Below are 72089 nucleotides of genomic sequence, written 5' to 3' on the forward strand. Positions count from 1 at the left end.
GAACCGAGACCTAGAAGCTTCAGAAATCTCACTCTCCAGAAAACCCGATTAATTCATTACTGAATTCCCTACATTCATGGAATTCCAATCGAAATTCTCAAAGAAAGAATCTCTAGCAATTACAGCTGACTTCTCAAATATAGCCTTCTGCATAACAATAGCAGCACAGCAATGTTCCTCTTCAGCCTTCTCAGCTTTGATATAATCCAGCTTCTTTATATTATCGATGCTGCAATAAATAGTATGCATTATTTTTTCAAACTATATTCTTTTCTGCTTGTATAACCGAAGAATCTTCTTCTCAGCAGCTTGCAGCTTATTCTCCAGCTTCTGATATTGAGAAGCGATCTTGCAGAGTTTCGAAGAGCTAATGCTCTGTATATTGCAACGAGAATAATTAAGTTGAATGCATTCAGCGCAACAGGAAGAATCGAGAGAAGAAATCTAATAAGAAGGAATTTCCCGATCCTTACAAAACGAATAAGAGAGCATGATAAAAGAATTTTGAAGAATAGCAGAAAGAAAGCTTTTACATTCCACAATTTTTCGAGAATGAGACTTGGGAATACAAGATTTGTTAATTCTGTTCAATATCTCGATTAGGAAGGCAAGATCATGCATGCGGAAAACTTGCTAGAATACTTACAGAAGATCGTTAAGAATAATAACTAATAGAAGGGAGATGATATTATAACTCATCCAATATGCAAGTTACAAACAGATTACGAGTAACAAGAACTAGGTATTAAGAACTCAACATTCTAACTAAGCATTGATTATATAATCCAGGATTAGGATTATAACAGGAATGAATCACTGGATTATTAGATGATCCAGTATGCTTAGATTACTGGGATCAGTAGTAAGCTAAGATAAGCTATACTAAAGAGCTGAATATATAAAAAGATGTTTATTATCATTAGATAGATTCAGTATATAGCTCTTCAGTTGTTAATCTAAGTATCAGATTACTCTCCTACTCTGATAGCTCCAAAGGCAGTGAATACTTGCACAGTTATTCCAGTTGTGTTTCCGTATTCAAGGCCTGTACTTGGTACCGCTCTTGTTAGCATAAACTCTTTGTGTACTTTGCAATCTTCGGATTACTGCAGTGCTCATTACATTGAAAGAGATGCAAGTATGAGAACTGTTAAGATTCTTATATATTTCGGAAATATTGGATTGGAGGAATCTAATAAGCAATTCAATAATCTAAATAAAGAGCTAATAATTCAAGCTATTAGTAATAAGCTTCTGAATCAGTTTCTAAACTACTTATTGAAAGTTTCAAGCTAGGAGATAATAGTTATATTATCAGAATAGGAAGCTTATCTGATTTATAGTTTTCAAGAAATTAGCTCTGAAGCTCGAAAAATTGTTAATCTCGATAATTAAACCAGCTCGAACCTATACAAGGCAGATACTACTGAATTAGCTAATTCATTGCAGCATAAACCCGGAATCTCGATGCTTTCCTAATCTAAAGAGCTTATTAATAGTCAGATTATTAATACTCGGAACATTACTAAGTATCTTTTGAGATTAGCTTAACTATCTGCAATTCAAGCTTTATTTCTTGTTGCTGAATCTGGCTATATTAAGCTTACTGTTAATATGATTCGAGCTTTCAACAAATCCTTATTTCCTTCTGTAACAGCTTTCATGACTGCTCTTAGCAGCATTCGAGATAGAAGCATCGCTTCAGTAGCATACATTCCTGTGCAGCTGAAAGGTAAAGAGAATGAACTTGTACGAGCAATGCTGGATATAGATGCTGAAATGAGCTTGATAGCTCTCTCTCTATATTCAAGCATGCGCTTATCTTATGTACTAATATCGAATATTATCTTACATATATACAATGAATTAGATATAGCGCTTATTAGAGTTCTTAAAACTAATATTTTCTATAGCAGCTTCTCTAAACAAGTAATATTCTATATTATTAATAACAAATTAATATTGCTAAATTATTCTGTGCTGTTAGAAATGCTATTTGTAATGCAAATTAAGCTTTTCTTTAATTATTTTATTCCCGGATTTCTCTATACAAGCTTTGCCTTTGAAGGAATACAATTGATTACTACAATTAGCAATGTTGTGGTGGCCAGGGTGGTAGTCCGTGGGACGTGGAGTACAGTGGGTCAAGGGTCCTCATACATATAAAGGATACCACCCACTTTTCAAATTCTTTAGCTATAAGCAACAATCAAGCATCCTTTCTCTTCTTTTCAAATTTGAACCCTTTGGACAGGTCTAAGACAGGTTTTTCACCCTGTTCTTGCGCCCGTGTGGCCTTAGTTTGCTGTCCTCATCTGTACAGGCACGCTTGGGTTGCACGAGCCCTTGCCCATTGCTTCGGCAGCTGTTTGTCCCTTTTTCTTTCGAGGGTGACGGCGCCCTAGTTCTGGTTCAGCAATTAGAAACTTTTTGAAAGGAAGGGTTTATACAGAATTATATCAAAAAACTGAGTACTAGCAGCTACTCTGAGGAATGCAGAGCTATTAGCAGAGAAGTTGTTTCAGAATAGGTATTGTTGAAGAAGGAAGATATAGCTGTAATGTTTATATCTAAACGAGATATTGCAGCTATTGTGAACGAGTTAATAATGGAACTGATAGGAAGGAAGTTGAAGAAGAGTTGCTTCATAATGAATAAGAAAGGAGCGATTCGAGAGTCTTGCCTGTATGAAATGTACAGCAGCTAGCGCTATTTACGCTAGCTATATTGTATAAGGAAGGAAAGAAAAGATGTCTTAAGCTTGGTTAATACTCTTTACAAGTCTAAAAACAAGAAGATTAAGCTAATTAATGATTCTCAGCTTAATAATTCAGTATTAGAAGGAATGATTGAATGAAAGCTTGCTAAGATTAAGAAGATGAGATAAGCTCAGCGATCTACAAAGCTTACCAAGTATAATGAGTAGATTGAATTCAAGTTCAGCAATCTGGATTCTGATTAGCGCTTAAGATCTAATCAGTAGGCTGCTATACAAGAGAAAAACTGTAAAGAGTTTTCTAAAGCTGAGAAGGAAATATTCAAACATATATTAAGAAACAGAATTAAAGTTCTTATATAAGATTTTACTAAGATTGGAAAGATTATTGAGAAAGTAGCTTTCTTACAAGAAATCAGAACTGTATTCTACAAAGTCTTTTAAGCAAAGCATATTTCAATTCCCAATGCTCTTAAGCTAAAGTTAATAAAGCTTCTGAAATAATATATTAAGCAGAAGATTATTAAGAAAAGCTATATATTATATAGAAACAACTAATTTCTTATTATCAAAAAGAATAGTAGTTTATACTTGATTAATAATACTCAAAAATATAACAAGTACAGCTTTAAGAATGCTTTCATACTGCTTGCTTCAGATGAATTCTTGGAGAAATTTGCTATATGCAAGATTCTTTTATTGCTTAACTTCTTTTCCAGATATAACTAAGTACAATTATATTCTAACAGCAGAAATATAATAATCTTCTTAATACTCTTAAGCTTATTCAGAATATATATTCTATTCCAGAATACTACTAACTTTATTACTTAGTTTATAAGAATAATGATTAAACTTCTATATAATCTTATTCTTTATATATGCTAGCTTTTTCTTAATAACATTTCTGTTCATAGTTCTATAATAATCTATGAGAATGAAGAGATTCCAAGCCTTTCCGGAGTACATAGGTATATTGCTGAATATATTGGAAATCTCAATAAGATTCTTGTAAATGCAGAGCTAGCTAAAGCTATAATCTTAGCATTCAAGTTAGAATAATGCTAAGTAAAAGTTAATATAATTAATTATATTATTGATTTCAGCGGATAATAATCTTAGAATAGAAAGATAGAAAAGCTTCTAGCTTGGACAAAATGCAAGAATATTAAGAATATCTGCTCTTTCATTGAACTGATTATCTATTATACAGCTTGAATTTGGAACTTTGCAATCATTGCTTAATTACTCTATAATCTTCTTAAGAAAGATGCTGCATAAAGATAAAAGAAGGAACAGAAAGAAGCTATTGCTATACTTATCTAAATACTTATATCTTATTCAATTATTATTTCAATTAATTATAGCACTAATGCTAGAAAGATTATTCTTATAATAAATGCAAGCTTATTAAGCTAAAGTGCTATACTAATGCAGATAATAGAGAATAAATAAAAGCTAGCACATTTTATTAGCAGAATCTGAATAATTGCAGTATAGAAGTATGATGCTACTAAGAAGAAGTATTATACTATTCTCTATACTTTATAATCTCTTTAGCAGTATCTTTATAATTGCTATTTTATTCTGGAAATTAATGCTTGCATTCTAGTAAACTAACTTAATAGAGAAATGAATAATATATTCAGTGCTCTTCTGAATAGATAAGTAGCAGTAATTAAGATATTCGATTTTATTATCAAATATATTTCCGGATTAAAGAATTCTATAGCTAATGCTCTTTCTTAATCTCTATATTTAATGCTATCTAAGGAAGATAAAGATAGCAATATTGAAAACTAATATAATGCTCAGCTTAATAGCATAAATTTAAATAAAGCTAATTTAGTATTACTGCTAAATCCAACTCTTCAGTAAATGGAATAGTTGAAACAGTATATAGAGTTCTTATGCTACAGAATCATTCTATCAAAACTCTTTAAGAGGGATTGCAAGAATTTCATAATAAAGGCATTAAAGCATTAAATACTTAACTAAGCTTTGTAGCGCTGTGCTGATGCGAAACTCCTATTGTAATGAGCACTGCAGCAATCCGAAGATTCCTAAGTACACGAAGGGTTTATGCTAACAAGAGCGGTGTCAAAGTGTTAAGTCCTTGAATACGGAACCGTACAAGTTCTGATAAGCGATGCAAGTGTTCACTGCCTTTGGAGCTACTCAGTATATGAGACTGAATACTTAGATTGACAACTGAAGAGCTATGTACTGAATTTATCTAATGGTAATGAACGTGTTCTTATATATCCAGCTCTTCAGTTCTGACTATTCTAACTATGTTCTGATTTCTCATAGTTGTTCTCTAAATATATTAACTATGTTTATAGTTAATATAGTTGCGCTAGTAATTCTAATCCGGATTATGTAATCCTGCTTGGTATCCGATGTTGGATTGTAATATCTGATCCCTTTGTTGGTGGAGCTTATTCTGTGATCTGCATGTTGAATGAGTTATAACATCATCTTCCTTCTATGGATCGTTATTTCTAACGATCTTTCGTAAGTTTTCTCAGCTATTCTTCCTGCTGTGTATTGTGCCTTTCTAATCCATCATGTCGAGCAGAGTTAACAAACCTTGTGCTTGCAGATCTTCTTCTATTTCAAAAAGTACCCAAGATCGAAATCTCCTAGTTTCCTGCCTCTTGGAGAACTTCATCGATATGCTCATTTATTCTTATTGCGAGGAGCATGGTTTCAAGTTCTGCAAGATGTCTTCTGGAGATTCTTCTTGTTGCATCGAATATATTCGCCTGGATCGCTCCAAGTGCAACATCATAGGTCCTTCCCCTGAAGAGCTTCGCAATATCGCTATCCAATATCGAAAGTTGGAGAATGAGATTGAGAAGAGGGAGATTGAGCTTCTCTGTTTACGCTAACAGAAGCGGATGTAATTCGAGAAGATGAAACGTGCTCTGCGTTGTGGCATTACTCGCGTAAAGGAGTTGGATTGTGTGGAAGCTGAGGAAGCTGAAGCGGAGAGAGTGCGTGTTGCTGCTGAAGTGCAGGCTGTATTAGCTGAGGAATCTGCTGTTATAGCTGGGAATTCTTTTTTTGAGAGTTTTGATTGGAATTCTGTAGACTTGGGAAACTCTGTAGTAAATTAGTCGGGTTTTCTGAAGAGTGAGATTCCTGAGGCTCCTAGATCTCGGTTCGGGGCGGAGCAATCATCCTAGGTGCTGGTTTCCTTCTTTTTCCAATACTTAGCTATTCTTTCCTGAGCATTCTTAATATTTTTCTATGATTCCTGTCAGGTGGAAAGGTTGCAAAGGCAATGTGGCGAGGTCTTTTCTTTCTTTCAGGGGTATACAACCAGAATAACATTGAGGCCTAAGGAGCTAAGTTCTGCTCAGCAGTGCTGACGTGGCTAGAAAGCCGCTTTATAGCCGCATATTGCTTAGTCATCCGTAATCCAGCTGGCTTAGCTAGCCCTGAGCCTTGCTGGCACAATCAGCCCTGACAGATTGTCCCCCCTTATCAGGCCTTGTCCTCAAGGCCTTTGAGGCTTCCGAGCTTTCGTTGCTTTCAGGCTTCCGTTGCTCCCAGGCTTCCGTTGCTCCCAGGCTTCCGTTGCTTCCAGGCTTTCGCTGCTTCCTAGCTGCTCCTACGCTTTCTCAATGCTTCAGGCTCTTAAGATCTCTCAGTGCTTCAGGCTTCTCAAAGCTTCTTAAGATCTCTCAGTGCCTCAGGTTTCTCAAAGCCTCTCAAGATCTCTCAGTGCTTCAGGCCTCTCAAGGCCTCTCAAGGTCTCTCAGTGCCTCAGGCCTCTCAAGGCCTCTCAAGGTCTCTCAGTGCCTCAGGCCTCTCAAGGCCTCTCAAGATCTCTCAGTGCCTCAGGCTTCTAGGCCACTCAAGGTCTCTCAAGATCTCTCAGTGCCTCAGGCCTCTCAAGGCCTCTCAAGGTCTCTCAGTGCCTCAAGCCTCTCAAAGCCTCTCAAGATCTCTCAGTGCCTCAGGCTTCTAAGCCACTCAAGGTCTCTCAAAATCTCTCAGTGCCTCAGGCCTCTCAAAGCCTCTCAAGATCTCTCAGTGCCTCAGGCCTCTCAAGGCTTCTCAAGGCCTCTCAACCATCTCCCTCCTTCTCTTCTAGCTTCGTCCCCGAAGCCTGTGAAAAAAAAAATCTCTTTTTAATCACATTCCAGACGTAAGTCTTCCGAGTGCAATACCTGCGCTATATACGCTGCTCAGTTGCTGCTTCCTCAGCGCTTTATCCAGGCACTCTTCAGAACTTAAAGCTGTTTGATATAGATTGCAAGCCTTCCACCAGGGACTTAGTTTGCAGCCAAGAAGCCCAGCATTCAGAACAGCATTCCTGCAGCTATAACGGATAATTACAGCTTTCCGTCTTAAGAGTTGCTCTCTAGCAACTCTGAAGCCGTTGCCACGCTTCGCTCCACTACTAGGCGCAGAAGAGTAATTGGTTCGCAACCTAATACCCAAGCAACTTCAGTTGCCAAGCGGACACTCCGCTTCAGCTCTGCGCTCTCGCTCGAATAGCAAAGAGCATACTCTCGAAAACAGAAGATACTCAGATCTACTGCTTGCTTACTCTGCTCTCTCGCTCGAATAGCGAAGAACACACTCTCGAAAACAGAAGATACTCAGATCTACTGCTTGCTCACTCTGCTCTCTCGCTCGAATAGCGAAGAATACACTCTCGAAAACAGAAGATACTCAGATCTACTGCTTGCTCACTCTGCTCTCTCGCTCGAATAGCGAAGAACACACTCTCGAAAACAGAAGATACTCAGATCTACTGCTTGCTCACTCTGCTCTCTCGCTCGAATAGCGAAGAATACACTCTTGAAAACAGAAGATATTCAGATCTACTGCTTGCTCACTCTGCTCTCTCGCTCGAATAGCGAAGAGCATACTTTGTTCTAGCTTAGCAACTCGAATGCTCTGAATCTCTTCTGAATGCTTCTCGTACGCTGCTTGCATACTGCTTGCTCGCTGTTTGCTCTAGCTTAGCAACTCGAATGCTCTGAATCTCTTCTGAACGCTTCTCGCACGCTGCTTGCACACTGCTTGCTCGCTGTTTGCTCTAGCTTAGCGACTCGAATGCTCTAAATCTCTTCTGAACGCTTCTTGCACGCTGCTTGCATACTGCTTGCTCGCTGTTTGCTCTAGCTTAGCGACTCGAATGCTCTGAATCTCCTCTGAACGCTTCTCGCATGCTGCTTGCATACTGCTTGCTCGCTGTTTGCTCTAGCTTAGCGACTCGAATGCTCTGAATCTCTTCTGAACGCTTCTCGCACGCTGCTTGCATACTGCTTGCTCGCTGTTTGCTCTAGCTTAGCAACTCGAATACTCTGAATCTCTTCTGAACGCTTCTCGCACGCTGCTTGCATACTGCTTGCTCGCTGTTTGCTCTAGCTTAGCGACTCGAATGCTCTGAATCTCTTCTGAACGCTTCTCGCACGCTGCTTGCATACTGCTTGCTCGCTGTTTGCTTTAGCTTAGCAACTCGAATGCTCTGAATCTCTTCTGAACGCTTCTCGCACGCTGCTTGCATACTGCTTGCTCAATACTGCTTGCTCGCTGTATTCAAGGCTCGAAAGCTCGAAAATCGAAGGCTCGAAGGTTAAAGGCTCGAAGATTAAAGGCTCGAAGATCAAAAGCTCGAAGGTTCGAAAAGAATAGTGATCTGATCGTTTGCTCTGCTCCTGCTCAGTGTTAGCGCTGCTCCTAGGGAAGAAAAAAAAGATAGAAAGCTTCGCTGGATTGCTTCCTTTAAAAGGGCCAGGCCTCAAACTGTCAGGTGGAAAGGTTGCAAAGGCAATGTGGCGAGGTCTTTTCTTTCTTTCAGGGGTATACAACCAGAATAACATTGAGGCCTAAGGAGCTAAGTTCTGCTCAGCAGTGCTGACGTGGCTAGAAAGCCGCTTTATAGCCGCATATTGCTTAGTCATCCGTAATCCAGCTGGCTTAGCTAGCCCTGAGCCTTGCTGGCACAATCAGCCCTGACAATTCCTATGAATTTTCGCTTACTGAATACTCTTTCCATTTGATAAGATATTTTCTTGTGCTATCTGTACTTCTATGCTTGAGAATCTTCTCTATCTTATATTCTAGTTTATTATTTTCTACTTCTGCTGTATTGTTCGCTAGTATTTTCTGTGCTGCTAGTTCTAGCAATAAGATATAGAAAACTGAGTATATTCTCATTCTATGAAATAATGCTAACTTATAATTGATTGGGAAAATCTATTGCAAGATTTTGAATGATTCTAACTTCTTATAATCAAGTTTGTTGCTAAGTCTGATTATTTTGATATTTTTCCAAAGTAAATAAGCTTTATCTCCTTTCTGTAGGATTGGTTTCTCAATTCTCTTAGAGTTTGCATACTGTATTATTTGTTCTTGAATGAATTATAATTCTAACCAAAGTTTCTTCTAAACTTTCTTAATCTTCTTAATTCTTTTATCTGCAGCTTTTGCATCTGCTTTTAGTAGTACTTTATAACAAGTTATTGGATTGTATTCATAGAGTATAAAGAATAGTAATTTCTTTATTATGCTTGTATCTATGCTATTATAAGCAAATTATATAAGGAATAATAGATTAATTCAGTTGTTCTGTTTCTGATTGATATAGTATTGAAAGTATTGTTCGATAATCTGATTTATTCTTTCTATCTGTTTATCTGTTTGCAGGTAAAATGCTATAAATATTCTATAGTATGTTTCGAGCTGTTTTATAAGTAAAGTTCAAAACTTTGAGTTAAACTTTCTATTTCTATTGGAAATCACTTCTTCTAGTATACTATAATTAGCAATAATTGTTCTAAGGAATGTATATACAAGTTTCTCTGCTATATTGCTTTTCTTGTAGAGAAGAAAGTAAGCATATTTGCTTAGTTTGCAAATCATTACTAGAATGCTATTATATTGCAGTTTAGTTAAGAGTTCTTATAAGAAAAATAGTTTAATAATAAAGTTTAAACTAATAGATTGCTAAATAATTATAAGTATTAATAAGGAATATAGTAGTTTATAAAGCTTATATCTTTCTGCTTTGTTTTTCTTGCAGCTATTATATTATTATAAGATATTCTCGATTCTTTTTCTAAAGCTTAATAAATTTCAGTATCTTTTAATGCATTCATAGATTACTCTAACTCCCTAATATTCATATGCTGATATACTATATATATTCTTAATGTAATTATCTTGCTTATCTGAAATCATTAATTCTGAATCCTTTTTCAAGGATTCAATTCTGAAAGCAGCATTCAGTTCTCTATATGCATTAACAAGATTTCCTAATTCATCTTGAACAAAGATGTTCTGTATATCCGAGGAATCTGTATCTCAATAATCTATCCTTTTGCTAAGAGCATCTGCTTATTCATTTTCTAAGTCTTTGCAGTATACAATTCTGAAATCAAATTATAAGAAGAATTCTGCTTATTTAACTTATTATTTATTCAAAACTTTAGTTATTATGAATATAATTAGATTCTTATAATCCGAGTAAACTATAATCGAATGCTATGCGCTAATGAGATAGTATTGCTACTCCTCGAAAGCTTTTACTATTGCTATGAGTTCCTGATTAAAGATTCTGTAATTAACTTCTAAGCTATTCAACTTTTTTGAAAAGTTGCTTATAATTCTTAAATGCTCTTGATCGTCTTGCTAATCAAGTTGTTCTCCGAGTATATATTCTAATATATCAATTTCAATTTCAAAAGATTTATAAAGATCTGCTTTATACAGAATCGGTTCTGAGATAATGTATCTAATAATCTCATTAAAAGCTTCTTATGCCTTGAAAGTCTATTTGAAGAGTTATTCCTTTTTAGTAAGATTTGTAAGAGAATATGCAATTCAGCTGTAATTCTTAATAAATTATTTATAGAAGTTAATATATTTAAGGAAAAACCTAATATTTCTAATATTTCTAGGAATTAGCTAATTTCTAATAGCTTCTATCTTATTCTTCTGTAGCTTAATACATTCTAGCTTGATTATGAATTCAAGATAGTTAACTTTTTATACATGAAAGTAACTCTTTGCGGATTTCATAAGAAGTTTTGCATCTTAGAGCGTTCGCAATACTGTTTCCACATATTCCTTGTATTCCTTCAGTATTCGAGAATAAATAAGAATATTATCGAGATATACAATGATAAACTGATTCAGATGCTTATATAGAATGTGATTAATCATTTCTTAGAATAAAGCTAAAGCATTCATTAAACTGAAAAGCATAATCAAATATTCGTAGTATTTATAGCGTATTCTGAAAGCAGTTTTTCATTCTTCTCCTTCTTTTATTCTGATTAGATTATAAGCTTCTTTTAAATCCAGAGCTATAAATCACTATACTTCTTGCAATCTATTTTATAATTCCTTAATAAGTAATAATGAATATCAGTTTTTGATTATAATATTATTAAATTGCTTATAATTAATATATAGCTTAAGCTTGCTATTCTTTTTGAATATAAACAGAATAAGATATTCTGCTAGTAATTGCAATAATTATATATATTCCTTCTTAAGATTCTTATCGAGGTATTCCTTGAATATTTCTAATTATGCTTTATTTAGTCTGTAAATAGGAAAGAATTTGAGCTGTTTTCCTTCTTATAGCGAAATCTTGTAATTGTATAAGCTGTATTCTGATAATCTCATATTCAATTCTTCTTGGAATAATTTCTTGAATTTGTAATACTTCTGTAATATGTTTGCAAGTATTGATTCTAATCTATATACTGTTTCTGCTATCTGAAGGAATAGTAGATACTGTTAAGCGTACTTCTTTTTATTCATTGTTCTTGGTAATGTTTTTGAAAGCTTTAAGCGTTCGCTTCGAGCTGAATTGATTGCTTGAAAGCCTAGTTTCGAGATTCTTCTCGTATGAATCTACAATTCATTTTCTAAAGCTTTTCCTTATCGCTCCGAAGCGGACCAACGTGCTAAGAGTCCTGCTTCCATTGTTTTGCTAACCTACTAGCGCTTTAGCATTATTCGGATTCGCTTATCACTAGGTTCTTCTCCTTGAACTGTCAGCTCCGCTAATTTGAAAGTATATATGAAGTTGTTTGAAGCTTCTTTTCCCGAGTATTCTTTAATAACTAGCTTCAATCCTGTATTATTAATTGCAACTATCTCTCTGGATATAGCTTGTTCTCATAAGATCTAGCTAGTAGTTCAATCGATTCGAGAATTATGCTCTTTAAGCTATGAAAGTTCTATAATTAGCTTATACTGCGCTATATCTGTAATATTAAAAGAAACTCTGGTTATATGTTTTTGAATTAAAATAGATAGATAATTAGTTTTCTTATTGATTACTCCTTGATTGTATGCAACAGGTTGTTCTTTTACAATGCTAAGAATATATGATTGCTTCTTTCATTTTCACTATAGTTATGCCTGATTGATGATGTATAAGAATATGAAATTTCTCTGAGCGCTACTATCTAATAGTGCGCTATATCTATATTCTTAAATGTATATATCGAGCTTAATATAAGCATAGTCTGCCTTGAAAGCTTTATATAGGAACTATTTCAGTTTAATCATCTGCAGTTCTTTTACAAGCAATCCTAGCCTTTTGAGATTGTTGAGAACTGCTTATCCTCCTTCTGAGCTTGTTTTGCTGCTTCTTAAGCAAGCTTTTTAGCTTGCTTTTGCTTATATCATCATTATTTCTAATCTTTTCTTTATTAATACTAGTTGCAAATCTTATTATTAATATAAATCGTATAGAGCATTATCTTGCATTGCTATCACTTTATTTTCTTGTTCATGCATTGCCTGAAGCAGTTATCTAGTAATCCGATGTATGCATTGTTGTGCTGCCTATTGAGAATTTTTCTGAAGCAAAGTTCTTGCTTCTTAACCGCTTGAAGGATTTATTCTAGTTCTCTGATAAGGAATTATTTGTATTGCACTTTTTCCGAGAAATGCATTCTATAGCTATAATAGGCACAGGAAATCCATGCTAGCTTGTAGTATAAATTGTGAAATGAGCTGATTTGAGAATTCTCATTTTGTTATATCTTAATGTTTTGCAAGGGAATACAGGTAAAGAGCTCTTCTAGCTCTATCCTATAAACAAGGTATTTAATTCATGTTGTTTTCTTGTTCTATTCAATGCTAAAGAGAAATCTTTCTGTAAGCTTATTGGGTTTATTATTTATAAGAGATTCTAATGAATCGCTAGATCGTTCGTTTTAGCTAATTTCTTCTGCTGCTCGGAAAGCGTTTTCGATATTGTCTAGATGCTTATACCAATAGCCAAGAGAATACTATCCTTTATTCATATCTCTAGCTATAGTGCTTAGCATGAATAATGAGAAATGATAAAGAATATTACTGCTGAATTCTTCTTCCAATGCCTGAATGCTCTGTTCAGTAATATCAGAGCAGTTTGAATTGTTACTGCTTGTAGCTATGCTGGGCGTATATCCTTGCTCTGCTATCGCTATCTGCCTATAGCGCCTAGGTTTCTGAGAGAACCATTCTGAACCTTCCTTACTCAAGAAGTATATTAAGCAGTTGTTATTATAACAGAATGTTCAGCTGAGACTTCTATAATCAATAGAATCCAATACTTGTTCCAAGAGAATATTTTTGCTCAGTTAATTGGGTTTCTATTGCTAAGCAATATTTATCTAGCATTCTTTCTAAACTAATTGCTATTTGTTCTTTCGAGATTAATAGCAATTGTATGCTATATATTTCTATTTGTTGCAATTGTAGCAAGTAATATTATTTCTCTTGCTATACTGCTTGTTAGCTGTATTGAGTTTCATGAGATTAGTATATATAGTACTGCTTTAAGCTATATTACTATATTAACTGCTATTTTTATTTTGAAGTTTTTTACTTATATTAGCTGAAAATCTTCAAATCTAGCTTTCTCTCTTCTTAAACTTCTTTACTCATTGTTTATATAAATAATTATTAATATAGATTGCTTAATTAGAGAATATTGCAAAATTCTTTAGCTAATTCTGCTTGGAAATCTCATTCTTAATATTATTCTTAAATCTCTTATAATAATGCTTCATAAGATTCTTATCCTTTTACAGAAGTCTTACTAAAAGCTGCTTGAATCTAATTATATAAGCAGAAGCTGACTTAGTCTGCTTGAGATTCATAAGCTGCTAAGCTATAGTACATTCTTCGTTAGAATCATTAAAGATTTTCTTAAAAGCTTTCTCAAAGCTTGTAAAGAAATCGAATATATCTTTGATACTCTGAATATATATATCAGGATTATTCTAATACTTTAAGTAATTGTATAGAAAGAGTTTGTATCAGATAAAAGCATTCTTTTCAAAACGAGTTTCTGCAAGAATAACTTTCTTAGATTTCTCAGTAAACTGAGTTATATAGTATAGAAAATATGCTCTGCAGTAAGTAAGAAACCTATATAGTATCTTCTGATTGCTATTATACATAGCAAGCTTATTCATCTTATATGCTTTTTCAGCGCTACTGATAATTGCAGAAGTAAACTGCGCCTGCTGAGCTTATTAAGCTAGCTAAGCTTGTTAGTTAGCGATAGTAGCACTCTGAGCCTGCTATTATTCGCACAGATCCTGGATATGCTGAATAAGCTAATATATCTAGTTAATTAGTTCTTCCTGAGTAGGGGCGTGCGAGAACAAAGGAATTCCTGGAGAAGCTATCATATTCTATATTACTCAAGAAGTAATACTGAACCATTCTTGAACAAGAGTTGTTAAAATGTAATGAGCACTACAGCAATCCGAAGATTTCTAAGTATACGAAGAGTTTATGCTAACAAGAGCGGTATCAAAGTATCAAGTTCTTGAATATGGAACTGTACAAGTTCTAATAAGCAATGCAAGTATTTACTGCCTTTGGAGCTACTCAGTATATGAGACTGAATACTTAGATTGATAACTGAAGAGCTATATACTGAATCTATCTAATGGTAATGAATATGTTCTTATATATCCAGCTCTTCAGTTCTGATTATTCTAACTATGTTCTGATTCCTCATAGTTGTTCTTCAAATATGTTGATTATATTCATAGTTGAAATAGTTGCGCTAGTAATTCTAATCTGAGTTACATAATTCTGCTTGGTATTCGACGTTGGATCGTAATATCTGGTTTCTTTGTTGGTGGGGCTTATCCTGTGATCTGCATGTTGAATGAGTTATAACATCTATGCTGATGAGTGGTAGATAATTCTAATCTTCATTGCTGAATTATTAGAGAATGTTATGCTAAATTTGAATATTGAGGCTGAGATTCTATAGTAGCTTATATTAAGCAATTCTACTATTGAAGAGATTTCTGAACAGATATAGCTAATGCTGTCTTAGATTGCGAGAAGTATACAAAGTTCGATTCAAAGATGTGAAAGGAAGAAGTAATTCCAATTCTTCCAAATCAACTCTTTACAAGAATCAGCATTAATATTCAATACATAGCTGAAGATAGCAGTTATAGATATCTTGCGGAGTGTAATGAGCACTGCAGTAATCCGAAGATTCCAAAATACACAGAAAGTTTATGCTAACAAGAGCGGTGCTAAGTACAAGCCTTGAATACGGAAACACAACTGGGATAATCGTACGAGTATTCACTGCCTTTGGAGCTATCAGAGTAGGGGAGTAATCTGATACTTAGATTAACAACTAAAGAGCTATGTACTGAAGCTATCTAATGATAATGAACATGTTCTTATATATTCAGCTCTTCAGTATGAATATGTTGAATAGCAACATATTCAAGTTATCCTGCTAGCTCTGAATAGCACATATTCAAAGCTATCCTTTCTGATTGATTATGCTTATAACCCTAACCCTGGATTATATAAACAATGCTTTATTAGAACGTTGGGTTCTTAATATCTGGTTCTTATTACTCGTAATCTGTTTCATAATCTGCATGTTGAATGGATTATAACATCATTTCCCTTCTATCAGTTGTTGTTCTCAACGATCTTCCATAAGTATTCTAGCAAGTCTTCTATATGCATGATCTTGCTTTCCTAATTGAGATGTTGAATAAAATCAACAAATCTCGTTCTCATGCTAAGAAGACTAAACAAAAGGATTCTCTTCTTTTCTTAATTCTTCAAAACGCTGTTATCATGCCTTCCTGTTCCTTCTGCAAGGATTGTAGTATTCAGTCTTGTTAAATCTCTGTTGAGGATTTCTTCTGTTGCGCTGAATGTATTCGCCTGAGCTGCTTTCGGTGCGATGTTCAGGGGCTGAGTGTAGCGGAAATTCGTCGGATAGGCGTTCAATACCAACGCCTGGAGAACCAACTCGAGAGTGCTGAGGAGCAGCTGCGCGATGCTGCTGCGGAGGTAGAACGTTTGCAGAAGCAAAAGCGTCTGTAGTTCGAGAAGATAATAAAGGCTGTTCGCTGAAGCCTTTCCAGCGTGGAGAAGCTAGAGCGTAAGAAGGCTGAGGAGGAGCAGGCTCGTATTGCTGCTGGAGTTCGTTCTGTGGTTGCAGAGAAGTCTGCTGTTGCTGCTGAGGATTCTTCCTTTGAGGGTTTTGATTGGAATTCTGTGGATGTAGGGAATTCAGTGGTGGATTAGTTGGGTTTTCTGGAGAGTGAGATTTCTGAAGCCTCTGGGTTTCGGTTCGGGGCGGAGCAGTTATTCTAGGTGCTGGTTTCCTTTCTTTTCCAATACTTAGCTACTTTTTTCTAAGCGTTTCTAACATTTTTCTGTGATTCTTACAAATTTTCACTTGCTGAGTAATCTTTTCATTTAATAAGATATTCCCTCATACTATCTGTGCTTCTATGCTTGAGAATCTTTTCCACTTAATACTAGCTTATAATTAACTGAGAAAATCTATTGCAAGATTTTGAATAGTTCTAACTTCTTATAATTGAGTTTATTGCTAGATTTAGTTATTTTAATATTTTTTCAAAGTAAATAGATCTTATCTTTCTCCTGTAGAATTAGTTCTTCAATTCTTTTGGAGTTTGCATATTGTATTATTCATTTCTGAATGAATTGTAATTCTAACTGAAGTTTCTTCTAAATCTTCTTAATCTTTTTAATCCTTTTATCTGCAGCTTCTGCATCTGCTTCTAGCAGTATTTCATAATAAGCTATTAAGTTATATTTATAGAGTATAAAGAATAATAACTTCTTTATTATACTTATATCTGCGCTATTATAAGCAAACTATGCAAAAAGCAATAGATTAATTCAATTGTTCTGTTTCTGATTAATATAGTATTGAAAATATTATTCAATAATCTGATTTATTCTTTCTGTTTGCTTATTTGTTTGCAGATAAAATGCTATAAATATTCTATAGTATATTCTAAGCTGTTTTATAAGCAAAGTTCAAAACTTTGAATTGAACTTTCTATTTCTATTAGAGATTACTTCTTCTAGCATGCTATAGTTAGCAATGATTGTTCTGAGAAATGCATATATAAGTTCTTCTGCTATACTGCTTTTCTTATAAAGAAGAAAGTAAGTATATTTGCTTAGTTTGCAAACTATTATTAGAATGCTATTATATTATACTTTAGTTAAGAGTTTTTATAAGAGAGATAGCTTGATAATAAAGTTTAAATTAATAGATTGCTAAATAATCATAGATACTGATAAGAGGTATAGTAGTTTATAAGGCTTGTATTTTTCTGCTTTATTCTTTTTGCAGCTATTGCATTATTATAAAAGATTTTCAATTCTTTTTTTAAAGCTTAATAAATTCTAGTATCTTTTGATGCATTTATAAATTGCTTTAATTCTCTGATATTCATATGCTAGTACACTGTATATATTCTTGATATAATTATTTTATTCATCTGAAGTTATTGATTTTAAATCCTTTTCCAAGAGTTTAATTCTGAAAGCAGCATTTAGCTCTTTATATATATTAACGAGATTCTCTGATTCGTTTTAAGCAAAGATATTCTGTATACCTATGAAATCTGCATCTCGATAGTTTGATTGTTTGCTAAGAGCATTTGCTTATTCATTTTCTGAGCTCTTGCAGTATATAATCTTGAAATTGAATTGTAAGAGAAATTCTGCTTATCTAACTTGTTGCTTGTTCAATACTTTGATTATTATAAATATAGTTAGATTCTTGTAGTCTGAGTGAATTATGATTGGATATTGTATACTGATAAGATAGTATTGCTATTTCTTGAAGGCTTTTACTATTGCTATAAGTTCTTGATCTGGGATTCTGTAGTTAACTTCTGAGCTGTTTAACTTTTTCGAAAAGTTGCTTACAATTCTTAGTTATTCTTAATCATCCTGCTAGCTAAGTTGTTCTCCAAGTGCATATCCTAATATATTGATCTCAACTTCGAATAGCTTATAAGGATCTGCTTTATACAAAATCAGCTCTGAGATAATATGCTTAATGATTTTATTAAAAGCTTCCTGCATTCTGAAAGTTTACTTGAAAAGCTGCTCTTTCTTAGTAAGATTTGTAAGAAGATATATAATTCAGCTATAGTTTTTAATGAACTGCTTATAGAAGTTGATATATCCGAGAAAAGATCTAATATTCTTAATATTCTTGGAAATTAGCTAATTTCTAATAGCTTTCACCTTATCTTTCTGTAGCTTGATGCATCCTGGTTTGATTATAAATCCGAGATAGTTAACTTTCTGCATATGAAAGTAATTCTTTGCAGGTTCTACAAGGAGTTCTGTATCTTGGAGCGTCTGCAATACCATCTTTACGTATTCCTTATGCTGCTCCAGTATTCGAGAGTAAATAAGAATATTATCGAGATATGCAATAACGAATTAATCCAGATGCTTGTATAGAACGTAATTAATTATTTCCTGGAATGAAGCTGAAGCATTTGTTAAATTGAAGAGCATAATTAAATATTTGTAGTACTTATAGCATATTCTGAAAGCAGTTTTCCACTCTTCTTCCTCCTTTAGCCTAATTAGATTATAAGCTTCTTTCAGATCTAGAGCTGTAAATCACTATGCTTCTTGCAATCTATTTTACAGTTTCTTAATAAATAGTAATGGATATTAGTTCTTGATTATAATATTATTAAATTGCTTATAATCAATATACAGCCTAAGCTTGCTATTCTTCTTGAATATAAACAGAATGGGATATTCTGCTGATAATTGCAATAATTATATATATCCCTTTTTGAAGTTCTTATTGAGATATTTCTTGAGTATCTCTAGTTATGCTTTATCTAGTCTGTAGATAGGGAAGAATTTGAGCTATTTCTCTTCTTGTAGCAGGATTTCGTGATTGTATAAGCTATATTTTAGCAATCTTGTATTCAATTCTTTCTGAAATAGTTTCTTGAATTTATAGTATTTCTGTAGTATATTCACAAGTATTGGTTCTGGTTCATATACTGTTTCTGCTATCTGGAGGAATAGTAGATATCGTTAAGCATGCTTCTTTTCGTCTGTTGTTTTTGGTAGCGTTTTTGGAAGCCTTGAGCGTTCGCTCCGGGCTGAACTGACCGCTCGAGAGCCTGGTTTCGAGATTTTTCTTGTATGTACTCTCAATCCACATTCTGAAGCTTTTCCTTATCGCTCCGAAGCGAATCAACTTGCTAAGAGTCTTGCTTCCGTGATTTTGCTAACCTATTAGCGCCTTAGTACTGTTTGGGTTCATCTGTTACTAGGTTCTTCTCCTTGAACTGCTAGTTCTGCTAGCTTAAAAGTATATATGAAGTTGTTTAAAGCTTCTTTTCTTGAATATTCTTCAATAACTAACTTCCATCCTGCATTGTTGATTGCAACTATCTCTCTGAGCACAGCTTGTTTCCATAAGATCTGGCCAGTAGTTCAATCGATTCAAGGATTGTGCTTCTTGAGCTATGAAAGCTCTATAATCAGCTCATGCTATGCTGTATTTATAATATCAAAGGAAACTCTGGTTACATATTCTTAGATTAAGATAGATAGATGATTAGTCTTCTTATCGATTACTCCTTAGTTATATGCAACAGGCTATTCTTCTATAGTGCTGAGAGTATATAGCTGCTTCTTCTATTTCTATTGTAGTTATGTTTGATTGATAATGTATAGGGATATGAAGTTTCTCTGAGCGCTACTATTCAGTAGTGCGCTATACTTGTATTCTTGAATGTATATATCGAACTTGATATAAGCATAATTTGTTTTAAAAGCTTTATATAGGAACTGTTCCAGTCTGATTGTCTGCAGTTCTTTTATGAGCGATTCTAGCCTTTTGAAGTTATTGAAAGCTGCTTGTTCTTCCTCTGAGCTTGCTTTGCTGCTTCTTAAGCAAGCTTTTTAGCTTGCTTTTGCTCATATCTTCATTATTTCTAATTTCTTTTTTATTAATGCTAATTGCAAATCTTGTTATTAATATAAATCATACAAAATATCGTTTTGTATTGCTACCATTCTACTTTCTTATTTATATATTGCTTAGAGCAGTTGTCTAGTAGCCTGATATATGCATTATTGTGCTGCCTGTTGAGAACTTCCCTGAAGCAAAGCTTCTGCTTCTTAACAGCCTGAAGAACTTGTTCTGATTCCCTGATAGGAAACTATTCATGTTGCACCTTTTCTGAAAAATGTGCTTAGCAGCTGTAATAAGCGCAGGAGATCCATGCTAGTTTGTAGTATAGATCGTAAAGTAGGCTGATCCAAGAGTTCTTATCTTGTTATGCTTTAATGTTTTGTAAGAGGATACAGGTAAAAAGCTTCTCTAGCTCTATTTCATAGATGAAATATTCAATTCATATTATTTCCTTATTCCATCCAATGCTGAAGGGAAACCTTCCTTTCCGAGCTTCCATAGAGCTATTGGGTTTGCTATTCGTAAAAGACTCTAATGAATCGCTAGATTGTTTGCTCTAGCTTGATTCTTCTGTTGCTTGAGAGATATTTTCAGTATTGTTTAAATACTTATACCAATAGCTAAGAGGATATCATCCCTTATTCATATCTCTGATTATAATGCTTAGTATAGATAATAAGAAATAATGAAGAGTATTATTGCTAAGTTCTTTCTCCAACATCTGAATGCTTTATTTAGTAATATTGAAGCAGTTCGAATTATTGCTACTTATAGTTATGCTAAGCATATATTCTCGCTCTGCTATTACTATCTGCCTATAGTGCTTAGATTTCTGAAAGAACTATTCTGAGCTTTTCTTATTTAAGAGATATATTAAGCAGTTATTATTATAGCAGAATATTCAGCTAAGACTTTTATAATTAATAGAGTTCAATACTTGCTCCAAGAGGATATTTTTGCTTAGTTGATTGGATTTCTATTGCTGAGCAATACTTACTTAGCGCTCTTTCTGAACTGGTTGCTATTTATTCTTTCGGAATTAGTAGCAGTTGTATGATATATATTTCTGTTTATTGCAATTATAGCAAGTAATATTATTCTTCTTGCTATACTGCTTATTAGCAGCATTAAGTTTTATGAAACTAGCATGTATAGTGCTGCTCTGAGCTATACTGCTATATTGATTGCTATTTTTATATTGGAATTTCTTGCTTGTATTAATCAGAAATCTCTAAGTCTGGCTTTCTTTCTTCTTGAATTTCTCTATTCATTATTTATATAGATAATTATTAATACAGATTGCTTAATTTAAGAATATTGCAAAGTTTTCTAGCTAATCTTGTTTAGAGATTTCATTCTTAACATTATTCTTAAATTCCTTATAATAGTACTTTATAAGATTCTTATCTTTTCATAGAAGCTACGCTGAGAGTTGCCTGAATCTAACTATATAAGCAGAAGCTGATTTAGTTTATTTGAAGTTCATAAGTTACTAAGCTATAATGCATTCTTCATTAGAATTGCTAAAGATTTCCTTGAGAATTTTTTCAAAATCTGCAAAGAAATTGAATATATTCTTAGTATTCTGAATATGCATATTGGGATCATTCTGATGCTTCAAATGATTATGCAGAGAGAGCTTATATTAGATAAGAGCATCTTTCTCAAAACGAGTTCCTGCAAGAATAATCTTCTCAGCTTCTTTGATAAACTGGATTGCATAGTGCAGAAAGTATGCTCTGCAGTAAGTAAGAAACTTATGCAGCATCTTCTGATTGCTATTATATATAGCAAGCTTGTTCATCTTATATGCTTTTCCGATATTATTAATGATTATAGAGATAAGCTATATCTGTTAAGCCTGCTGCTCTAACTGAGCTTGTTAGTTAGCAATAGTAGCGCTTTAAGCCTGCTGTTAGTTGCGCAGATTCTGAATATGCTGAATAAGCTGATATACCTGATTAACCAGTTCTTCCTGAGTAGGAGCGCGCATAAACGAAGAGAATTCTTGAGGAGCTATCGTATTCCGTATTGTTCAAGAGGGTAATACTGAACTATTCTTGAACAAGAGTTATCAAAATGTAATGAGCACTGCAGTAATCCGAAGATTCCAAAGTATATAGAAGGTTTATGCTAACAAGAGCGGTGCTAAGTATAAGCCTTGAATATGGAAATATAACTGGGGTAATCGTGCAAGTGTTCACTGCCTTTGGAGCTATTAGAGTAGGGGAGTAATCTGATACTTAGATTGATAACTGAAGAGCTATGTACTGAAGCTATTTAATGGTAATGAATGTGTTCTTATATATCCAGCTCTTCAGTATAAATATGTTGAATAGCAACATATTCAAGTTATTCTGCTAGCTCTGAATAGCACATATTCAAAGCTATCCTTCCTGATTGGTTGTGCTTATAACCCTAACCCTGGGTTATGTAAACAATGCTTTGTTAGAACGTTGAGTTCTTGACACCTGGTTCTTGTTACTCGTGACCTGTTTCGTGACCTGCATGTTGGATGGGTCATAACACGGAGGCTTGCTATGATCTAACTAGCTATATGCTTGCAAAACCTCTCAAGAAAGCTACAGCTGCAGAAATGAGGAAGTTTATTTTGGAGAAGATTATTCTTGTATTCGGATGCTCTTTCAAAATTACTGTTAACAGAGAACTAGAAAACAAGGCTGAAATAGCTAAGACTATTAGAGCTCTTGGAATCCTGCTTATTCAGATCTTCAGTTATAATCTCTATATCCAAGAACAAGTAGAAGCTAATCATCTTTTCTTAGCAAGTACTCTTGCTAAGCTAGCTAATGCTCAACTCTAAAGATGAAGATAGTATTTGAAACTTGTACTCTTTGCTAAAAGAATTATAATCTGCTAATTGCATAAATATAGCTTCTTCTATTTGATTTTCGGTTAAGAGCTGCTTATTCTAATTGAAACTAAAATTCTAATATGGAGAGTTCTTATATAAACTGAAAATCAATTTCCTTAGAAAGCATTTGAAATGCAGTTAAGAATAATTGCAGCTAAGGAAGATAATATATAAAAGGCAATTGAAGCTATTCAGATATACTATTAAAAGATTGCAGCTAAAAGTTAAATACAGAATCTAATATGAAAATCTCAACTGAATATTGAAGATCTTATATTTATCTATAATTATATTCGGAAAATAAGCTACTTATGCAATGCTAAGATCTCTTATAAGTAAAAGAGTTCATATTTAATTGCTTAGATTCTAAACAAATATACTTATAAGCTTAAGATTATAGATAAAGTTCTGCTAAAAAGCATATATTCAGCTACTAATCTCAAAAAGTTCATACAAAATATGAATAGTATTTAGAAATCTAAAATGCTTATACTCTGAGAAGAAAATATTAAGCTTTAATCTAGCTAATTATTAGCAGAAAAGCTGGATTCAATAAGAACTCTCTAGCAAGAGAAACTAGATAATAATATTCTCGAAATTCAGAAAGCAGATTCAAGCAATAATACTATATTCTGAATTTCAAATATCATTAAGCACGATTCTATATCTAGCTAAACCAGTTCTAATTCAGAAACTATTAATTTAGCAACTGAAGCAAATAATAATGCTGAGAATGGAAATGGAGTTAGTAATAATAAATATTTTATATAAGCAGCAAAGAAGAAGAGATAAGAATAGGAGAAAGTAAATAAAAATAAGATATTTATATTAATTTCAACTAAATCAGCATTCCTAGCTTGTAAGAGAAATTGATTTCTTTTTGTTTATATTTCTTTTTTGTTTGCAAAATACATTTTCTTTTCATCTTTTCTATTCCATCTTATATATTTTGCTAGAAAAGAAGAAATAAAATATCATTTGCTACTACTCGCTACAGAATACTATAAACTTACTTAAAAATTTCAAAGCATTCAGCATAAAGTATATTAATCAGCTTTGAAGCTATTTTCGTTATTCAAAAATTGCAGTATATTGGAATGCAATATATAAAAAATACAGAGTACTAAAGAAATACTGCAATCTATAGAAATCTCTTACTTTTATATATTATTCTTATTATTAAAATACTTATAAATATTATTCAATAGCTCTTTTCTTATTCTATTCAGATTCATATTATTTGTATCATTCGCTAAAGAATTATTATTAAAAATAGAAGAAGAATCTTGAGATTAAACAAACTTAGCTCGTTTCTTAATATAAGATCTTACTATAGCCTTGCTCTTGCCTTTATTCTTGCTACAAGATACAGATTATAGAGCTGCTTACTTAGACTCAGATACTCTCTTCTTAGAAGCAGAAGAAGCAGTACTCTTTTTGCTAATCTATGCAGATAAAGTTAGCAATAATCTTCTTAAGTATTGCAATCATAATTAGTTATAAGATTTATAGTATTCTATAGATATTACTTTCTTAATATAAGAGAAATTTATTTAATCTAGTTATATATAATATCTTTATTCTGTATAAGCTTGTATTAAGCTTTAATAATATGCTTAATATTAGCATTAGAGTTAATTTGAGAATCTATCTCGATTATATATTAAAAGCTGAATTAGTAAAACAAGTATTAATGCTGCAAGAAGAATAATAATTAGTATATATTTAAATCTAATTAAAGATATTAGAATAAGAATCTTACTTATATATTGTATTCTTTAATATAAAAGAAGTTTTTAATATAGTTATATTCAGATTTTATATAATAAATGCAGTTGCTGCACTTTTTATTAAAGAAGCTTTTTATTAAGATGCATTTTAGGAAAAGCTAGTTAATATTAATCTGCTGCTTCTGTATAAGCATACAAGCAGTAGCATACTAATAGAAGCAGCAATTGCAAGGAACTAGATTATGCTGATTATAGGATTAAATGAGAAGAGAATTTACTTGCTTAGAGCAGGAGAAGATGCGAATAAAGTACTTGCTAAAGAGCTTCTAACCAGCTTTATACACTACAATAGGATTTAGTTTAATAGAATTCTTATTATTCAGCCTTGCAAAATAAGCAGCAAAGCTAGAGCTTAGCAGTAAATTATTTCAAAATATAATATTGCTTTGAATATTTCAAGAAGCATATATCAAGCTAAGATCTCTCTTAATAGTATTAAAGTTTGTAATATTAAGAAAGTTGATATGAATATCCTTAAGCTAGTAATAATTGCTATTCTAAGAAAAAGAAACTGAAGAAGAAAACCAGATTTAGATCTTATTAATCTCTTAAGAAGCAGTATTTATCTGCAAAGAGAAAATAGCATTAGTAATGATTTGAGACATCTTGAGTATATTATAGAGCTGAGCAAGAGAAAGTTAACAGAAGGAGAAGTTGTTATGCAAAGAATGAATTGAAAGGCAAGATGAACTGAAGGAGAGATTGTTAAATAGTTTGCTAAAGATTGATAAGATAGCAATAGATAATAAATATATTCAACTGAGTTATTATATCTTCTATTTAGTCTATTGCTGAATAGCTTTTATTTAGCTAAGAATAAAGCTATTTGTTTTATAATAAACGGAAAACAATGAATTACTTGAGTAGTTGCTAAATAAGATAAATTAATCATTTCATTTATACTTACAGCTAGCTATTCTTCTTTCTTCTTCAATCTCTTCACAACTATCTTTCTCGAATATATATATACTCTTTTTCTTTCTTATTAACGCTGCTTCAGATCTATATACTGATATCAGAGCAAATTATTAACTGCTCTGCTTATATAATATCATCTTTCTTAACAGATTCTCTAGCTAAAGCTGCATTCTTCTCTACCTTTCTTCCTTAGTTAATATCTTTTCGGTTTCTTAACTTTACATCTTTGCAAATCCTTCTTGCAATTGCTCACCTTTCAATAAAGCTATTCTTCTCTTTTTACTTTTCTTTCAACTTAGCAGCAATAGCTGAATTCAAGTACTCTCTGTTCCCATCTATTCAGTATAGCTAAAGAAACTAGATAACCAAAGCTTACTGCTTTTGAACTGTCTTTCCTAGAGCGCTATATTCAACTGAAGTAATTAAGAGTTATCCGCTCTATTTTAGTTTAAGCAACAAAGAAAATCATTTAGCAGCAGAACTTGTTGAGAAGTACTTCCCAGCGTTACTTTCTTGCAAGTCATACTTGCTTACAATCTTCAGCGCTAATTCTTTCAGATATCTTCTCGATATTTATAATCTGATTGAATTCTTAAATGCAGAAGTTTCTCAAGATATTAGTTTGCAGCATATTATAGCTGCTTTTCATTATTATATTCAGTATAATTAATAAGATATATTCTTAATAGAATATCTTTATATTCTATTAATAGCTTACTTATCTAGCTTTTCTAATATTCTCAATAAGCAGAATCTATCCCAATATAAAGCTAAGCACAAGCGCTTATGAGTTCTCCTCTCAGTTAATATAGCAACTTCAGCTTATGCTTTGTTCTAGCTCAATATAAAAACTGAAAAAGGATTTTATATTGCTATATACAAATCCAGTAATATCCTACTAGCTTATATAAGCAAGCATTATCTGAATAATTAGCTCAGAAGTGCTAAAGCTAATCGGAATTGGGATTTTGAGAATATTCCAATTATGCTGCTGAATAACAATTCGAATACAGCTCTGCTCTATATAATCGAACTATTTCGCCTTAGAATCCTGAAATCTACTGATTTCTACTAATCATCTAATAGCTATTCAGATTAAAAGCAAGCTTTCTATCTTAATTATAGAGAGATTATACAAAATGTGAAAGAATAGAATATAGAAATAGCTATAATAAGCTTGCACTGCTAAGCTTTTTCTTATAAGCTGAGATATAGCAACTATATACGATATCCTGATTAGCTATTAAGAAGAAATGCTTTGCTTCAAGAATACAAAGCTATATAAGTAAAAGCTAGTAAAGTACTGAATATAACCTATAAGCTGAATATTACTTTCTTTATAAAAGAAGTTGCAGACTTGCTTGAATTATTTTGTAATGAGCACTGCAGCAATCCGAAGATTCCTAAGTACACGAAGAGTTTATGCTAACAAGAGCGATATCAAAGTATCAAGTTCTTGAATACGGAACCGTACAAGGTCTAATAAGCGATGCAAATATTCACTGCCTTTGGAGCTACTCAGTATATAAGACTGAATACTTAGATTGATAACTGAAGAGCTATATACTGAATCTATCTAATAGCAATGAATATGTTCTTATATATCCTGCTCTTCAGTATGGCTCACTGGGATCGCTAGCGAGTTTAGCGATTCAAGGTATAAAGCTCATTGGGATCGCTAGCGAGCCTAGCGATCCAAGGTATAAAGCTCATTGGGATCGCTAGCGAGCCTAGCGATCCTCCCTCCTTTACAACCCTAACTCTGAATATATAATTGGTGCTTTATCAGAATGTTCGGATTCTTGATATCTAGTTCTTATTACTTATAACCTGTTTCGTAACCTGCATGTTGAATGGGTTATAATATCATCTTCTTCCTATTAATCATTATTCTCAACAATCTTCTGTAAATATCCTAACAAATCTTCCGTATGCATGATCTTGCTTTTCTAATCGAGATGTCGAGCAGAATCAACAAAGTTGCAAAACTGAAATCTTCAAATTCTCGTTCTAACAAAAAGAAGCAGAAAAGCTTTCTTTTTCAGTTCATTCTCTCAAACAGTTTCGATATGCATTCCTATTCTTACTGTAATGGTTGGGATCTGGAGTTGTGCATTGTTTCTTCTTACAATTCATCCTGTTGTTCGGAGTGCGTTTCCCAGAACTGCGCTAAGTGCGATATTCTGGAACTAATGAACGCTGCTGAACTCCTTCTTACTTCTACTCAACATCGAAAACTGGAGGATGAGATAGAAGAGTTGGAGTTAAAGTTGATTCAACTGTATTAATAAAAGAAGATATAGCGTGAAAGGATGTCTCGGGCTATTTATCGAGATTTCAAGAATCTCGAAAAGCTCGAGAAGAAGAAAGCTGAGAAGGCTGAAGCTGAGAGAGTGTATATTGCTGCTGAAGTGCAGGCTGTAATAGCTAAGGAGTCTGCTATTGTAGCTGAGAATCCTTCCTTTAAGGGTTTTGATTGGAATTCCGTAAACTTGGAGAACTCCATGATTAACTAATCGGGTTTCCTGGAGAATGAAACTCCTGAGGCTTCTGAGTTCCGGTTCGGGGCGGAGCGATTATCTTAGATGCTAGTTTCCTTCTTTTTCCAATATTCAGCTATCTTTTCCTGAGCATTCTTAACATTCTTCTGTAGTTTCTATGAATTTTTGCTTGCTAGATAATCTTTCCACTTAATGAGATATTCTCTTGTGCTATCTATGCTTCTGTACTTAAGAATCTTTTCCACTTTATACTCTGATTCATTATTTTCTACTTCTGCTATATTATCCGTTAGTATTTTCTGTACTGCTGATTCCAGCAGTAAGATATGGAAAACTGAGTATATCCTTATCCTATGAGATAATACTAACTTGTAGTTAACTGAAGAAATCTGCTGCAAGATTTTGAATAGTTCTAACTTCTTGTAATTGAGTTTGTTGCTAGATCTGGTTATTTTAATATTTTTTTAAAGTAGATAAGCTTTATTTCCTTTCTGCAGGATTGATTTCTCAATCCTTTTGAAGTTTGCATACTATATTATTCATTTCTGAATGAATTGTAGTTCTAACTGAAGTTTCTTCTGAACTTTTTTAATCTTCTTAATTCTTTTTTCTATAGCTTTTGCATTTGCTTCTAGCAGTACTTTATAATAAGCTGTTGAATTGTATTTATAAAGTATAAAGAATAGTAATTTCTTTATTATGCTTATATTTGCGCTATTATAAGCAAACTGTATAAGAAGCAATAGATTAATCCAGTTATTCTATTTCTGATTAATATAGTATTAAAAGTATTATTTAATAATCTGATTCATTCTTTCCATCTGTTTATCTGTTTGTAGATGAAATGCTGTAGATATTCTATAGTATATTCCGAGCTGTTTTATAAGCAAAGTTCAAAACTTTAAGTTGAACTTTCTGTTTCTATTAGAGATTACTTCTTCTAGCATGCTATAGTTAGCAATAATCATTCTAAGGAATGTATATGCGAGTTCTTCTACTATACTGCTTTTCTTATAAAAGAGAAAGTAAGTATACTTGCTCAATCTGCAAATTACTACTAGAATGCTATTATATTGTATCTTAATTAAGAATTCTTATAAGAGAAATAGCTTAATAATAAAGTTTAGATTGATGAATTGCTAAATAGTTATAAGTATTAATAAGAGATATAATAGTTTATAAAGCTTATATCTTTCTGCTTTGTTTTTCTTGCAGCTATTATATTATTATAGAATGTTCTCAATTCTTTTCCTAAGATCTAATAGATTTCAATATCTTCTGATGCATTTGTAGATTGCTCTAACTCTCTAGTATTCATACGCTGATATGCTGTATACATTCTTGATGTAGTTATCTTGTTTGTCTGGAATTATTGATTCTGAATTCTTTTCTAAAGATTTAATTCTGAAGATAGCATTCAGTTCTCTGTATGCATTAATAAGATTTTCTAACTCATCTTAAGCAAAGATATTCTATATGTTTGCGGAATCTGTATTTCAGTAGTCTGATCTCCTGCTAAGAGTATCTGCTTATTCATTTTCTAAGCTTTTGCAGTGTATAATTCTGAAGTTGAATTGTAAAAGGAATTCTGCTTATCTAACTTATTATTTATTCAAGATCTTAATTGTTATAAATGTGATTAGATTCTTATAATCTGAGTGAATTATAATTAGATGCTGTGTGCTAATGAGATAGTATTGCTATTTCTCGAAAGCTTTTATTATTGCTATGAGTTTCTAATTAGAGATTTCATAATTAACTTCTGAGCTATTTAGCTTCTTTAAAAAGTTGCTTATAACTCTTAGATACTCTTGATTATCTTATTAACTAAGTTGTTCTCCGAGTATATATTCTGATACATTAGTTTTAATTTCAAAAGGTTTGTAAAGATCTGCTTTATACAAAATTAATTCCAAGATAATATGTTTAATGATTTCATTGAAAGCTTCTTATTCTTTGAAGATTCATTCGAAAAGCTGTTTCTTCTTAGTAAGATTTGTAAGAGAATATGCAATTCAGCTATAGTTTTTGATAAACTGCTTGTAGAAATTAATATATCCGAGAAAGAATCTAATATTCCTAATATTCCTGAGAATTAGCTAATTTGTTATGACCCATCCAACATGCAAGTCACGAGTAACAAGGACCAGGTGTCAAGAATCCAACGTTCTGACAAAGCATTGATTATATAACCCAGGGTTAGGGTTGTAAAGGAGGGAGGATCGTTGGGCTCGCTAGCGATCCCAACGAGCTTCATACCTTGAATCGCTAGGCTCGCCAGCGATCCCAACGAGCCGTACTGAAGAGCTGGATATATAAGGACACGTTCATTACTATCAGATGGATTCAGTATATAGCTCTTCAGTTGTCAATCTAAGTATTCAGTTTTATATACTGAGTAGCTCCAAAGGCAGTAAACACTTGCATCGCTCATCAGGACTTGTACGGTTCCGTATTCAAGAACTTGATACTTTAATACCGCTCTTGTTAGCATAAACTCCTTCGTATACTTAGGAATCTTCGGATTGCTGTAGTGCTTATTACATTTTGACAACTCTTGTTCAAGAACGGTTCAGTATTATCTCCTTGAGCAATACGGAATACGATAGCTCCTCTAGGAATCTCTTCGTTCTTGCACACCCCTATTCAGAAAGAACTAGTTAACCAGATGTATTAGCTTACTCAGCGTATCCAGAATCTGTGCGAACAACAGCAAGCTCAGAGCGCTACTATCGCTAACCAACAAGCTCAGCTAGCTTAACAAGCTCAGCAGGCGCAGTCTATTCCTGCAACCACTAGTAGCACTGGAAAAGCATATAAGATGAATAAGCTCGCTATATATAACAGCAATCAAAAGATGCTGCATGGATTTCTCATCCACTGCAGAGCATATTTCCTGTACTACAAGTGTAATAAGCACTGCAGCAATCCGAAGATTCCTAAGTACACGAAGGGATTTATGCTAACAAGAGCGGTGTTAAAGTATCAAGTCCTTGAATACGGAACCGTACAAGTCCTAATAAGCGATGCAAGTATTCACTGCCTTTGGAGCTACTCAGTATATGAAGACTGAATACTTAGATTCACAACTGAAGAGCTATGTACTGAATCCTTCTAATGGTAATGATCGTGTTCTTATATATCCAGCTCTTCAGTATGGATTACTGTCTGGCAGCGTCTCGCGGATCACTGCGGTGATCCGGGTGAGCCTAGTGAGCCGCGCTCCTGGTGCTCCTAGTGATCCATCCCTGTCTCCTTCCTAGGTTATGTAATCAATGCTTTGTTAGAACGTTGGGTTCTTGATATCTGGTTCTTGTTGCTCGTGATCTGTTTCGTGATCTGCATGTTGGATGGGTTATAATATTATCTCTCTTCTATTAATCATTGTTTCTAACGATCTTCCGTAAGTATTCTAGCAAGTTTTCTGTATGCATAATCTTACCTTTCTAATTAAGATGTTGAGCAGAGTTAAGAAATCTTTTTCCAAGAAAACTGAATAGTATAACTGTCTTTTTCTAGCTGTTGATCAGTTTAGTTTTGAGATTATACTTTGCATCGCTTGCGCTTTCCGGGGCCTGATATGCAAGATGATGGATGATGCAAAGCATTATTCTTAGTATATCCGTTATACTTGTTCTTGTGATAGCTGTAAGGTTTCTATTTCTGCTTGTAAGTCCTCTTTTTCTCCTTTTCTAATCTCTTCGCTGATGCTCTTCTTCTTTCCTTAGTTTTGCGCATTATGGCAGAAGATAAGAGGCTGGAATCGAAGGAGCGGGAGGCGGAAGCAGAGTTGGAGGGAGCTTATTATCGAGCGTTGGAAGTTCTTGATGAGGCGCATGCGAAGATCTCGGAATTCGCTGCCCGTCTTGCTCGCCTGCGCACCCAGCGTAGATTTCTTGCCTCTTGGAGCGCTCAAATGGTGAATGCGGGCCTCGAGTCTCTTGATGAGCTGGATGAGCGGGAATATCGTGAGGAGGAGGAATGCAATCTTGCTGCATCGGTTCGTGAGGCAGTATCAGCTGAGAGTATTTTGGCTGAGGATCTCTTGTTTGATGGTTTTGACTGGAATTCTGTTAATCCTAGTGGGGCTGTTATGGATTATTCTGGATTTTTGGGTGAGACGGTGGGCTCTAGGCTTCTCTCCGGGCTGGAGCGGTTGTCTTAGGTGCTGGCTTTCTTTTTCCAATATTCAGCTACCTTTTCCTGAGCGTTTTCAACGTTCTTCCGTGGTTCCCATGAATTTTCGCTTGCTGGGTAATCTTTCCATTTGACGAGATATTCCCTTGTATTATCTATGCCTCTGTGCTTGAGAATCTTTTCTATCTCATATTCTGATTCATTGTTTTCCACTTCTGCTGTATTGTCTGTTGGTATTTCCTGTGCTGCTGGTTCCAGCAGTAAGATGTGGAAAACTGAGTATATCCTTATTCTATGAGGTAATGCTAATTCGTAGTTAATCAGAGAAATCTGTTGCAAGATTTTGAATGATTCCAACTTTTTGTAGTTGAGTTTATTGCTGGGTCTGGTTGTTTTGATATTTTTTCGAAATAGGTAAGCCTTATCTTTCTTCTGTAGGATTGGTTCCTCAATTCTTTTGGAGTTTGCATATCGCGTTATTTGTTCTTGAATGAATTGTAATTCTGATCGGAGTTTCTCTTGAACTTTCTTGATCTTCTTAACTCTTTTATTTGCAGCTTCTGCATCTGCTTCTGGCAATGCTTTGTAATAAGCTGTTGGATTGTATTTATAGAGTATGAAGAATGGTGATTTCTTCGTTATACTTGTATCTGCGCTATTATAAGCGAACTGTGCGAGGAGCAACAGGTCAATTCAGTTGTCCTATTTCTGGTTGATATAGTATCGAAGATACTGTTTGATAATCTGATTTATTCTTTCTATCTATTTATCTGTTTGCAGATGGAATGCTATGGATATTCTGTAGTATGTTTCGAGCTGTTTTATAAGTAAAGTTCAAAATTTCGAGTTGAACTTTCTATCTCTGTTAGAGATTACTTCTTCTAGCATACTATAGTTAGTAATGATTATTCTGAGGAATGCATATGCGAGTTCTTCTGCTGTACTGCTTTTCTTGTAAGGGAGAAAGTAAGTATACTTGCTCAGTCTGCAAACTACTACTAAAATGCTATTATATTGTATCTTAGTTAAGAGTTCTTGTGAGAGAGATAGCTTGGTAATGAAGTCTAGATTGATGGATTGCTAAATAGTTGTAGATACTGGTAAGAGGTGTAGTAGTTCGTAAAGCTTGTATCTTTCTGCTTTATTCTTCTTGCAGCTGTTGCATTATTGTAGGATGCTCTCAATTCTTTTCCTAAGATCTGGTAAGTTCTAATATCTTTTGATACATTCATAAGTTGCTCTGACTCTCTGGTGCTCGTATGCTGGTACATTGTATATATCCTTGATGTAATTATCTTATTCATCCGGAGTCATTGATTCTGAATTCCTTTCCGAGGATCCAATTCTGAGAGCAGCATTCAGTTCTCTATATATGTTAATAAGATTCTCTAACTTGTCTTGAGCGAAGATGTTCTGTATATCCGAAGAATCTGCATCTTAATGATCTGATCTTCTGCTGAGAGCGTCTGCTCGTCTGTTTTCTGAGTCTTTGCAGTATACGATCTTGAAGTCGAACTGTAAGAGGAATTCTGCCTATCTAACTTATTGCTTATTCAAAACCTTGATTATTATGAATGTAATCAGATTCTTATAATCCAAGTAAACTATGATCGGGTGTTGTACGCTAATGAGATAGTATTGCTATTCCTCGAAAGCTTTTACTATTACCATAAGTTCCTGATCAGAGATCCTGTAGTTGATTTCCAAGCTATTCAACTTCTTTGAGAAGTTGCTTATAATCCTTAGACATTCTTAGTTGTCTTGCTAGCCAAGTTGTTCTCCGAGTGCATATTCTGATGCATCAGTTTCAACTTCAAAGGATTTGTAGGAGTCTGCTTTATACAGAATTAGCTCTGAAATAATATGCCTGATGATCTCATCGAAGGCTTCTTGCATCTTGGAGTTCCACTTGAAGAGCTGCTTCTTTTTGGTAAGATTTGTAAGAGAATATGCGATTCAGCTGTAGTTCTTAATAAACTGCTTGTAGAAGTTGATGTATCCGAGGAAAGATCTAATATCCCTAATATTCCTGAGAACTAGCCAATTCCTGATAGCTTCTATCTTGTTTTTCTGTAGCTTAATGCATCCTAGCTTGATTGTGAATCTGAAGTAGTCAACCTTTTGTTCGTAAAAGTAACTCTTTGCAGGTTTCATAAGGAGTTTTGCATCTTGGAGCATCTGCAGCACTGTTTCCACATATTCCTTATATTCTTTAAGTATTTGAGAGTAAATAAGAATATTATTAAGATATGCGATAACGAACTGATCCAGATACTTGCGTAGAACGTGATTGATTATCTTCTGGAACGAAGCTGGGGCGTTCGTTAAGCTGAAGAGCATAATCAAATATTCGTAATGTTTATAGCGCATTCTGAAAGCAGTTTTCCATTCTTCTCCTTCCTTTACTCTGATCAGGTTATAAGCTTCTTTTAGGTTTAGAACTGTAAACTATTGTGCTTCTTGCAACCTATCTCGTAGTTCCTTGATAAGTAGCAACAGGTATCAGTTCTTAATCATAATATCATTAAATTGCCTGTAATCAATACATAGCCTGAGCTTGCTGTTTTTCTTAGGTACAAACAGAATAGGATATCCTGCTAGTAATCGCAATGATCGTATATATCCTTTCTTAAAGTTCTCGTCGAGGTACTCCCGAAGTGCCTCTAGCCGTACCTTATCTAATCTGTAGATAGGGAAGAATTTGAGCTGTTTCTCTTCTTGTAGCAGGATCTCGTAGTTGTATGAGCTGTATTCTGGCAATCCTGTATCCAATTCTTTCTGAAACAGTTTCTTAAACTTGTAATATTCTCGTAATATGTTTGCAAGTGTTGATTCTGATCCTTGTGCTGTTTCTGCTATCTGGAGAAACAGTAGATACTGTTGAGCGTGCTTCTTTTCATTCGTTGTTTTTGGTAACGTTTTTGAGAGCTTTGAGCGTTCGCTCCGAGCTGAACCGAGCGCTCGAGAGCCTGGTTTCGAGGTTTTTCCCGTATGGATCCACAATCCACTTTCTAAAGCCTTTCCTTGTTGCTCCGGAGCAAACCGACTTGCTGAGGATCTCGCTTCCGTTGTTTTGCTAACCTGTTGGCGCCCTGGTACTGTTTGGGTTCGCCTATCACTAGATCCTTCTCCTTGAACTGCCAGCCCTGCTGACTTGAAAGTATGTATAAAGTTGTATGAAGCTTCTTTTTCTGAGTATTCTTCAATCACTAGCTTCGATCCTGCGCTGTTGATTATAACTATCTCTCTGGATACAGCTTGTTCTCATGAGATCTAGCTAGTAGCCCAATCGATTCAAGAATTGTATTCTTTGAGCTATAGAAGCTTCATAATTAGCTCATATTATGCTATATCCGTGATATTAAAAGAAGCTCTGATTATGCATCCTTGAATCAAAACAGATAGATGATCAGTCTTCTTATCGATTACTCCTTAGTTATATGCAACAGGTTGTTCTTCTACAGTGCTAAGGATATATGAGCGTCTCTTCTATCTCCATTGTAGTTATGCCTGATTAACGATGTATGGGGATATGAAGTTTCTCTGAGCGCTACTATCCAATAGTGCGCTGTATTTATATTCTTGAATGTATATATCGAACTTGATGTAAGCATAATCTGTCTTAAAAGCTCTACATAAAGACCATTCCAGTCTGATCATCTGCAGTTCTTTTACAAGCGATCCTATTCTTTTGAATTTATCGAGAACTGCTTATCCTTCTAAGCCTGCTTCGCTGCTTCTTGAGCAAGCTTCTTAGCTTATTTTTGCTTATATTATCGTTATTCCTAGTCTTTCTTCTGTTAATGCTAATCGCAAACTTTGTTATTGATATGAATCGTGCAGAGTGTTGTTTTGCACTGCTATCATTTTATCTTCTTGTTTATATATTGCATGGGGCAATCATCTGGTAGCTCGATGTATGCGTTGTAATGTTGTTTATTGAAAACCTCCCTGAAGCGGAGTTCCTGTTCTTCAACAGCCTGAAGGATTTGCTCTAGTTCTCTGATGAAGAACTATTCGTGCTGTACCTTATCCGAGAAATGCGTTCTACAGCTATGATAGATGCAGGAGATCCAAGCTAATTCGTAATGTAGATTGTAAAGTAAGCTGATTCGAGAGTCCTTATCTTCTTATATTTCGATATTCTGCAAAGGGATGCAGATGAAGAGCTCCTCTAGTTCTATCCTATAGATGAGATACTCAATCTATATTGTTTTCTTGTTCCACCCAATGCTGAAGGAGAATCTTTCTTTAAGCTTGTTGAGCATGTTATTCGCGGAGAGCTTCTGCGAGCTGCTAGGTTGTTTGCTCTAGCTTAATCTTTCTGTTGCCTGAGAAGCGTTCTCTATATCGCCTAGATGTTCGTACTAGTAGCCAAGAGGGTACCATCCCTTATCCATATCCCTGATCATAGTGCTTGGCATAAGCAATAAAGAATGTTGAAGAGTATTGTTGCTAAGCCCTTCTTCCAACACCTGGATGCTCTGTTCCACGATATCAGAGCAGTCCGAGTTGCTACTCGTGGGAGTGCTGAGCGTGCATCCTCGTCCTGCTGTTGCTATTTGTCTGCAGCGCCTAGGTTTCTAAGGGAACCATTCTGAACCTTTCTTACTCGAGAGGTGTATTAAGCAGTTATCATTATAGCAGAATGTTCAGCTGAGACTTCTGTAGTTAATAGAGTTCGATACTTGCTCCAAGAGAGTGTTTTTGCTTAGTTGATTGGATTCCTGTTATCAAGCAATATTTACCTGGCATCCTTCCTGAACTAGTTGCTACTTGTTCTTCCAGGATTGATAGCAGTTGCATGCAATGTATTCTTGTTTATTGCAGTTGTAGCAAGTGATACTGTTCTTCTTGCTATACTGCTTGTTAGCTGCATCGAGTTCTATAGGATTAGCATGCATAGTGCCGCTCTGAGCTGTACTGCTATATCGACTGCTATTCTTGTTTTGGAGTTTCTTGTCCGTATTAGCTGAAAATCTTCAAATCTAGCTTCCTTCCTTCTTGAACTTCTCCATCTATCGTTCGTATAGATGGTTGTTGATGTAAATAGCTTGATTGAAGAATGTTGCAAAGTTCTCCAGCTAATTCTGCTTGGAGATTTCATCTTTAATATTATTCTTGAATTTCTTGTAATAATATTCCATAAGATTCTTATCTTCTCACGGAAGTTGTGCTAAGAGTTGCTTGAATCTGACTATATAAGCAGAAGCCGACTTGATCTGTCTGAGATCCATAAGCTGCTGAGCTGTAATGCATTCTTCGTTAGGGTTACCAAAGATTTCTTTGAGAGCTTTCTCGAAGCTTTTAAAAGAATCGAATATATCCTTAGTACCCTGGATATACGCGCTGGGATTGTTCTAATGCTCCAAGTGATTGCGCAGAGAAGATTTGTACTAGATAAGAGCATTCTTTTCGAAACGAGTTCCTGCCAGAATAACTTTCTCAGATTTCATAATAAACTGGATTGTATAATGCAAAAAGTACGCCCTGCAGTAAATAAGAAACCCATATAGCATCTTCTGATTGCTGTCATACATAGCGGGCTTATTCATCTTGTATACCTTTCCAGCACCACTGGTAACTGCGGAGGTGGACTGCGCCTGCTGAGCCTGTTGGGCTAGCTGAGCCTGCTGAGCCTGTTGAGCTAGCTGGGCCTGCTGGTTAGCGATAGTAGCGCTTTGGGCCTGCTGTTGTTCGCGCAGGTCCTGGATACGCTGGATGAGCTGGTATACCTGGTTGACTAGTTCTTCCTGAGTAGGGGCGTGCAAGAACGAAGAAGTTTCTGGAGGAGCTATCGTATTCCGTATTGCTCAAGAAGTAATACTGAATCGTTCTTGAACAAGAGTTGTAAAAATGTAATGAGCACTGCAGCAATCCGAAGATTTCTAAGTATACGAAGGAGTTTATGCTAACAAGAGCAGTATTAAAGTATCAAGTTCTTGAATACGGAACTATACAAGTTCTAATAAGCAATGCAAGTGTTCACTGCCTTTGGAGCTACTCAGTATATGAAGACTGAATACTTAGATTCACAACTGAAGAGCTATGTACTGAATCCTTCTAATGGTAATAACCGTGTTCTTATATATCCAGCTCTTCAGTATAGATCACTGTCTGGCAGCGTCTCGCGGATCACCGCAGTAATCCGGGTGAGCCTAATGAGCCGCGCTCCTGGTGCTCCTAGTGATCCATCCCTGTCTCCTTCCTAGGTTATATAATCAATGCTTTATCAGAACGTTGGGTTCTTAACACCTGGTCCTTGTTGCTCGTAACCTGTTTCGTGACCTGCATGTTGGATGAGTCATAACAACAAGACTCAGTTTACTAAGAAATCTGAGAAAGTTATCCTTGCAGAAACCCGTCTCGAAAAGAATGCTCTCATTTAGTACAAGCCTTCTCTACGCAACCACTTGGAACATTAGAACAACTCCGATATATATACCCAGAGTATCAAGAATATGTTTGATTCTTTTGAAAGCTTCGAGAAAGCTCTCAAGAAAATCTTTAATAATCCTAACGAAGAATGCATTACAGCTCAGCAGCTTATGAACCTCAAGCAGATCAAATCAGCTTCTGCTTATACAGTTAGATTCAAGCAGCTCTCAGCGCAACTTCCGTAGAAAGATAAGAATCTCATGAAACATTATTATAAGGAATTCAAGAACGATGTTAAAGATGAAATCTTCAAGCAGAATTAGCTAGAAAACTTTGCAATATTCTCTAATCAAGCAATCTGCATCAACAACTATCTATACGAATAATAAGTAGAGAAATTCAAGAAAGAAGAAAGCTAGACTTGAAAGTTTCCGGCTAATACAAGCAAGAAACTCCAAAACAAGAATAGCAGTCAATATAGCAGTATAGCTCAGAGCGATACTATGCATGCTGATCCCATAGAACTCAATGCAGCTAACAAGCAGTATAGCAAGAAGAATAATATTACTTGCTACAATTGCAACAAACAAGAATACATTGCATGCAATTGCTATTAATCCCAAAAGAACAAATAGCAACTAGTTCAGGAAGAATGCTAGGTGAATATTGCTTAACAATAGGAATCCAATCAACTAAGCAAAAACACTTCTTTGGAGCAAGTATCGGACTCTGTTAATTATAGAAGCCTCAGCTGGATATTCTGCTATAACAACAACTGCTTAATACACCTCTCGAGTAAGGAGAGTTCAGGATAGTTTCCCTAGAAGCTTCAGCGCTGCAGATAAATAGCAACAGCAGGGCGAGAGTGCACGCTCAGCACCCCCATGAGTAGCAACTCGAATTGCTCTGATATTGCGGAATATAGCATTCAGATATTGAAAGAAGAGCTTAGCAATAATACTCTTCAGCAGTCTTTATCGCTTACGCCAAGCACTATGATCAGAGACATGAATAAGGGATGATATCCTCTTGGTTATTAGTATGAATACCTAAACGATACCGAAAATGCTTCTCAAGCAACGGAAAAATCAAGCCAGAACGAACAATCTAACGATTCACCGGAGTTTCCCATAAACAATGAACCCAAGAAGCTTACAGGAAGGTTCTCCTTCAGCATTGGATAAAATAAGGAAACAATATGGATTGAATATCTCGTCTATGAGATAGGATTAGAGAAGCTCTTTATCTGCATTCCCTTGCAAGATATTGAGGCACAATAAGACGAAGATTCTCGGATTGGTTCACTTTACAACCTATACTACGAACTAGCTTGAATCTTCTGCATCTATCATAGCTGCAGAATGCATTTCTCGGAGAAGATGTAATACGAATAGTTCCCTGTTAGAGAACCAGAACAAATCCTTCAGGCTGTTAAAGAACCAGAACTCCGCTTTAGAGAGATTCTCAACAGGCAACACTACAATGCATACATCAAGCTATCGGATAATTGCTCCATGCAATACATAGATAAAAAGATGGAGTGATGGCAATGCAAGACAACACTCTGCACAATTCACATTAATAATAAAGCTTGCAACTAGTATCAACAGAAGAAAGATCAGAAATAATGATAATATGAGCAAAAACAAGCTAAGAAGCTCGCTTAAGAAGCAGCAAAGCAAGCTCAGAAGAACAAACAGTTCTCAACAAACTCAAAAGAATAGGATTGCTTGTAAAAGGACTGCAGATGATCAGATCAGAACAGTCCCTATATAAAGCTTCTAGAACAGATTATGCTCACATCAAGTTCAACATATATATTCAAGGATACAAGTACAGCGCACTATTGAACAGTAGCGCTCAGAGAAACTTCATATCCCCACACATCATCAATCAGGCACAACTACAATGGAGACGGAAGAGATGCCCATACACCCTCAGTACCATGGAAGAACAACCTGTTGTATACAACCAAGGAGTAATTGATAAGAAGACTGATCATCTACCTGTTTTAATCCAAGAATATGTAATCAGAGCTTTCTTTGATATTACGGATATAGCACAGCATGAGCTGATTATGAAGCTTCCATAGCTCAAAGAATACAATTCTCGAATCGATTGAACTACTGGCCAGATCTCATGGGAACAAGCTGTACCCAGAGAGATAGTCGCAATCAACAGCGCAGGATCGAAGCTAGTTATCGAAGAACACTCGGGAAAAGAAGCTTCGAACAACTTCACACATACCTCCAAGTCAGCAGGGCTGGCAGTTCAAGGAGAAGGACCTAGTAACAAGCGAACCCAAACAGTGCCAGAGCGCCAACAGATTAGCAAAACAACAGAAGCGAGACCCTCAGCAAGTCGGTTCGCCCCGGAGCGACAAGGAAAAGCTTCAGAAAGTGAATTGTGAATCCACACAGGGAAAACCTCGGAACAAGGCCCTCGAGCGCTCGGTCCGGCCCGGAGCGAACGCTCAAGGTCCTCGAAAACGCTATCGGAAAAGAAGCACGCTCAACAGTACCTACTGTTCCTCCAGGTAGTAGAAATAACACAAGGACTAGAATCAACACTTGCGAACATACTACGAGAATATCACAAGTTTAAGAAACTATTTCAGAGAGAATTGAATACGGGATTGCTCGAATACAGCTTATACAATTATGAAATCCTGCTATAAGAAGGAAAACAGCCCAAATTCTTCCCCATCTATAGGCTAAATAAGGCATAACTAGAAGCACTTAGGGAGTATCTCGACGAGAATCTCAAAAAGGGATACATACAACCATCCTACTTATCAGCAGAATACTCCATCCTGTTTGTATCTAAGAAAAACAGCAAGCTCAAGCTATATGTTGATTACAAGCAACTCAATAATATTATAATCAAGAACTAATATCCGTTGCTACTCATCAAGGAACTACGAGATAGGTTGCAAGGAGTATAGTGATTCATAGTTCTGAATCTAAAAGAAGCTTATAATCTGATCAGAGTAAAGAAAGGAGAAGAATGGAAAACTGCTTTCAGAATACGCTATGAATACTACGAATATTTAATTATGCTCTTTAGTCTAACAAATGCCTCAGCTTCATTCCAGGAAATGATCAATCATATTCTACGCAAGCATCTGGATCAGTTCATCATTGCCTATCTCAACAACATTCTTATCTACTCTCGAATACTTGAAGAATATAAGAAAAATGTGGAAACAGTATTGCAAACGCTCCAAGATGCAAAACTCCTTATAGAACCCGCAAAAAGTTACTTTTACATACAAAAGATCGACTATCTCGGATTTACAATTGAGTCAGAATGCATTAAGCTATAGAAAAACAAGATAGAAGCTATTAGAAATTAGCTAGTTCTCAGGAATGTTAGAGATATTAGATCTTTCCTCGAATATATCAATTTCTATAAGCAGTTTATTAAGAACTATAGCTGGATCGCATATCCTCTTACAAATCTCACCAAAAAGAAGCAGCCCTTCGAATGAACTCTCAAGGCACAAGAAGCTTTCAATAAAATCATTGAGCATATTATCTCAGAGCCAATTCTATATAAAACAGATTCTTATAAACTCTTTGAAATTAAGACTAATGCATCAGAATATGTACTTGGAGAACAACTTAGCTAACAAGACAACCAAGGGCATCTAAGGATTATAAGCAACTTCTTAAAAAAGTTAAATAGCTCGGAAATTAACTATAGAATCCCTGATCAGAAGCTTATAGCAATAGTGAAAGCCTTCGAGGAGTAGCAATACTATCTCATTAGCGCACAATACTTAATTATAGTTTACTCGGATTACAAGAATCTGATTATGTTCATAACAATCAAGGTTTTGAATAAGCAACAAGTTAGATAAGCAGAATTCCTCTTACAGTTCGACTTTAAGATTATGTACTGCAAAGGCTTAGAGAATGAACGAGCAAATGCTCTCAGCAGAAGATCAGACCATTGAGATGCAGATTCTTCGAATATATAGAACATCTTCGCTCAGAATGAATCAGGAAATCTCGTTAATGCATATAGAGAACTGAACGCTGCTCTCAGAATAGAATTCTCGGAAAAGAATCCAGAATCAATAACTCCAGACGAACAAAACAGCTATATCAAGAATGTATACAGTGCATCAGCATACAGATATCAGAGAGTTAGAGCAACTTATAAATGCATCAAAAGATACTGGAATCCATTAAGCTTTAGGAAAAGAATTAAGAACATCCTATAACAATGCAATAGCTGCAAGAAAAACAAGGCAGAAAGATATAAGCTTTATAAGCTACTGCATCCCTTACCAGTATCTACAACTGTTTAGCAATCTATTAGTCTAAACTTTATTATTAAGCTATTTCTTTTATAAGAACTCTTAACTAAGATGCAATACAATAGCATTCTAGTAGTGATTTGCAGACTGAGCAAGTATACTTATTTTCTTCCCTATAAGAAAAGCAGTATAGCAGAGAAACTTGCATATACATTCCTCAGAATAATCATTGCTAATCACAGTATATCAGAAGAAGTAATCTCTGATAGAAATAGGAAGTTCAATTCAAAGTTTTGAACTTCACTTATAAAACAGCTTGAAATATATTACAGAATGTTCACAGTATTTCATTTACAAACAGATGAACAAACAAAAAGAATAAATCAAGTTATTGAACAATATCTTCAATATTATATCAATCAGAAACAGAACAACTGAATTAATCTATTGCTTTTCGCACAGTTTGCTTATAATAGCGCAGATATAAGTATAATAAAGAAGTTATCATTCTTCATACTCTATAAATATAATCCAATAGCTTATTACGAAGTACTGCAAGAAGCAGATGCAGAAGCTGCAAACAAAAGAGTTAAGAAGATCAAGAAAGTTCAGAAGAAACTCTGATCAGAACTACAATTCATCCAGAAACGAATAGTACAATATACAAACTCCAAGAGAATTGAGAAACCAACCCTACAGAAGGGAGATAAGATCTACCTACTTCGGAAAAACATCAAAACAACTAAACTCAGCAACAAACTCGATCATAAGAAGTTAGAACTATTCAAAATCTTGCAGCAGATTTCTCTGATCAACTATGAGTTAGCATTATCTTATAGAATAAGGATACATCTAGTCTTTCACATTTCACTGCTGAAACCAGCAGCACAGGAAATACTAACAGATAATACAATAGAAGTGGAAAATAATGAACCAGAGTACAAGATAGAGAAGATCCTCAAGCACAGAGGCACAGATAACACAAGGGAATATCTCATCAAATGGAAAGGTTACCCAACAAGCGAAAATTCTTGGGAACCGCAGAAAAACGTTAAAAATGCTCAGGAAAAGATAGCTGAATATTGGAAAAGGAAAACCAGCACCTAAGAGGATCGCTCCGCCCCGGACCGAGACCCAGAGCCCTCAGAGATCTCATTCTCCAAGAAACCCGATCAGTCAACCACAGAATTCCTCAGATCCACAGAATTCCAGTCAAAACTCTCAAAAGAAGAATCTCCAGCTACAACAGCAGATTCCTCAGCTACCACAGCCTGCACTTCAGCAGCAACACGCACCCTCTCAGCTTCAGCCTCCTCAGCTTCCTCTTTCTCAAGCTCTTCGAGGTTCTTGAGATCTCGACGAATAGCCCGAGACATCCTCTCATGCCACATCTTCTTTTGTTGATGCAGCCGAAGCAACTTTAACTCTAACTCTTCTATCTCATCCTCCAGCTTTCGATGCTGAGTGGAGGTAAGAAGGAGTTCAGCAGCGTTCATCAGCTCCAGAACGTCGCACTTAGCGCAATTCTGGGAAACGCACTCCGAACAACGGAATGAATCGTAAGGAGAAACGATACACGATTGCAGGCCTCGACTGTCGCAATAAGAACAGGGATGCATATCGAAACCGTTTGAAAGAATGGACTGAAGAAGGAGATCTTTCTGCTTCTTTTTGTCGGAGCGAGGATTTGAGGATTTCGGTTTCGCGATTTTGTTGATTCTGTTCAGCATCTCGATTAGAAAGGCAAGATCATGAATACGGAGACTTGCTAGAATACTTACAGAAGATCGTTGGGAACAACGACTGATAGGAGGGAGATGATATTATGACTCATCCAACATGCAAGTCACGAGTAACAAGGACCAGGTGTCAAGAACCCAACGTTCTGACAAAGCATTGATTACATAACCCAGGGTTAGGGTTGTAAAGAAGGGAGGATCATTGGGCTCGCTAGCGATCCCAACGAGCTTCACACCTTGGATCGCTAGGCTCGCCAGCGATCCCAACGAGCTGTACTGAAGAGCTGGATATATAAGGACACGTTCATTACTATCAGATGGATTCAGTATATAGCTCTTCAGTTGTCAATCTAAGTATTCAGTTTCATATACTGAGTAGCCCCAAAGGCAGTGAACACTTGCATCGCTCATCAGGACTTGTACGGTTCCGTATTCAAGGACTTAACACTTTGATACCGCTCTTGTTAGCATAAACCCCTTCGTATACTTAGGAATCTTCGGATTGCTGCAGTGCTCATTACATAATTTCTAACAGCTTCTATCTTATCTTTCTGTAGCTTAATATATTCTAGTTTGATTATGAATTCGAGATAGTTAACTTTTTATACATGAAAATAATTCTTTACAGTTTCTATAAGAAGTTTTGCATTCTGAAGTATTTGCAATACTGTTTCCATATATTTCTTGTATTTCTCTAGTATTTGAAAGAAAATAAGAATATTGTTGAGATATGCAATAATAAACTAATTTAAATGCTTATATAGAATATGATTGATTATTTCTTGAAATGAAGCTGGAATATTTGTTAAATTGAAAAGCATAATTAAATACTTATAGTATCTATAGCATATTCTGAAAGCAGTTTTCCATTCTTCTTTTTTCTTTACTCTGATTAGATTATAAGCTTCTTTCAGATTCAGAGCTGTAAATCACTATACTTCTTGCAATCTATCTTATAGTTTCTTAATAAGTAGCAATGAATATTAATTCTTGATTGTAATATTATTAAGTTACTTATAATTAATATATAGCTTAAGCTTGCTATTTTTCTTAAATACAAACAGAATAGGATATTCTGCTAATAATCTTAATAATTATATATATCCCTTTTTGAGATTCTTATTAAGATACTTCTTAAGCGCTTCTAGTTATGCTTTATTTAGTTTGTAAATAGAGAAGAACTTGAGCTGTTTTCCTTCTTATAGTGGGATCTTGTGGTTGTATGAGCTGTATTCTAGCAGTTTCATATCTAATTCTTCCTGGAATAGTTTCTTGAACTTGTAGTATTCTTGTAGTATGTTTGCAAGTATTGGTTCTGGTTTATGTGCTGTTTCTGCTATCTGGAGGAATAGTAGATACTGTTGAGCATGCTTCTTTTCTGTTAGCGCTTCTGAGGGCTTTAAGCGTTCGCTTCAAGCCGAACTAAGCGCTTGAGAGCTTAGTTTCGAGATTTTTCCTATATGGATCCGCAATCCACATTCTGAAGCTTTTCTTTATTGCTCCGGAGCGGACTATCTCACTGAGAATCTCACTTTCATTGTTTTGCTAATCTGTTAGCGCTCTAGCACTATTTGGATTTGCTTGTTACTAGATTCTTCTTCTTGAGCTGCTAGCTCTGCTGATTTAAAAGTATATATAAAGTTATTTGAAGCTTCTTTTCCCGAGTATTCTTCAATAACTAGCTTCGATTCTGCATTATTAATTGCAATTATTTCTCTGGGTATAGCTTGTTCTCATGAGATCTAGCTAGTAGTTCAATTGATTCGAGAATTGTACTCCTTAAGCTATGGAAGTTTCATAATCAGCTTATGCTATACTGTATCTGTAATGTTAAAGGAAACTCTGGTTATATATTCTTGGATTAAGATAGATAAATAATCAGTCTTCTTATTGATTACTTCTTGGTTGTATGCAATAGATTGTTCTTTTACAGTGCTGAGAATATATAGTTGCTTCTTTCATTTTTATTGTAGTTGTATCTGGTTAATAATGTATAGAAATATGAAGTTTCCTTAAGTGCTACTATTCAATAGTACGCTGTATTTATATTCTTGAATGTATGTATCGAACTTGATATAAGTATAGTTTGCTTTGAAAGCTTTATATAGGGACTATTTCAGTCTAATCGTCTGCAGTTTCTTTACAAACAATCCTGTTCTTTTAAGGTTGTTAAGAGCTGTTTGTCCTTCTTCTAAGCTTGCTTTGCTGCTTTCTAAGCAAGCTTTTTAGCTTGTTTTTGCTCATATCATCATTATTCCTAATCTTTCTTCTATTAATACTAGTTACAAATCTTATTATTAATATAAATTATACAGAATATCATCTTGCACTGCTACTATTCTATTTTCTTATTCATACATTGTATAGAACAGTTATTTAGTAATCCGATGTATACATTATAGTACTGCTTATTAAATACTTCCCTGAAGCGAAGCTCTTACTTCTCAACAGTCTGAAGGATTTGTCCTAGTTCTCTAACAGAAAACCATTCATATTGCATCTTCTTCAAGAAATGCATTCTGCAACTATAATAAGCATAAGAGATCTATACTAGTTCGTAATATAGATTGTAAAGTAAGCTGATTCGAGAATTCTTATCTTATCATGCTTCAATATTTTGCAAGGGAATGCAGATGAAGAGCTTCTCTAGCTCTATTCCATAGATGAGATATTCAATTCATGTTATTTCCTTGTTCTACTCAATGCTGAAGGGAAATCTTCCTGTAAGCTTATTGGATTCATTATTCATGAGAGATCCTAGTAGATCGCTAAATCGTTCGTCTTAGCTAGTTTCTTCTGTTGCTTAGGAAGCATTTTTGGTATTATCTAGATACTTATACTAATAGCTAAGAGAATACCATTCTTTATTCATATCCCTAGCTATAATACTTAGCATAAGTAACAAGGAATGATGAAGAGTATTACTGCTGAATTGTAATGAGCACTGCAGCAATCCGAAGATTCCTAAGTACACGAAGGGGTTTATGCTAACAAGAGCGATGTCGAGGTATCAAGTCCTTGAATACGGAACCGTACAAGTCTTAATAAGCGATGCAAGTTGTCAGGGCCGATTGTGCCAGCAAGGCTCAGAGCCAGCTAAGCCAGCTGGATTACGGATGACTAAGCAATATGCGGCTATAAAGCGGCTTTCTAGCCACGTCAGCACTGCTGAGCAGAACTTAGCTCCTTAGGCCTCAATGTTATTCTAGTTGTATACTCCTGAAAGAGAGAAAAGACCTCGCCACATTGCCTTTGCAACCTTTCCACCTGACACAAGTGTTCACTGCCTTTGGGGCTACTCAGTGTATAAGACTGAATACTTAGATTGACAACTGAAGAGCTATGTACTGAATCTATCTAATGGTAATGATCGTGTCCTTATATATCCGGCTCTTCAGTATGGCTCACTGTCTGGCAGTGCTCCACGGATCACCGCGGTGATCCGGGTGAGCCTGGTGAGCCGTGCTCCTGGTGCTCCTGGTGATCCACCCCTGTATCTTTTCTCCTGGGTTATGTAATCAATGCTTTGTTAGAACGTCGGGTTCTTGACATCTGGTTCTTATTGCTCGTGACCTGTTCCGTAACCTGCATGTTGGATGGGTTATAACATCATCTCCCTCCTATCAGTCGTTGTTCTCAACGATCTTCCTGTAAGTATCCTAGCAAGTCTTCTGTACATGATCTTGCCTTCCTAATTGAGATGTTGAACAGGGTCGAAAAATCTTTTTCCAAGAAAACTGAATAGCGTAACCATCTTTTCCTAGCTGTTGATTAGTTTGGTTTCAAGGTTATGCCTTGCACTGCTTGTGCTTCCTGGGGCCTGGTAAGCAAAATGATGGATAGTGCAAAGCGTTGTTCTCAGTATATCTGTTGTACTCGTTCTTGTGATGGCTGTAGGGTTCCTGTTTCTGCTCGTAAGTGCTCTTTCTCCTCTTCTCCCTCTCTTGCTAATGTTCCCCTTCTTTCCTTAGTTTCGCGCATTATAGCAGAGGATAAGAAGTTGGAATCGAAGGAGCGGGAGGCGGAGGTAGAGCTGGAGGCAGCTCATCGCCGAGCGTTGAAGGTCCTTAATAAAGCTCGCGCGAAGATCTCAGAGTCCGCTGCCCGTCTTGCTCGTCTGCGCACCCAGCATAGATCTCTTGCTTCCCGAGGCGCTCAGATGGTAAATGCGGGCCTTGAGTTCCTTAATGAGCTGGATGAGCAGGAACGTCGCGAGGAGAAGGAACATAACCTCGCCACATTGGTTCGCGAGGTGGTATCAGCTGAGAGCATTTTGGCTGAGGATCCCTTGTTCGATGGGTTTAACTGAAACTCTATTAACCCTAGCGGGGCTGTAGTGGATTATTCTGGATTTTTGGAGAGCGAGGTTTCTAAGCCTCGGTCCGGGGCGGAGCGATCGTCCTAGGTGCTGATTTCTTTCCTCTTTCAATACTCAGCTATCTTCTCCTAAGCGTTTTTGACATTCTTCCGTGGCTCTCATGAATTTTCACTTGCTGGGTAACCTTTCCACTTGATGAGGTATTCCCTTGTGTTGTTTGTGCCTCTGTGCTTGAGAATCTTCTCTACCTCATATTCTAGTTCGTTGTTTTCCACTTCTGCTATATTATCCATTAGTATCTCTTTTGCTGCTGATTCCAGCAGTGAGATGTGAAAGACTGAATGTATCCTCATTCTATAAGATAATGCTAATTCGTAGTTAACTGAGGAAATTTGTTGCAAGATTTTGAATAATCCTAGCTTCTTATAATCAAATTTGCTGCTAAGCCTGGTTGTTTTGATGTTTTTCCAAAGTAGATAAGCTTTATCTTCCTTCTGTAGGATTGATTTCTTAATCCTTTTTGAGTTTGCGTACTATATCATTTGTTCCTGAATGAACTGTAATTCTGATTGGAGCTCCTTCTGAACTTTTTTAATTCTCTTAATTCTTTTATCTGCAGCTTCTGCATCTGCTTCTAGCAGTGCTTTATAATAAGCTATTAGATTGTATTTGTAGAGCGCGAAGAATAATGATTTCTTTATTATACTTATATCTGCGCTATTATAAGCAAACTATGCAAGAAGCAATAAATCAATCCAGTTATTCTATTTCTGGTTAATATAGTATTGAAAATACTGTTCAACAATCTGATTCATTCTTTTTATTTATTCATCTATTTACAAGTGAAATGCTATAGATATTCTGTAGTATATTCCAAGCTGTTTTATAAGCGAAGTTTAAAATTTCGAGTTAAACTTTCTATTTCTATCAGAGATTACTTTCTCTAATATGCTGTAATTAGCGATAATTGTTCTAAGGAACATATATGCAAGTTCTTCTGCTATACTGCTTTCCTTATAGAGAAGAAAATAAATATATTTGCTTAATCTGCAAATTATTACTAGAATGCTATCATATTGCATCTTAGTTAAGGATTCTCATAAGAAAGATAGCTTGATAATAAAGTTTAAACTAATGAATTGCTAAATAGTTATAAGTATTAGTAAGGAGTACAGTAGTTTATAAAGCTTGTATCTCTCTATCTTGTTCTTCTTGCAGCTATTGCATTATTATAGAATGTTCTCAATTCTTTTTCTAAAGCTTAGTAAGCTCTAGTGCTTTCTGATGCATTTATAGATTGCTCTAACTCTCTGATGCCTATATGCTGATGCACTATATACATCTCTGATATAATCATTTTATTCATTTAGAGTTATTGATTCTGAGTTCTTCTCTAAAGATTCAATTCTAAAGATAGCATTCAGTTCTTTATATATATTGATAAGATTTCCTGATTCGTTTTGAGCAAAGATGTTCTGTATATCCGAGAAGTCTGCATTTCGATAATCTGCTCTCCTGCTTAAAGCATCTGCTCATCCGTTTTCTGAGCTTTTGCAGTATACAATTTTGAAATCGAACTATAAGAAAAATTCTGCTTATCTAACTTATTGCTTGTTCAAGACTTTGATTATTATGAATGTAATCAGGTTTTTGTAATCCGAGTAAACTATAATCGAATGCTGTATGCTGATGAAGTAGTGCTGCCATTTCTCGAAGGCTTTTACTATTGCTATAAGCTTCTGATCAGAGATTCTGTAGTTGACTTTTAAGCTGTTCAACTTCTTCAAGAAGTTGCTTATAATTCTTAAATACTTCTGATTATCTTATTAACTAAGTTATCTCTTGAGTATATATCCCGATATATTGGTTTTAACTTCAAAAGGTTTATAGAGATCTGCTTTATATAGAATTGGTTCTGAGATAATATGCTTGATAATCTTATTAAAGGCTTCTTGTGCTTCGGAAGTTTATTCGAAGAGCTGCTTCTTCTTGATAAGATTAGTAAGAAGATATGCAATCTAGCTGTAGTTTTTAATGAACTGCTTATAAAAGTTGATATATCTAAGAAAAAACTTAATATTCCTAATATTCCTGGAAATTAGCTAGTTTCTAACAGCTTTTATCTTATCTTTTTATAGCTTGATGCATTCTAGCTTAATTGTGAATTCTAGATAGTTAACTTTCTATATATGAAAGTGATTCTTTATAAGTTTTACAAGAAGTTTCGCATCTTGAAGCATCTGCAATACTATTTCTACATATTTTTTGTATTCTTCCAATATTCAAGAGAAAATAAGAATATTATTGAGATAAGCAATGATAAACTGATTTAGATGCTTGCATAAAATATGATTAATCATTTCTTGAAACAAAGCTGAAGCATTTGTTAAACTAAAGAGCATAACTAAATATTCATAGTATCTATAGCATATTCTGAAAGCAGTTTTCCATTCTTCTTCTTTCTTTACTCTAATCAGATTGTAAGCTTCTTTTAAATCTAGAACTATAAATTACTATGCTTCTTGCAATCTATCTTATAATTTCTTAATAAGTAGTAATAAATATTAGTTTTTAATAGTAATATTATTAAATTGCTTATAATTAATATATAGCTTAAGCTTACTATTCTTCTTGAGTATAAACAGAATAGGATATTCTGCTGATAATTATAATAATTATATATATTCCTTCTTAAGATTTTCATCGAGATACTCCCTGAGTGCTTCTAATCATGCTTTGTTTAGTCTGTAAATAGGGAAGAATTTGAGCTGTTTTCCTTCTTGTAGCAGGATCTTGTAATTGTATGAGCTGTATTCTGATAATCCTGTATTCAATTCTTTCTGAAATAGTTTCTTGAATTTGTGATATTCTTATAGTATGTTTGCGAGTGTTGGTTCTGGTTTCTGTGCTGTTTCTGCTATCTGGAGGAACAGTAGGTACTGTTGAGCATGCTTCTTTTCGTTCATTGTTTTTGGTGATGTTTTTGGAAGCTTTGAGCGTTCGCTCCGGGCTGAACCGAGCGCTCGAGGGCCTAGCTTCGAGGTTTTTCCTATGTGGATTTACAATTCACTTTCTGAAGCTTTTCCTTGTCGCTCCGGAGCGGACCGACTTGCTGAGAGCCTCGCTTCCGTTATTTTGCTAACCTGTTAGCGCTCTGATATTATTTGGATTCGCTTGTCACTAAGTCCTTCTCCTTGAATTGCTAGCCCTGCTGACTTGAAAGTATGTATAAAGTTGTATAAAGCTTCTTTTCCTGAGTATTCTTCAATAACTAGCTTCGATTCTGTGCTATTGATTGCAATTATCTCTCTGGGCATAGCTTGTTCTTATGAGATCTAGCTAGTAGTTTAATTGATTCGAGAATTATGCTTTTTGAGCTATAGAAGTTCTATAATCAGCTTATGCTGCGCTGTATCCGTGATATCAAAAGAAACTCTGATTGCATGTTCTTGGATCGAGATAGATAGATAATTAGTTTTCTTATTGATTACTTCTTGGTTGTATGCAACAGGTTGTTCTTCTACAGTGCTAAGAGTATATGATTGCTTCTTCCATTTCCATTATAGTTATGCCTGATTGATAATGTATGGGAATATGAAGTTTCTCTGAGTATTATTATCTAATAGTGCGCTGTATCTGTGTTCTTGAATGTATATATTAAACTTGATGTGAGCATATTCTGCTCTAGAAGCTTTATATAGGAACTGTTTCAGTCTAATTATCTGCAATTCTTTTGTAAGCAATCCTGTTCTTTTAGATTTATTAAGAACTGCTTATTCTTCTAAGCCTGCTTTGCTACTTCTTGAGCAAGCTTCTTAGCTTGCTCTTATCTATATCATCATTATTTCTAATCTTTCTTCTGTTAATACCAGTTGCAAACTTTGTTATTAATATGAATTGTACAGAGTATTATCTTGCACTGCTACTACTCTATTTTCTTATCTACATACTGCATAGAGCAATCATCTAATAGCCCGATGTATGCATTGTAGTATTGCTTGTTGAAAACTTCCCTGAAGCAGAGTTTCTGTTCTTTAACAGCCTGGAGAATCTATTCTAGTTCCCTAACAGGAAATCATTCGTGCTGCACTTTTTCCGAGAAATGCATTCTACAGCTATAATAAGCATAAGAGATTCATGCTAGCTCGTGATATAGATTGTAAAGTAAGCTGATTCAAGGATCCTTGTCTTATTGTGCTTCGATATCTTGTAAGGGGATGCAGATGAAGAGCTTCTTTAGTTCTATTCTATTGTTATGACCCATCCAACATGCAGGTCACCAGCCAAGACACCCGGAACAACTATCCGGAAAAACAGGGAAGGATTCAACATCTCAAGAACTAAGGCTTACATAAGCAAGGGTTAGGATTACAGGATCAGAATGGATCAGTAGCTGATCCATGGTGATCCGGATCAGTTGGATCACCCAGGTGATCCAAGAGATCCAACAACCAACACTACTAACAGAATTGAAGAGCTGGATATATAAGAACACGTTCATTCCCATTAGATAGGTCTCGTATATAGCTCTTCAGTTGTCAATCTAAGTATTCAGTTTCAAATACTGAGTAGCTTCAAAAGCAGTGAATACTTGCATCGCTTATCAAGACTTGTATGGTTCCGTATTCAAGAACTTGATACTTTGATACCGCTCTTGTTAGCATAAACCTCTTCGTATATTTAGGAATCTTCGGATTGCTGCAGTACTCATTACATTTTGACAACTCTTGTTCAAGAACGATTCAGTGTTATCTTCTTGAGCAATACGGAATACGATAGCTTCCCCAGGAATCTCTTCATCCTCGTGCGCCCCTACTCAGGAAGAACTGATTAATCAGGTGTATCAGCTTATCCAGCATATCCAGAACCTGTGCGAACAATAGCAGGCTCAGAGCGCTACTATTGCTAACTAGCAAGCTTAGCTAGCTCAATAGGCTCAGCAGGCGCAGTTCATCTCTGCAGTTACCAGTGGTGCTGAGAAGGCATACAAGATGAACAAGCCTGCTATATACAACAGCAATCAGAAAACGCTACATAGATTTCTTATCCACTGCAGGGCATACTTTTTGCATTATGCAATCCAGTTCACTATAGAATCTGAGAAGATTATTCTTGCAGAGACTTATCTTGAAAAGGATGCTCTTATTTGGTACAAGCTTTTTCTATGCAACTACTTAGAGCATTAGAATAATCTCAATGCATATATCCAGGATACTAAGAACATGTTTGATTTCTTTGAAAGCTTTGAAAAAGCTTTCAAAGAGATCTTTGGTAATCCCAATGAAGAATGCATTATAGCTTAGCAGCTTATGAATCTCAAGCAGACTAAGTTAGCTTCTGCTTATATAATCAGATTCAAGCAACTTTTAGCGCAATTCTTATAGGAAGATAAGAATCTCATGAAGCACTATTATAAGGAACTCAAGAATAATATTAAGAACGAGATCTCTAAGCAGGATTGGCTAGAGAACTTTGTAACGTTCTCTAATCAAGCAATCTGCATTAATAACTATTTATATGAATGATAGATAGAGAAGTTTAAGAAGGAAGGAAGCTAGACTTAGAAGTTTTTAGCTAATATAAGCAAGAAATTTCAAAATAAGAATAGCGATCGATATAGCAGCACAGCTTAGAGCAGCATTATGCATGCTAGTCTTATAGAACTCGATGTAGCTAACAGGCAGTATAGCAAGAAGAACAGTATTATCTGCTATAACTGCAACAAACAAGAATACATTATATGCAACTGCTATCAATCCCGAAAGAACAAATAGCAACCAGTTCAGAAAGAATGCCAGATGAATATTGCTCAATAACAGAAACCCAATCAACTAAGCAAAAACACTCCCTTGAAGCAAGTATCGAACTCTATTAATCATGGAAGTCTCAGCTGAACATTCTGCTATAACAACAACTGCTTAATACATCTCTCGAGCAAGGAAGGTTCAGGATGATTCTCTTAGAAATCTAGGCGCTGCAGACAAATAGCAACAGCAGAACGAGAGTGCACGCTCAGCACCTCTACGAGTAGCAACTCGGATTGCTCTGATATCATGGAACAAAGCATCCAAGCGTTGGAAGAAGAGCTTAGCAACAATACTCTTCATCATTCCTCATCATCTATTGAACCAGAACTAGGGCGCCGTCGCCCTCGAAAGAAAAAGGGATAAACAGCTGCCGAAGCAATGGGCAAGGGCTCGTGCAACCCAAGCGTGCCTGTGCAGATGAGGACAGCAAACTAAGGCCACACGGGCACAAGAACAGGGTGAAAAACCTGTCTTAGACCTGTCCAAAGGGTTCAAAATTGAAAAGAAGAGAAAGGATGCTTCATTGTTGCTTATAGCTAAAGAATTTGAAAAGTGGGTGGTATCCTTTATATGTATGAGAACCCTTGACCCACTGTACTCCATGTCCCACGGACTACCACCCTGGCCACCACAACACTATGCTAAGCATTATAATTAGGGAAATGAACAAAGAATAATACTCTCTTAGCTATTGATACAAACATCTAAGCAATATAAAGAATGCTTCTCAAACAATAGAAAGATTAAGCTAGAATGAACGATCTAACGATTCACCAGAGTCTCTCGTGAACAATGAACCCAAGAAGCCTATAAGAAGCTTTCCCTTCAGCATTGAATAGAACAAGGAAACAATATGGGTTGAATATCTCATCTATAGGATAGGGTTAGAGAAGCTCTTCGCTTGCATCCCCTTGCAAGATATCAAGATACAACAAAACAAAGATCCTTGGATCAGCTCACTCTACAATCTATATCACGAACTAGCTTGGATCTCCTGCACCTGTTATAGCTGCAGAACGCATTTCTCGGACAAGGTGCAATACGAATAGTTCTCCGTTAGAGAATCAGAACAAATTCTTCAAGCTATTAAAGAAAAGAAACTCTGCTTCAGAGAGATTCTCAACAGACAGCACTACAATGCATACATCGGACTACCAAACGACTGCTCTATGCAATACATGAACAAGGAAATAAAATGGTAGCAGTATAAAACGATACTCTATACAATTCATATTAATAATAAGATTTGCAACTAGTATTAATAGAAGAAAGACTAGAAATAATGATAATATAAGCAAAAGCAAGCTAAGAAGCTTGCTTAAAAAGCAGCAAAGCAGGCTCAGAAGAACAAGCAGTTCTCAACAAATCTAAAAGAATAGAATTGCTTGTAAAGAAACTGCAGATGATCAGATCAGAACAGTCCCTATATGAAGCTTTCAGAACAGATTATACTTATATCAAGTTCAACATATACATTCAAGGATATAAGTATAGCATACTATTGAATAGTAATGCTTAGAGAAACTTTATATCTTCATACATCATCAATCAGACATAACTACAATGAAGATAGAAGAGATGCTCATACACTCTCAGCACTATAGAAAAACAACCTATTGCATACAATCAAGAAGTAATCGATAAGGAAACTGATCATCTATCTATCTTGATCCAAGAATATATAATCAGAGCTTTCTTTAACATCATGGATACAGCACAGTATGAGCTGATTATAGAACTTTCATAGCTCAAGGAGCACAATCCTCGAATCGATTGGACTACTGGCTAGATCTCATGAGAACAAGCTGTACCCAGAGAAATAGTTACAATCAACAGCGCAGGATTGAAGCTAGTGGTTGAAGAACACTCAAGAAAAAAAGCTTCATACAACTTCCCACATACCTCTAAGTCAGCAGGGCTGGCAGTTCAAGGAGAAGGACCTAGTAACAGGCGAACCCAAACAGTGCCAGGGCGCTAACAGGTTAGCAAAACAACGAAAGCAAGACCCTCAGCGAGTCGGTCCGCCCCGGAGCGACAAGGAAAAGCTTCAGAATGTGAATTGTGGAACCACACGGGAAAAACCTCGAAACCAGGCCCTCGAGCGCTCGGTCCGGCCCGGAGCGAACGCTCAAAGCTCTCAAAAACGTCACCAAAAACAACGAACGAAAAGAAGCACACTCAACGGTACCTACTGTTCCTCCAGATAGCAGAAACAGCACAAGGACCAGAACTAACACTCGCGAACATACTACGAGAATACTACAAGTTTAAGAAACTGTTCTAGGAAGAATTGAATACAGGATTGCCAGAACACAGCTCATACAACCACAAGATCCCGCTACAAGAAGGGAAACAGCTCAAATTCTTCCCTATCTACGGACTAGATAAAGCACAGCTAGAGATACTACAGAAGTACCTCGATAAGAACCTTAAGAAAGAATACATACGATCATCGCAATCATCAGCAGGATACCCTATTCTATTTATACCTAAGAAAAACAGCAAGCTCAGGCTATATATTAACTACAGGCAACTTAATGATATTACAATCAAGAACCGATACCCGTTGCTGCTTATCAAGGAACTACGAGACAGATTGCAAGGAGTACAGTAGTTCACAGTTCTGAATCTGAAAGAAGCTTATAATCTAATCAGAGTAAAGAAAGAAGAAGAATGGAAAACTGCTTTCAGAACACGCTACGAACACTACGAATATTTGATCATGCTCTTTGGTTTAACGAACACCCCAGCTTCGTTCCAAGAAATGATCAATCACGTTCTATGCAAGCATCTGAATCAGTTCATTATTGCTTATCTCAACAACATCCTTATTTACTCTCGAATATTGGAAGAATATAAGAAACATGTGGAAACAGTACTATAAATGCTTCAAGATGCCAAACTTCTTATAGAATCCGCAAAGAATTACTTTCACATACAAAAGGTTGACTATCTCGGATTCATAATCAAGCTAGGATGCATTAAGCCACAGAAAGATAAGGTGAAAGCTGTTAGGAATTAGCTAACTCCTAGGAATGTTAGGAATATTAGATTTTTTCTCGGATACATTAACTTCTACAAGCAGTTTATTAAGAACTACAGCCGGATTGCATACCCTCTTACAAATCTTACCAAGAAGAAACAGTCTTTCGAATGAACCCTCAAGGCACAAGAAGCCTTTGATAAAATCATCAAGCATATTACCTTAAAGCTGATTCTGTATAAAGCAAACCCTTATAAACCCTTTGAAGTTGAGACCAATGCATCAGAATATGCATTCAGAGAACAACTTAGTTAGCGAAACAACTAAGGGCATCTAAGGATTATAAGCAACTTCTCAAAGAAGTTGAATAGCTCGGAAATCAACTATAGAATCCCTGATTAGGAGCTCATAGCAATAGTAAAAGCTTTCGAGAAGTAGCAATACTACCTCATTAGCGCACAACACTCAATCATGATTTACTCGGATCACAAGAATCTGATCATATTTATAATAACTAAGGTTTTGAATAAGCAACAAGTCAAATAAGCAGAATTCCTTTTACAGTTCGACTTCAAGATTATATACTACAAAAGCTTAGAGAATAAACAAGCAGATGCTCTTAGCAGAAGATCAGACTATCGAAACGCAAATTCCTCGAATATACAGAACATCTTTGCCTAAGATAAATCAGAAAATCTCATTAATGCATATAGAGAGCTGAATACTGCCTTCAGAATTGAATCTTCGGAAAAAGATTCAGAATCAATAACTCCAGACGAACAAGATAACTACATCAAGAATGTATACAGTATACTAGCATACAAGCATCAGAGAATTAGAGCAACCTATGAATACATCAAAAGATACTGAAATCTATCAGATCTTAGGAAAAGAATTGAGAATATTCTATAATAATGCAATAGCTGCAAGAAGAATAAAGCAGAAAAACACAAGCCTTATGAATTACTGCACTCCTTACTAATACCTATAACTATTTAGCAATTCATCAGTCTAGACTTTATTATCAAGCTATCTTTCTTATGAGAACTCTTAACTAAAGTGCAATATAATAGCATTCTAGTAATAGTTTGCAGACTGAGCAAGTATGCTTACTTTCTCCTTTATAAGGAAAGCAGTATAGCAGAAGAACTCGCATATACATTTCTCAGAATAATCATCGCCAACTATAGCACGCCAGAAGAAGTAATCTCCAACAGAGATAGAAAGTTCAACTCAAAGTTTTGAACTTCGCTTATAAAATAGCTTAGAATACACTACAGAATATTTATAGCATTTTATTCACAAATAGATAAACAGATAAAAAGAATGAATCAAGTTATTGAATAGTATCTTCAATACTATATCAACCAGGAACAGAACAACTGAATTAATCTGTTGCTTCTTGCACAATTCGCTTATAATAGCGCAGATACAAGCATAATAAAGAAATCACTATTCTTCGTACTCTACAGATATAATCCAACAGCTTATCACGAGATACTATCAGAAGCAGATATAGAAGCTGCGAATAAAAGAATTAAAAAGATCAAGAAAGTTCAGAAGGAACTCTAATTAGAACTACAATTCGTTCAGAAATGAATAGTACAATATGCAAACTCCAAGAGGATTGAGAAACCAATCCTACAGAAGGGAGATAAAGCTTACCTACTTCGAAAAAACATCAAAATAATCAGATCCAGCAACAAACTTAATTATAAGAAGTTGGAACTATTCAAAATCTTACAACAAATCTTCCCGATTAACTACGAGTTAGCATTATCTCATGGAATGAGAATATACCCAGTTTTCCACATCTTACTGCTGGAATCAGCAGCACAGGAAATACCAACAGATAACACAGCAGAAGTGGAAAACAATGAACCAGAGTATAAGGTAGAGAAGATCCTCAAGCACAGAGGCACAGATAATACAAGGGAATATCTCGTCAAATGAAAGGGTTACTCAGCAAGCGAAAATTCTTGGGAACTGCAGAAAAACATTAAAAATGCTCAGGAAAAGATAGCTGAATATTGGAAAAGGAAAACCAGCACCTAAGATGATCGCTCCACCCCGGAACGAGAATCAGGCGCTGCAGTTTCACTCTCCAGAAGGGAAGGCCAACCAGACATGCTAGGATCAAAGGCTAAGGAACTCCAGTCGATAACCTCAAGATGTCCCTGAGACATCAGACAAGTCTTCTCTTTGCAAAGATTGCGATCCTCCTCATCAGCGAACCCCTCCAAGGAATTGAAACTACAACGAATCATTTCTGCAGCACGCTCCTCCAACAGCCTTCGCTGTTTCCGTACACAATCAAGACAAGCCTGCGACGCCAGCAAGGCTTGTAGGGCAGCAGCGTTTGCTAACTCTGCCTCAGCCTCCTCGCTCAAAACCTTGCGCTTTTCACGAATCAAACGCCCCGCTGAAGAAGAAAATCAGTAATCATAAAGAACATCAAGAAACGAAGAAACCAACCAGCAGAGGCCGAGAAACAACCAGTATCACAGCTCTGATTCAGAGAAACACACTCCTCACAACGAGAAGAGTTTTCAGCAAAACAATAGAAAGCCCCCATCTCCCAACAATGAGCACAAGCAGGCATTTCAATACCAAAAGCAGAAATAAGCTCAGCAAGACGATGATGCTCTTGAGTTTTCATCGAATAACTAGAACGCGATTTGTTAATTCTGTTCAACATCTTGATTAGGAAGGCATAACCATATATGCAAATAACTTGCCCGGATACTTACGGAAGATTGTTAGAAACAATGATCAATAGAAGGAAGATAATGTTATAACCCATCCAACATGCAGATTACCAGCCAAGACACCCGGAACAACTATCCAGAAAGACAGAGAAGGATTCAACATCTCAAGAACTAAGGCTTATATAAGCAAGGGTTAGGATTACAGAATCAGGATGGATCAGTAGCTGATCCATGATAATCCGGATCAGTTGGATCACCCAGGTGATCCAAGGGATCCAACAACCAATACTACCAACAGAACTGAAGAGCTGGATATATAAGGACACATTCATTCCCATTAGATAGATCTCGTACATAGCTCTTCAGTTGTTAATCTAAGTATTCAGTTTCAAATACTGAGTAGCTCCAAAGGCAGTGAATACTTGCATTGCTTATCGAGACTTGTACAGTTCTGTATTCAAGGACTTGACACTTTGATACCGCTCTTGTTAGCATAAACCCCTTCGTGTACTTAGGAATCTTCGGATTGCTGCAGTGCTCATTACATCTATAAACAAGATATTCAATTCATATTGTTTTCTTATTCCATTCAATACCGAAGGGAAACTTTCCTGTAAGCTTGTTGAGTATGTTATTCATGAGAGACCTTAGCGGATCGCTAGATCGTTTGTCTTAGCTGAATCCTTCTGTTGTCTGAGAAGTGTTCTTAGCATCATTCAGATATTTGTGCCAATACCCAAGAGGATACCATCCCTTATCCATGTCCCTGATTATAGTGCTTGGCATAGGTAACGAAGAATGATGAAGAGTGCTGTTGCTAAGTCCTTCCTCCAACGCCTGAATGCTCTGTTTAGTAACATCGGAGCAGTTTAAGTTGCTGCTGCTCACAGTTGTGCTAAGCATATACTCTCGCTCTGCTATCGCTATCTGCCTGTAGCGCCTAAGTTTCTAAGGAAACTATTCTGAACCTTTCTTATTCGAGAGGTATATTAAGCAGTTGTTGTTATAATAGAATATTCAGCTGAGACTTCCATAATTAATAGAGTTCGATACTTGCTCCGAGGGAATGTTTTTGCTCAGTTGATTGGATTCCTATTATTGAGCAATATTCATCTGGCATTCTTTCTGAACTAGTTGCTATTTGTTCATTCAGGGTTGATAGCAATTGCATGCTATGTATCTCTGTTTGTTGCAGTTGTAGCAAGTAATACTATTCTTCTTGCTATACTGCTTGTTAGCTGTATCGAGCTTTATGAAACTAGCGTGCATAGTGCTGCTCTAAGCTGTACTGCTCTGTTAATCGCTATTCTTATATTAGAGTTTCTTGCTTATGCTAGCTGGAAATCTTCAAGTCTAGCTTTCTCCCTTCTTAAACTTCTCTATCTATTGTTCATATAGATAGTTATCAATGCAGATTGCTTGATTAGAGAATATTGTAAAGTCTTCTAGCTAATTCTGCTTGGAGATTTCATTCTTAATATCATTCTTAAATCCCTTGTAATAGTATTTCATAAGATTCTTATCTTTCTACAGGAGTCTTGCTGAGAGCTGTTTAAATCTAACTATATAAGCTGAAGCTGACTTAGTCTGCTTGAGGTTTATAAGCTGCTAAGCTGTAATGCATTTCTCATTAGGATTATCAAAGGTTTTCTTAAGAGCTTTTTCAAAGCTTTCAAAAGAATTAAATATATTCTTAGTATCTTGAGTATGTACATCAGAATTATTCTGATGCTCCAAGTGGTTGTACAGAGAAGGCTTGTATTAGATAAGAGCATTCTTTTCGAGATGAATCTCTGCAAGAATAATCTTTTCAGATTTCTTAGTAAACTGAATTATATAGTGCAGAAAGTATGCTCTGCAATGAGTGAGAAACTCATGCAGTATCTTCTAATTGCTATCATATATAGCGAGCTTATTCATCTTGTATGCTTTTCCAGCGCTACTAATGATTACAGAGATAGTTTACGCCTGCTGAGCATGTTGGGCAAGCTGAGCCTGTTAGTTAGCGATAGTAGCGCTCTGAGCCTGCTGTTGTTCGCGCAGATCCTGGATACGCTGAATAAGCTGATATATCTGATTAATTAGTTCTTTCTGAGTAAGAGCATACGAGAACAAAGGGATTTCTGGAGGAGCTATTGTATTCCGTATTGCTTAAGAGGATAATACTGAACTGTTCTTGAATAAGAGTTGTTAAAATGTAATGAGCACTGCAGCAATTCGAAGATTCCTAAGTATACGAAGAGGTTTATGCTAACAAGAGCAATATCGAGGTATCAAGTTCTTGAATATGGAACTGTACAAGTCTTAATAAGCGATGCAAGTATTTACTGCCTTTGGAGCTACTCAGTATATAAGACTGAATACTTAGATTGATAACTGAAGAGCTATGTACTGAATCTATCTAATGATAATAATCGTGTTCTTATATATCCGGCTCTTCAGTATGGCTTACTGTCTGGCAGTGCTCCACGGATCACTGCGGTGATCCGGGTGAGCCTGGTGAGCTGTGCTCCTGGTGCTCCTGGTGATCCACCCCTGTATCTTTTCTCCTGGGTTATGTAATCAATGCTTTGTCAGAACATCGGGTTCTTGACACCTGGTCCTTGTTGCTCGTGACCTGTTCCGTGACCTGCATGTTGAATGGGTCATAACATGAATCCTTTCTCCAACGCCTGAATGCTCTATTTAATAATATCGGAGCAGTTTGAGTTGTTACTGCTCATAGCCATGCTGAGCATATATCCTCGCCCTGCTATTGCTATCTGCCTGTAGCGCCTAGATTTCTGAAAAAACTATTCTGAATCTTCCTTATTCAAGAGGTATATTAAGCAGTTATTATCGTAACAGAATGTTCAGCTAAAACTTCTGTAATTAACAGAATCTGATACTTGCTTCAAGAGAATATTTTTGCTTAGTTGATTAGATTCCTATTGCTAAGCAATATTTATTTAGCATTCTTTCTAAACTAGTTGCTATTTATTCTTTCAAGATTGATAGCAATTACATGCTATATATTTCTGTTTATTGCAGTTATAGCAAGTAATACTATTCTTTTTGCTATACTGCTTATTAGCTATATTAAGTTTTATGAAATCAGCATGCATAATGCTGCTTTAAGCTATACTGCTATATCAATCGCTATTTTTGTTTTAAAGTTTCTTACTCATATTAGCTAAAAACTTCTAAATCTAGCTTTCTTCCTTCTTAAACTTCTCTACTTATTATTCATATAAATAGTTATTAATGCAGATTGCTTAATTAAAGAATATTGCAAAGTTCTTTAGCTAATTCTGCTTAGAAATCTTGTTCTTAATATTATTCTTAAGTTTCTTATAATAATATTCCATAAGATTCTTATTCTCTTATAGAAATTTTGCTAAGAGCTGCTTAAATCTAATCATATAAGCAGAAGCTAACTTGGTTTGCTTGAGATTTATAAGCTGCTAAGCTATAATACATTCTTTATTAAGATTGCTAAAGATTTTCTTAAGAGCTTTCTCAAAGCTTGTAAAGAAATTAAATATATCTTTGATACTCTGAATATGCATATCGGAATTATTCTGATACTTCAAATAATTATATAAAGAAAGCTTGTATTAAATAAGAGCATTCTTTTCAAAACGAGTTTCTGCAAGGATAACTTTCTCAGATTTCTTAGTAAACTGAGTTATATAATATAGAAAGTATGCTCTGCAGTAGATGAAAAACTCATGCAGTATCTTCTAGTTACTATTATATATAGCAAGCTTATTCATTTTATATACTTTTCCAGCGCTACTGATAATCGCAGAGATGAACTGCATCTGCTAAGCTTATTAAGCTAGCTGAGCTTATTAATTAGCAATAGTAGCGCTCTAAGCCTGCTATTATTCGCACAGATTCTGAATATGCTGAATAAGCTAATATATCTAATTAATCAGTTCTTTCTGAGTAAGAGCATGCGAGAACGAAGAGATTCCTGGAGAAGCTATCGTATTCCGTATTGCTTAAGGGATAATACTGAACCGTTCTTGAACAAGAATTATCAAAATGTAATAAGCACTGCAACAATCCGAAGATTCCTAAGTATACGAAGGATTTATGCTAATAAGAGCGATATCAAAGTATTAAGTTCTTGAATACGGAACTGTACAAAGTCTGATGAGCAATGCAAGTATTTACTGCCTTTGAAGCTACTCAGTATGTAAGACTGAATACTTAGATTGATAACTGAAGAGCTATGTACTGAATCTATCTAATGGCAATAAACGTGTTCTTATATATCCTGCTCTTCAGTATGGCTCACTGGGATCGCTGGCGAGCTTAGCGATTCAAGGTGTGAAGCTCATTGGGATCGCTGGCAAGCCTAGCGATCCTCTCTCCTTTACAACCCTAACCCTGAGTATGTAATCAGTGCTTTGTTAGAATGTTCGGATTCTTGACACCTGATCCTTGTTACTTGTGACCTGTTTCGTGACCTGCATGTTGAATGAGTTATAACATATTTATTAAAAGCAATCTCAACAGAATAAGAAAGAACATATCAGCCTTTGCTCTAAAGGATTTCAGAACAAGTAAAGCATCCAGCCTAGTTTTATCAAAACAACAGTTCCAAGAAAGCACAGCTCCAGCTAGCCCAATCTTGCATTTATTAAGAGAATGTAGTATCAGCTCAGAGTTAAATCAACTTCCATCCGGAACTTCTATCAATCCTTACTTCTCCTCATCTCGAGAAACGCCTATCGATTCAGAACTAACAATCAACCTATTAATGCAGCAAACAGCTAAGCCTGAACGTGCTACCAAAGCTCCATTGCATCAGAAACTGAGAAGCAGCAATATCATGCTTCCCAGTTTTCCTAATAGATTTCAGAAGCTTCGTATGTCTCTATGGAATAAGCTTCATAGCCTTAATCCTATCAAGCTCTTAGTAGATTCTCCGAACTGAACAGGATTCGATTATGCTATTAAGATAGATATGTATGAAGCAAACTGCAAAAGGATCCGTTGAATAAGAATGCAGAATCAGAAGAGAACTGCTGCTGCTGCTGCTGCTCGAGCAGAGTTTGAGAGCAGACGGGAATAGAGAAGAGATTAATATTAGGATCTGTCTAGATTATACTCATATTACGAATGAACTGAAGATAAATACTAATATTCCTGCATTGATTTGAATAATAGCTCAAGTAATAAGAAGAGATATAAGGATTGAATTGGGGAGGATAGTTTGGTTTGCAGTATTTCCTTTAGCAGTTTGCAATGAATTCCTTATTTCTTTTACTTCTTCTCCCTCTGATCAAACCTAGCATACCATTGGACTTATTGCAACTTTGGAAGAAAGTTGCTGGGGGAGAACTATTGTAGTAGCCAGGGTGGTAGTCCGTGGAACATGGAGTATAGTGAATCAAGAGTCCTCATACATATAAAGGATACCACTCACTTTTCAAATTCTTTAGCTATAAGCAATAAAAGAAAAAAGCATCCTTTCTCTTCTTTTCAATTTTGAACTCTTTGGACAGATCTAAGACAGGTTTTTCATCCTGTTCTTGCGCTCGTATAGCCTTAGTTTGCTATCCTCATCTGTATAAGCACGCTTAGGTTGCACAAGCCCTTGCTCATTGCTTCAGCAGCTGTTTGTCCCTTTTTCTTTCGAGGGCAACGGCGCCCTAGTTCTGATTCAATAACTATCTGTATGAACAATAGATAGAGAAGTTTAAGAAGGGAGAAAGCTAATCTATATAGCAATCATAGCTAAATATCAGCAAAAAGTTTCAATCTCAAAGCTAGAATAAAAGCTTTTAACAGAGCATAGTGAACCAGAACTAGGGCGCCGTCGCCCTCGAAAGAAAAAGGAACAAACAGCTGCCGAAGCAATGAGCAAGAGCTCGTGCAACCCAAGCGTGCCTATACAGATGAAGACAGCAAACTAAGGCCACACGGGCACAAGAACAGGGTGAAAAATCTGTCTTAGACCTGTCCAAAGGGTTCAAAATTGAAAAGAAGAGAAAGGATGCTTCCTTGTTTTTTTTATAGCTAAAGAATTTGAAAAGTGGGTGGTATCCTTTATATGTATGAGGACCCTTGACCCACTGTACTCCATGTCCCACGGACTACCACCCTGGCCACCACAACAATAGCTGAAATGCTTTCTATGTTCTGCAGAAGATAATATTGTAAAGATTAAGAGAATTTAGATGCTTAAAAGAGATTTAGTTTGTAAGTAGAGCATATATAAGATCTGTTTTATAATAAATAATAAGAGATTAAATTAGTTATTCTATATTATATTGGAATTTTCTTTATTAATAATTCTGCTAATTAATAGAAGCATTTTTAATTAAATATAAGATATTAATTAAAGTTTAATATTAGATAATATTATTATAATTCTCAATCTTTATTTCTTATATATACTAATAATTTCTTATTTTTATTTTTTTATATTCTTTGCTTTTGAAATAATGCAATTAGCAAGCTTTTAATTTAAAGAATTAATATAGCTAGATATATTCAAATAGAGCATATTAATCGAATTATTATAAGAAGTATAAATCTTATTAATTATATTACTTTTTTCTGTAGAATATTATTTACTAAAAGCATTTTATTCTATAATTTAATTATAAATCTATATTTAATATAATTAAACTTTCTGCTGCAGCTTATACAGATTTAAGCTATATTAGCTTCTATATAGAATTATTAATTGATATAAGAAATATTAGAAAAAGGAATTCATTTCTTTATAATATTAGCTTGCAAGCTTAATGCATTATTTACTAGCTTGCAACTAGAACTTATATTACTTCTTCTCTATCTACCCATCTCCTCTCTACGAGAGATCTCAGGCATGACTCAGAGTTCAGATATAATGTATAGCTTGTTATATAAGCATAATAGATAAAAGAAATAAAAGAGCTCAGCAGGGAAAAAGAGTGCACCTGTTTATAGGATAAACTTGCTGCTCTTACTGATTCTCACAAACTGTAATGCAAACAGCTCTGAGCTACCAGCCTGAACAGCTAAGTCCATACTTACTGCATCATTGAACCAGAACTAGGGCGCTGTTGCCCTCGAAAGAAGGAACGAACAGCTGCTGAAGCAATGAGCAAGAGCTCGTGCAATCCAAGCGTGCCTGTACAGATGAGGACAGCAAACTAAGGCTATACGGGTGCAAGAACAGGGTGAAAAACCTGTCTTAGATCTATCCAAAGAGTTCAAAATTGAAAAGAAGAGAAAGAATGCTTGATTCTTGCTTATAGCTAAAGAATTTGAAAAGTAGGTGGTATTCTTTATATGTATGAGGATTCTTGATCTACTGTACTCCATGTCCTACGGACTACTACTCTGGCCACCACAACAATAGCATATTAGCATATAGATATTAAGAAGTTAGAGTAATTTACAAATGTATTAGAAAATATTGGAATTTGCTAGATTTTAGAAAAAGAATTAAAAATATTCTATAATAATATAATAGCTGCAAAAAGAATAAAGCAAAGAGATACAAGCTTTATAAATTACTATACTTCTTATTAATACTTATAACTATTTAGCAATTTATTAATTTAAACTTTATTATTAAGCTATCTTTTTTACAAAAATTCTTAATTAAAGTATAATATAATAGTATTTTAATAATAGTTTGTAGACTAAGCAAGTATACTTACTTTCTCTCTTATAAGAAAAGCAGTATAGTAGAAGAATTTGCATATATATTTCTTAGAAAGATTATTGCTAACTATAGTATGCTAGAAGAAGTAATTTCTAATAAAAATAGAAAGTTTAATTTGAAATTTTGAATTTTGCTTATAAAATAGCTCAGAATATACTATAGAATATTTATAATATTTTATCTACAAATAAATAAATAGATAGAAAGAATGAATTAAATTATTAAATAATATCTTTAATATTATATTAATTAGAAATAGAATAATTGTGTAATGAGCACTGCAGTAATCCGAAGATTCCAAAGTATACAAAGAGTTTATGCTAACAAGAGCGATGCTAAGTATAGGCCTTGAATACGGAAATACAATGAGTAATCGTGCAAGTATTCACTGCCTGTGGGGCTATCAGAGTAAGAGAGTAATCTGATACTTAGATTGATAACTGAAGAGCTATATACTGAATCTATCTAATAGTAATGAATGTATAGTTATATATTTTGCTTTTCAGTATGAATTGCTGGAATTGCTGGCAAGCTTAGCAATTCAAGGTGCAAAGCTTGCTGGGATTGCTAGTAAGCTTAGCAATTCAAGATATAAGGCTTGCTGGGATTGCTAGCAAGCTTAGCAATCCTTTCTTCTTAACAACTCTAATTCTGAATTATGTAATTCTACCTAATATTCGGCATTAGATCGTAATATCTAATTCCTTTATTAGTAGAGCTTATTCTGTAATCTGCATATTGAATAGATTATAATATTATCTTCCTTTTATCAATTGTTATTCTCAATAATCTTCTGTAAGTATTCTAGCAAGCTGTTCATATATATAATCATGCTTTTCTAATTAAGATGAAAAATAAAGTTGCGAAACTGAAATCTTCGAATTCTTATTCTAATAAAAAGAAGCAGAAAAGCTTTCTTCTTTAGTCTATTCTTTCAAATAGTTTCAATATGTATTCCTATTCCTATTGCAACAGTTAGAGCCTGAAGTTGTATATTGTTTCTTCCTACGATTTATTTCGTTATTCGGAGTATGTTTCCCAGAATTGCGCTAAGTATAATATTCTGAAATTAATGAATGCTGTTAAACTTCTTCTTACTTCTACTTAATACTAAAAACTAGAGAATAAGATAGAAGAGTTAGAGCTAAAGTTAATTAAATTATATTAACAAAAGAAGATATAGTATAAAAGAATATCTTAAGCTATTTATTGAGATTTCAAGAATCTTAAAGAGCTTGAGAAGAAGAAAGCTAAGAAAGCTAAAGCTAAGAGAATGCGTATTGCTACTGAAGTATAAGCTGTAATAGTGTAATGAGCACTGCAGCAATCCGAAGATTCCAAAGTACACAAGGGGTTTATGCTAACAAGAGCGGTATCAAAGTGTCAAGTCCTTAAATACGGAACCGTACAAGTTCTGATAAGCGATGCAAGTATTTATTGCCTTTGGGGCTACTCAGTATATAAGACTGAATACTTAGATTGACAACTGAAGAGCTATATACTGAATCTATCTAATGGCAATGAACGTGTGGTTATATATCCAGCTCTTCAATATGGCTCGTTGGGGTTGCTGGCGAGCTTAGCGATCCAAGGTATGAGGCTCGCTGGGATCGCTGGCGAGCCTAGCGATCCTCCCTTCTTTACAACCCTAACCCTGGATTACGTAATCCTGCTGGGTGTCCGATATTGGGTTGTGATATCTGGTTCCTTTGTTAGCAGGGCCTGTTCTATAACCTGCATGTTGGATGAATCATAACATTATCTCTCTTCTATCAGTTATTATTCTCAACGATCTTCTGTAAGTATTCTGGCAAGTCTTCCATATGCATGATCTTGCCTTTCCAATCGAGATGAACAATAAAGTCGCGAAACTGAAATCTTTGAATCCTCATTCTGATAAAAAGAAGCAGAAAAGCTTCCTTCTTCAGTTTATTCTTTCAAACAGTCTTAATATGCATCCCTGTTCCTATTGCGACGGTTGGGGCCTGAAGTCGTGTGTCGTCTCTTCTCAAGAGTGCATTTCTCAGAACTGCGCTAAGTGCAACGTTCTGAAACCGATAAACGCTGCTGAACTCCTTCTTACTTCTACTCAATACCAAAAACTGGAGAATGAAATAGAAGAGTTGGAGCTAAAGTTGATTAGATTGCATTAATAAAAGAAGATATAGCGCGAAAAGATGTTTCGAGCTATCCATTGAGATCTCAAGAATCTCGAAGAGCTTGAGAAGGAGAAGGCTGAGGAAGCTAAGGCTGAGAGGGTGCGTGTTGCTGCTGAAGTGCAGGCTGTAGTGGCTGAGGAATCTGCTGTTGTAGCAGAGGATTCTTCTTTTGAGAGTTTCGATTGGAATTCCGTAGATTTGAGGAGCTCTGTGGTGAACTGGTTGGGTTTTCTGGAGAATGAGGTTCCCGAGGCTTCTAGGTTTCAGTTCGGGATGAAGCGATCGTTCTAGGTGCTAGTTTCCTTCCTTTTCCAATATTCAGCTACTTTTTCCTGAGCATTTTTAATATTCTTCTGTAGTTCTTACGAATTTTCGCTTGCTGAATATTCTTTCCACTTGATAAGGTATTTCCTCGTGCTATCTGTGCTTCTATGCTTAAGAATCTTTTCTACTTTATACTCTGATTCATTATTTTCTACTTCTGCTGTATTGTTTGTTAGTATTTCCTATACTGCTGATTTCAGCAATAAGATATGAAAAACTAAGTATATTCTTATTTTATAAAGTAATGCTAACTTATAATTAACTGGGAAAATCTATTGCAAGATTTTAAATAATTCTAACTTTTTGTAATCGAGTTTGCTGCTAGATCTAATTATTTTAATGTTTTTCCGAAGTAGATAAATCTTATTTCCCTTCTGTAGGATTAGTTTCTCAATTCTTTTAAAGTTTGTATACTGTATTATTCGTTCTTGAATGAATTGTAATTCTGACTGAAGTTTCTTCTGAATTTTCTTAATTTTCTTAATCTTTTTATCTGCAGCTTCTGCATCTGCTTCTAGCAGTGCTTTATAGTAAGCTATTGGATTGTATCTGTAGAATACGAAGAATAATGATTTCTTTATTATACTTATATCTGCGCTATTATAAGCAAATTATGCAAGAAGTAATAAATTAATTTAATTATTCTATTTCTAATTAATATAGTATTAAAGATATTATTTGATAATCTAATTCATTCATTCCATCTGTTTATTTATTTGCAGATAAAATGCTGTAGATATTCTGTAGTATATTCCGAGCTATTTTATAAGCGAAATTCAAAACTTTGAATTAAACTTTCTATTTCTATTAGAGATTACTTCTTCTAGCATATTATAATTAGCAATAATTATTCTGAGAAATGCATATGCGAATTCTTCTGCTATACTGCTTTCCTTATAAAGAAGAAAGTAAGCATATTTGCTTAGTTTGCAAATTATTATTAGAATGCTATTATATTATACTTTAGTTAAGAGTTCTTATAAGAAAAATAGCTTAATAATAAAGTTTAGATTAATAGATTGCTAAATAGTTATAAATACTAATAAAGAATGCAGTAGTTTATAAAGCTTATATCTTTCTGCTTTATTCTTCTTGCAGCTATTACATTATTATAAAATATTTTCAATTCTTTTCCTAAAGCTTAATAAGTTTCAGTATCTTTTAATATATTCATAGATTGCTCTAACTCTCTAATATTCATATGCTGATGCACTGTATATATTCTTGATATAATTATCTTGTTTATTTGGAATCATTGATTCTGAATTCTTCTTCGAGAGTTCAATTCTGAAGATAGCATTTAGCTTTCTATATGCATTAACGAGATTTCCTAACTTATCTTGAGCAAAAATATTCTATATATTCAAGAAATCTGTATCTCGATAATCTAATCTCTTGCTAAGAGCATCTGCTTGTTCATTTTCTGAGCCTTTGCAGTATACAATTCTGAAATTGAATTATAAGAGGAATTCTGCTTATCTGATTTATTATTTGTTCAAGACTTTAGTTGTTATAAATATAATCAGATTCTTATAATCCGAGTAAACTGTGATTG

General features: G+C 35.1%; 4 protein-coding genes across 4 annotated transcripts; 1 reads left to right on the top strand and 3 right to left on the bottom strand.

Annotated features, from left to right (window-relative positions):
- Positions 1 to 37362: 37362 nt before the first annotated feature.
- M406DRAFT_250188 (uncharacterized protein) lies at positions 37363 to 37533 on the bottom strand (the record flags this gene model as incomplete). The annotated part of the gene is made up of 1 exon (XM_040916678.1): positions 37363 to 37533. A coding segment is annotated over one exon (171 nt), but the record flags the coding sequence as incomplete, so codon positions are not given.
- Positions 37534 to 44092: 6559 nt separating this feature from the next.
- Positions 44093 to 44494, bottom strand: M406DRAFT_224021 (uncharacterized protein; the record flags this gene model as incomplete). Its single annotated transcript, XM_040915669.1, has 1 exon — positions 44093 to 44494. A coding segment is annotated over one exon (402 nt), but the record flags the coding sequence as incomplete, so codon positions are not given.
- Positions 44495 to 48359: 3865 nt separating this feature from the next.
- Positions 48360 to 48890, top strand: M406DRAFT_249688 (uncharacterized protein; the record flags this gene model as incomplete). The annotated part of the gene is made up of 2 exons (XM_040916632.1): positions 48360 to 48495; positions 48553 to 48890. Coding segments are annotated over 2 exons (474 nt in total), but the record flags the coding sequence as incomplete, so codon positions are not given.
- Positions 48891 to 59740: 10850 nt separating this feature from the next.
- Positions 59741 to 60387, bottom strand: M406DRAFT_249148 (uncharacterized protein; the record flags this gene model as incomplete). Its single annotated transcript, XM_040916591.1, has 2 exons — positions 59741 to 60111; positions 60165 to 60387. 2 exons carry the CDS (start codon positions 60385 to 60387, stop codon positions 59741 to 59743), a joined length of 594 nt encoding a protein of 197 aa, XP_040779327.1.
- Positions 60388 to 72089: the final 11702 nt, after the last annotated feature.

The sequence above is a fragment of the Cryphonectria parasitica genome (genome assembly GCF_011745365.1).
Source record: "Cryphonectria parasitica EP155 unplaced genomic scaffold M406scaffold_2, whole genome shotgun sequence".
Lineage (NCBI taxonomy): Eukaryota > Fungi > Ascomycota > Sordariomycetes > Diaporthales > Cryphonectriaceae > Cryphonectria > Cryphonectria parasitica.